The sequence below is a fragment of the Papaver somniferum genome, unplaced genomic scaffold (assembly GCF_003573695.1).
Source record: "Papaver somniferum cultivar HN1 unplaced genomic scaffold, ASM357369v1 unplaced-scaffold_128, whole genome shotgun sequence".
Classification (NCBI taxonomy): Eukaryota; Viridiplantae; Streptophyta; class Magnoliopsida; order Ranunculales; family Papaveraceae; genus Papaver; species Papaver somniferum.
In genome coordinates this window covers 2,264,964-2,337,052 of record NW_020621936.1, presented here as the reverse complement: position 1 = coordinate 2,337,052, position 72,089 = coordinate 2,264,964, and the positions used below count along the sequence as shown (strand labels likewise).

At 35.7% G+C, this 72,089-nt stretch overlaps 2 protein-coding genes and 1 non-coding gene across 3 annotated transcripts; 1 reads left to right on the top strand and 2 right to left on the bottom strand.

Annotated features, from left to right (window-relative positions):
- Window positions 1–28,459: 28,459 nt before the first annotated feature.
- On the bottom strand, window positions 28,460–29,994 carry LOC113332138 (protein SODIUM POTASSIUM ROOT DEFECTIVE 3-like). Its single transcript, XM_026578817.1, has 3 exons — window positions 29,373–29,994; window positions 28,943–29,018; window positions 28,460–28,833 (listed from the first exon to the last, which is right to left on the bottom strand). Exons 1-3 carry the CDS (start codon window positions 29,925–29,927, stop codon window positions 28,670–28,672), a joined length of 795 nt encoding a protein of 264 aa, XP_026434602.1. The 5' UTR covers window positions 29,928–29,994; the 3' UTR covers window positions 28,460–28,669.
- Window positions 29,995–30,995: 1,001 nt separating this feature from the next.
- TRNAS-AGA lies at window positions 30,996–31,077 on the top strand. The gene has a single exon. It is a non-coding gene; the product is annotated as a tRNA-Ser (tRNA).
- Window positions 31,078–31,404: 327 nt separating this feature from the next.
- On the bottom strand, window positions 31,405–33,774 carry LOC113332110. Its single transcript, XM_026578784.1, has 2 exons — window positions 32,117–33,774; window positions 31,405–32,008 (listed from the first exon to the last, which is right to left on the bottom strand). The coding sequence occupies exons 1-2, from the start codon at window positions 33,772–33,774 to the stop codon at window positions 31,405–31,407; spliced, it is 2,262 nt and encodes a 753-aa protein (XP_026434569.1).
- Window positions 33,775–72,089: the final 38,315 nt, after the last annotated feature.

Here is a 72,089-nt window from a genome sequence, read left to right as displayed (position 1 = left end):
ACGTCCAATGAAGATTGCAATGGCACATTGGTACAAGAATCTTCTTTTTAGAGCACTGCTCGGTCGAACTCGCATGCGTTGCTATCTCAAGCATGTTTGTAAATGTTAGTGATCAAAACTATAAGTCTTGATTTCTAGCCTATTTATAGATGTCTCGGACAAGGACATAGATAGTGTAGTTGAGCTTAGATTTCAAAAAGTTCATCATTTGAAGACGAAGAACTACTAAGGGGAGCATGTGAAACTTCTTCGACAAAAGGTATGTGGAGACTTGAACTCATCTATCACTTGGAAAGTCTATTTCTACTATCTCCTATATTGAGACATAAGTCGTGTTAAAATATAGTTTTCTCTATACACATTTGAAACTTCGAGCTGAGTATATCTCGCTTACATATTTCTCGAAATATGTGTTGGGAAGCTTTTGCTTCGACCAAGTTCATCTTATATCATGAGAAAATTACCGAATATCATCTTACATGGTTTGTGTGACAAATCATTTGATATAGGCTTGGAATATTTCGATAATGATTATTTCAATATCTTTAAAATTGCTTTGATGCTAATAGTGTGCAAAAACGGCTATTGTCATTATAGAAGAATGTTTCAATGATTGAAATAAAGAGTTGATAATGTAACCATGTTTGGATATAAGCATATATAGTGTGTTCGCACATTAGTGTATAAATCCATAAACCGGGAGACAAGTGTATGCATATGTGTGTATACGAAATTGGTGAAGGAGCTGAGTTTGGTATTGACAAACTCTTAACTAGTCATCTTAAGTATGCGTACCCGTATGCATGCTGGCGGAAGTTGTCGAACCGAAAATTTCTGCTAAGTTTGGAAACTAAACAAACTCAAATCCGGTTGCTTAAGTACGCATACCCGTACGCATACTTAAGAAGGTTACTTTGTCAAATCGGTCAGTTCATGGACTTAAACATTTAAACATAAGGAATGCAATCTTTGCAAACCGTAGCTATAATGTTCATGATTGATTCAATCCGATTTGGTTTCAATTGTGTTTTCTATATCAATTGAACAACTCTTTAACTAGTTTCATTTGAGTCATTTGAACTAGTTATGGTTGAGATTAATAAGGTTGATATGAAAGTAATCATATGGCTAACCTAGGTTAACTATTTGTGAACCAACATGGTGTACACGTTTAGGTACGGTTACATAAACCTATATGAGGGTACATTTCATTTGTGTGTAACAAGTTAAGTTCGATCTAACGGTTGAAAGACATTAGCTTGGTTGAATCAGGTTTTTCATCTAACGGTGAATATTGAATGCTTTGTTACCAAGGTAACTTGGATTGCAAACCCTGATTTGAAAACTATGTAAAGGACAACTCTAGAAACTGGGAAACCTAATCCCCACACTTCTTGTGTGTTACTAGTTGCATAAGTAGAGTCGATTCTCCTTTAACCTTAGGTTTCTTCTCGAGACCCTGTAGGTTAACGACTTGAAGACTTCATTGGGATTGTGAAGCCAGACCCAACTATTATCTTTGTAGTTGCGTGATATGATCTTGTTGTTTCTATTGTGTTGAGTACAATTGAAATAATTGGCTCGGGATTTTATATCTCCGATAGGCAAGATAGAAAAGTAATCACAAACACCTTCGTCTCATCGTTTGTGATTCCACAATAACTTGTTTCGCTAGTCGATTAAGTTTATTGTGAGGTGATTGATAATTCTAGTTTGTTCTTCGGGAATATAAATCTGGGTTATCAATTGGTGTCTGTTCACCTTGATTTATCAAAAGACGGAACAAAAACTCTTGGGTATTTCTGTGGGAGACATATATTAAATCCTATAGACTTTTCCGTGTGAGACAGATTTGTCCATCAAGTCTTCGACTTTGGGTCGTAACAACTCTTGGTTGTGGGTGAGATCAATTAAGGGAATCAAGTGCGTAGTATCATGCTGGGATCAGAGACGTAAGAAGCGCAACTGTACCTTGAATCAGCGTGAGGTTGATTAGGGTTCAACTACAGTCCAGTCCGAAGTTAATTGGTAGTATGGTAGTGTCTGTAGCGTCTTAATACAGTGGGGTGTTCAATATGGACTAGGTCCCAGGGTTTTTCTGCATTTATGGTTTCCTCGTTAACAAAATTCTGGTGTCTATTTATTTCTTTTCCGCATTATATTTTGTTATATAATTGAAATATCACAGGTTGTACGTTAAGATCAATCAATTAGAATATCCAACCTTGGGTTGTTTATTTACATTGATTGACACTTGAACATTGGTCTTTGGTACCGTTCAAGTTACTCCTCTTATTCAATCGGGTTCGCAGATTTCTATTTGCTGATTGCGGATTGAATTAAGAGTTAGAGATATTAAAATCTTTGATATACTTTACTCTAGATTGAGTCTGACTGTCTAGTTGATTCTCTAGAAAGTATATTGGAGTAAGTCCTCTCAGATTGCCAAACAAATTGTTGGGTGTGGTTGTTAGACCCCCGCATTTTCAATTGGTATCAGAGCAGGAAAACACGTTAAAGACCTCATAAGTCTGTGTTTGTAGCGATCTGATAAGGAAAATATTGTCTCTAAACACGTATCACCAGTTCAGGAAATCTTGGCTAAAAATCCTGATACGCCTGAGAAATCAGTCACATCTTCTTCATCGTCTAAACCCACTCTTAACTGGGAAGCTCATCTTGACGAACAATTAGATGATCTCTCTAATGAGAGCTATTTAGAAGAGGGACAAGATGTTGAAGAAGAAGTGTCACAGTACATCCTCCTCTTTGATCGCCTTCTAAAGAAAAAGAAGTCAACATCCTGCTTGGCTGAATTTCTAACCCCTCTCTGCGTTGAAAACAAAAAATTGACAGAACTATTTAAGGGTTATGATAGCCTATTACAAGCTACTCTTTAAGATTTTAACGAAGATATATGTTCAAAAATGTCTGAATGTGATGATCTTCGTCAGAATTTCCTTGTGTTGAAAGAAAGACTTGCAGAAATCAATGCAAAGTATGTCTCTCAACAAGAATGTTTCAACGTCGGAGAAAAGGCTTTTCTTACACGGGAAAAACAATTGGAGACTGATCTTAGTACGACTCTTAAAAGGATCAAGGCATTATAAGAGAATTTGAAAAAGTTCAATTCTAGCTCTACAAAACTATCTTCTATGCTTGGAGCTTGCAAAGAACATCGTGATACATGTGGACTGCCTATAAAGGTATAAAAGCTCCAAGTACAGGTAAGATAAGTTTTGTTAAGGCAAAAAATCCTCTACTCTACTGCCATAGATGTATCTGATTGTAAAGTTCGTGAGCCTACAAGAATGACTCAGTTGAGGACAAATAAAAACTCTCATGTCAACTGCTATTATTGCAGAAAGAAAGGTCATGTTAAAAGAAGATGTGAACTTCGTATACGGAATGAAAAACTTCACAACATTCTTATTTGGATGTCGAAAGAATCGTTAAACCTGTTCCTCAGTGTCCAGTTAAAAACTCATTCCACAATCATGAAAAAGGCTGCATATAGGCTTTTTCTGATTATGACCACAACATTTCTTCTACTTACAACTGTAAAAGGAACAATGTTGTGTGGATGACTGATAATTATGAAAGACCTGTAAGAAGAAAAAGGTGTTGAAGAAAGAAAAATTCTTCAAAATTCTCTCTTTCCCTCAATAATGATCTTGATATTCCTGATTACATTCACATCAATAATCGTGTCTCGAACTCAAGACCAGTATCAACGGCCTCAAACGCAAGATCAAGAAGGAAGGAAAGCAGCTGATCCAGGTAACCCTTGTCTTCTCCTAATAATTCTAGTATAAGGGAGGAGAGTAAAAAGGAGTGTGCCAACACCACTGATGAACTTCATGTTCATCAATATACAACTTGACTATTCTTTATGTGTATCCTCTCTATGGACCAATGAGAAGATACACATAACCCTAACGAAGATCTTCTTCTTGACAAATGGTCTGTGTTGTATTGTGATGTTTCTCTTCCTGTAGTTTGCTCCAAAAGTTTGATTTTAAAATTGTTTACCTTTTACCTTCTTAAGATACACTAGTTTATCTTCCTAGAATGACAGTCGAGTCACCTTGTATTAATGACTCATGTCATCTTCTCAACCTTTTTCTCCATCCGTTAATAGACCTCGACTTGGGTCTTAATTGTATCTGTGCACACTGTCCCGTTACCAAACGTTTACAAGAAACCCTGGTTTCTCTTGTGGGATTTTTCCTTTAAATATGTATCAAGTCCTTGATATACATATACTAGTTCGGTAACGCCAAGAGCTTTTCTGGGATTGATTGAGCAAGTGGACGGAAGGAAGCAAAAAGGAAGACAACTTTGATGAAGTAACCTTTGAACTTGATGATGATCCCATTCCCGTTATTTTCTATAAAGCAATTGATCATGAAAAAGATCTTCCAATCCAGATGTCTGTTCAATTGGTTGGAAATCTTCTTCAAGATTTTGAGGTCGTGCGTGAACATCTCGAGATTGCATCAAAGAATCTAGTGTTTTTGAAGGAGGAGCTAAAGAAAGCAACTGATGAACTTGCCCTTGTCCGTTCCATGGTTTCTAATCTCGTCTGAGTTTATTTGTTAGTAAATCTTCTTTTAGAAGAATAACTAGGGTTTGGAATAGCCATTATTGTGAGTACACATAGCTATCCAACGATTTTTATCTTCAATGTTTTTGGATTTATTTATTTAAATTCTAAGTTTTTGGAAGATGATTTTGCAATTTTAATTTATATTTTATATATTGCAAATTGTTATGGGATATGTTGTTTACGTCCGTGAACCTGTGACTGTCCCATACTTGTTCAAAAGTTATCTCTATTATGTCGTATGAATGTATTGATAGATGATAGAATTAACTTTTGACATTACAAAAGTTAAAGCCTTTTATGTCATTGTTTTGATGGAAGAAAGATAAAACTTTTGTTACAAGGATTAAGTCTATTATATGTCATTGTGCAAATAGTGATGAAAAAGAATGAATCCTTGTTTATTCCGCAGTATTGGTCGATCTCCGATCCACATCTTTGTGCATATACTGTGTTGCTCCGTAAGGTTCCTTATGTTTGAGCATGACCAACTGAATTGATCATTCTCTTGTTGTTAGTTTAGTTGTTGCTCCGTAAGTTCTCTTATTCGAGCATGACCAATTGAAATGATCACGTTGTGATTAATTTGGTTGTATTTTTTCGATTGCATTAATCACGGGTTCTCTTGTGATTAGTTCAATTGAATATTTTGGATACAAATTCATGTTTTCATGTGATTTGAGTTATCCAAAAGAAATACTTATTTTCTTGTTAAAAGCAAGGTCGCCTTTGTTGTTCTTCCTGGAATGACATTTTATGGGGGAGAGTTCATTTTGAACTTGTGCTTAATTGCCAAATCTTTGTGGGGAGTGCGGCTGTGAAATATTAGGTGTTATCTTGTATCTTTATAAACTCCTTGATGAATGCATTTAGCTTCGGCTTTATGATGGCATCTAAATAAGTTGATATGATATTCTCTTTTGGTCATGAAGTATCTCTGTGAAAATTTCATGAGGATCACACTAGTTTTCGTACCTTTGCCAATTTATATTGACAAAAAGGGGGAGAACTAATGTGTAGTGTGATACTACAAATACATATGGTTTACGGATCATTATGTAAGGGGGAGTGGTTTTCATGTTGAGATGAAGTATTGACTAAGGGGGAGTGATACATATAACCATAGTATTGTTGTCAAAGTTGTGATACAATTGAACTTTGATGTTGTGTAATAATACTATGACACTTTATAACAATGATTGAGAGTATTTTGTTTTCTCATTGTTATCGCTACGGATTTTCTGTGATGCTAAACTTACAACCTTTAGGATCATGGAGTACTTGGAAGTGGCGAAGATTTCGAGTCGCGTTGAAGATGCCAAGGAGATCAAGCATTTGGATACGAAGCTACAATTTCTATCTATTTTGTAATCCATATGTATTGATAGTTTTGTCACTAAAATTAACAAAGGGGGAGATTGTTAGAGCAGTGCTCGGTCGAACTCGCATGCGTTGCTATCCAAGCATGTTTGTCAATGTTAGTGATCAAAACTATAAGTCTTGATTTCTAGCCTATTTATAGATGTCTCGGACTAGGACATAGATAGTGTAGTTGAGCTTAGATTTCAAAAAGTTCATCATTTGAAGACGAAGAACTACTAAGGGGAGCATGTGAAACTTCTTCGACAAAAGGTATGTGGAGACTTGAACTCATCTATCACTTGGAAAGTCTATTTCTACTACTCTCCTATATTGAGACATAAGTCGTGTTAAAATATAGTTTTCTCTATACACATTTGAATTTCGAGCTGAGTATATCTCGCTTACATATTTCTCGAAATATGTGTTGGGAAGCTTTTGCTTCGACCAAGTTCATCTTATATCATGAGAAAATTACCGAATATCATCTTACATGGTTTGTGTGACAAATCATTTGATATAGGCTTGGAATATTTCGATAATGATTATTTCAATATCTTTAAAATTGCTTTGATGCTAATAGTGTGCAAAAACGGCTATTGTCATTATAGAAGAATGTTTCAATGATTGAAATAAAGAGTTGATAATGTAACCATGTTTGGATATAAGCATATATAGTGTGTTCGCACATTAGTGTATAAATCCATAAACCGGGAGACAAGTGTATGCATATGTGTGTATACGAAATTGGTGAAGGAGCTGAGTTTGGTATTGACAAACTCTTAACTAGTCATCTTAAGTATGCGTACCCGTATGCATGCTGGCGGAAGTTGTCGAACCGAAAATTTCTGCTAAGTTTGGAAACTAAACAAACTCAAATCCGGTTGCTTAAGTACGCATACCCGTACGCATACTTAAGAAGGTTACTTTGTCAAATCGGTCAGTTCATGGACTTAAACATTTAAACATAAGGAATGCAATCTTTGCAAACCGTAGCTATAATGTTCATGATTGATTCAATCCGATTTGGTTTCAATTGTGTTTTCTATATCAATTGAACAACTCTTTAACTAGTTTCATTTGAGTCATTTGAACTAGTTATGGTTGAGATTAATAAGGTTGATATGAAAGTAATCATATGGCTAACCTAGGTTAACTATTTGTGAACCAACATGGTGTACACGTTTAGGTACGGTTACATAAACCTATATGAGGGTACATTTCATTTGTGTGTAACAAGTTAAGTTCGATCTAACGGTTGAAAGACATTAGCTTGGTTGAATCAGGTTTTTCATCTAACGGTGAATATTGAATGCTTTGTTACCAAGGTAACTTGGATTGCAAACCCTGATTTGAAAACTATGTAAAGGACAACTCTAGAAACTGGGAAACCTAATCCCCACACTTCTTGTGTGTTACTAGTTGCATAAGTAGAGTCGATTCTCCTTTAACCTTAGGTTTCTTCTCGAGACCCTGTAGGTTAACGACTTGAAGACTTCATTGGGATTGTGAAGCCAGACCCAACTATTATCTTTGTAGTTGCGTGATATGATCTTGTTGTTTCTATTGTGTTGAGTACAATTGAAATAATTGGCTCGGGATTTTATATCTCCGATAGGCAAGATAGAAAAGTAATCACAAACACCTTCGTCTCATCGTTTGTGATTCCACAATAACTTGTTTCGCTAGTCGATTAAGTTTATTGTGAGGTGATTGATAATTCTAGTTTGTTCTTCGGGAATATAAATCTGGGTTATCAATTGGTGTCTGTTCACCTTGATTTATCAAAAGACGGAACAAAAACTCTTGGGTATTTCTGTGGGAGACATATATTAAATCCTATAGACTTTTCCGTGTGAGACAGATTTGTCCATCAAGTCTTCGACTTTGGGTCGTAACAACTCTTGGTTGTGGGTGAGATCAATTAAGGGAATCAAGTGCGTAGTATCATGCTGGGATCAGAGACGTAAGAAGCGCAACTGTACCTTGAATCAGCGTGAGGTTGATTAGGGTTCAACTACAGTCCAGTCCGAAGTTAATTGGTAGTATGGTAGTGTCTGTAGCGTCTTAATACAGTGGGGTGTTCAATATGGACTAGGTCCCAGGGTTTTTCTGCATTTATGGTTTCCTCGTTAACAAAATTCTGGTGTCTATTTATTTCTTTTCCGCATTATATTTTGTTATATAATTGAAATATCACAGGTTGTACGTTAAGATCAATCAATTAGAATATCCAACCTTGGGTTGTTTATTTACATTGATTGACACTTGAACATTGGTCTTTGGTACCGTTCAAGTTACTCCTCTTATTCAATCGGGTTCGCAGATTTCTATTTGCTGATTGCGGATTGAATTAAGAGTTAGAGATATTAAAATCTTTGATATACTTTACTCTAGATTGAGTCTGACTGTCTAGTTGATTCTCTAGAAAGTATATTGGAGTAAGTCCTCTCAGATTGCCAAACAAATTGTTGGGTGTGGTTGTTAGACCCCCGCATTTTCAATTGGTATCAGAGCAGGAAAACACGTTAAAGACCTCATAAGTCTGTGTTTGTAGCGATCTGATAAGGAAAATATTGTCTCTAAACACGTATCACCAGTTCAGGAAATCTTGGCTAAAAATCCTGATACGCCTGAGAAATCAGTCACATCTTCTTCATCGTCTAAACCCACTCTTAACTGGGAAGCTCATCTTGACGAACAATTAGATGATCTCTCTAATGAGAGCTATTTAGAAGAGGGACAAGATGTTGAAGAAGAAGTGTCACAGTACATCCTCCTCTTTGATCGCCTTCTAAAGAAAAAGAAGTCAACATCCTGCTTGGCTGAATTTCTAACCCCTCTCTGCGTTGAAAACAAAAAATTGACAGAACTATTTAAGGGTTATGATAGCCTATTACAAGCTACTCTTTAAGATTTTAACGAAGATATATGTTCAAAAATGTCTGAATGTGATGATCTTCGTCAGAATTTCCTTGTGTTGAAAGAAAGACTTGCAGAAATCAATGCAAAGTATGTCTCTCAACAAGAATGTTTCAACGTCGGAGAAAAGGCTTTTCTTACACGGGAAAAACAATTGGAGACTGATCTTAGTACGACTCTTAAAAGGATCAAGGCATTATAAGAGAATTTGAAAAAGTTCAATTCTAGCTCTACAAAACTATCTTCTATGCTTGGAGCTTGCAAAGAACATCGTGATACATGTGGACTGCCTATAAAGGTATAAAAGCTCCAAGTACAGGTAAGATAAGTTTTGTTAAGGCAAAAAATCCTTCTACTGCCATAGATGTATCTGATTGTAAAGTTCGTGAGCCTACAAGAATGACTCAGTTGAGGACAAATAAAAACTCTCATGTCAACTGCTATTATTGCAGAAAGAAAGGTCATGTTAAAAGAAGATGTGAACTTCGTATACGGAATGAAAAACTTCACAACATTCTTATTTGGATGTCGAAAGAACTCGTTAAACCTGTTCCTCAGTGTCCAGTTAAAAACTCATTCCACAATCATGAAAAAGGCTGCATATAGGCTTTTTCTGATTATGACCACAACATTTCTTCTACTTACAACTGTAAAAGGAACAATGTTGTGTGGATGAATGATAATTATGAAAGACCCGTAAGAAGAAAAAGGTGTTGAAGAAAGAAAAATTCTTCAAAATTCTCTCTTTCCCTCAATAATGATCTTGATGATATTCCTGATTACATTCACATCAATAATCGTGTCTCGAAACTCAAGACCAGTATCAACGGCCTCAAACGCAAGATCAAGAAGGTAAGGAAAGCAGCTGATCCAGGTAACCCTTGTCTTTCTCCTAATAATTCTAGTATAAGGGAGGAGAGTAAAAAGGAGTGTGCCAACACCAGTGATGAACTTCATGTTCATAAATATACAACTTGACTATTCTATTATGTGTATCCTCTCTATGGACCAATGAGAAGATACACATAACCCTAAACGAAGATCTTCTTCTTGACAAATGGTCTGTGTTGTATTGTGATGTTTCTTCCTGTAGTTTGCTCCAAAAAGTTTGATTTTAAAATTGTTTACCTTTTACCTTCTTAAGATACACTAGTTTATCTTCCTAGAATGACAGTTTAGTCACCTTGTATTAATGACTCATGTCATCTTCTCAACCTTTTTTCTCCATCCGTTAATAGACCTCGACTTGGGTCTTAATATTGTATCTGTGCACACTGTCCCGTTACCAAACTTTTACAAGAAACCCTGGTTTCTCTTGTGGGATTTTTTCCTTTAAATATGTATCAAGTCCTTGATATACATATACTAGTTCGGTAACGCCAAGAGCTTTTCTGGGATTGATTGAGCAAGTGGACGGAAGGAAGAAAAAAGGAATACAACTTTGATGAAGTAACCTTTGAACTTGATGATGATCCCATTCCCGTTATTTTCTATAAAGCAATTGATCATGAAAAAGATCTTCCAATCTAGATGTCTGTTCAATTGGTTGGAAATCTTCTTCAAGATTTTGAGGTCGTGCGTGAACATCTCGAGATTGCACCAAAGAATCTAGTGTTTTTGAAGGAGGAGCTAAAGAAATCAACTGATGAACTTGCCCTTGTCCGTTCCATGGTTTCTAATCTCGTCTGAGTTTATTTGTTTAGTAAATCTTCTTTTAGAAGAATAACTAGGGTTTGGAATAACCATTATTGTGAGTACACATAGCTATATCCAACGATTTTTATCTTCAATGTTTTTGGATTTATTTATTTAAATTCTAAGTTTTTGGAAGATGATTTTGCAATTTTAATATTTAATAATTTTTTATATATTGCAAATTGTTATGGGATATGTTGTTTACGTCCGTGAACCTGTGACTGTCCCATACTTGTTTAAAAGTTATCTCTATTATGTCAGTATGAATGTATTGATAGATGATAGAATTAACTTTTGACATTACAAAAGTTAAAGCCTTTTATGTCATTGTTTTGATGGAAGAAATGATAAAACTTTTGTATACAAGGATTAAGTCTATTATATGTCATTGTGCAAATAGTGATGAAAAATAGAATGAATCCTTGTTTATTCCGCAGTATTGGTCGATCTCCGATCCACATCTTTGTGCATATACTGTGTTGCTCCGTAAGGTTCCTTATGTTTGAGCATGACCAACTGAATTGATCATTCTCTTGTTGTTAGTTTAGTTGTTGCTCCGTAAGTTCTCTTATTTCGAGCATGACCAATTGAAATGATCACGTTGTGATTAATTTGGTTGTATTTTTTCGATTGCATTAATCACGGGTTCTCTTGTGATTAGTTCAATTGAATATTTTGGATACAAATTCATGTTTTCATGTGATTTGAGTTATCCAAAAGAAATACTTATTTTCTTGTTAAAAGCAAGGTCGCCTTTGTTGTTCTTCCTGGAATGACATTTTATGGGGGAGAGTTCATTTTGAACTTGTGCTTAATTGCCAAATCTTTGTGGGGAGTGCGGCTGTGAAATATTAGGTGTTATCTTGTATCTTTATAAACTCCTTGATGAATGCATTTAGCTTCGGCTTTATGATGGCATCTAAATAAGTTGATATGATATTCTCTTTTGGTCATGAAGTATCTCTGTGAAAATTTCATGAGGATCACACTAGTTTTCGTACCTTTGCCAATTTATATTGACAAAAAGGGGGAGAACTAATGTGTAGTGTGATACTACAAATACATATGGTTTACGGATCATTATGTAAGGGGGAGTGGTTTTCATGTTGAGATGAAGTATTGACTAAGGGGGAGTGATACATATAACCATAGTATTGTTGTCAAAGTTGTGATACAATTGAACTTTGATGTTGTGTAATAATACTATGACACTTTATAACAATGATTGAGAGTATTTTGTTTTCTCATTGTTATCGCTACGGATTTTCTGTGATGCTAAACTTACAACCTTTAGGATCATGGAGTACTTGGAAGTGGCGAAGATTTCGAGTCGCGTTGAAGATGCCAAGGAGATCAAGCATTTGGATACGAAGCTACAATTTCTATCTATTTTGTAATCCATATGTATTGATAGTTTTGTCACTAAAATTAACAAAGGGGGAGATTGTTAGAGCAGTGCTCGGTCGAACTCGCATGCGTTGCTATCCAAGCATGTTTGTCAATGTTAGTGATCAAAACTATAAGTCTTGATTTCTAGCCTATTTATAGATGTCTCGGACTAGGACATAGATAGTGTAGTTGAGATTAAATTTCACAAAGTTCATCATTTGAAGACGAAGAACTACTAAGGGGAGCTTGTGGAACTTCTTCGACAAAAGGTATGTGGAGACTTGAACTCATCTATCACTTGGAAAGTCTATTTCTACTATCTACTATATTGAGACATAAGTCGTGTTAAGATATAGTTTTCTCTATACACATTTGAGATTTCGAGCTGAGTATATCTCGCTTACATATTTCTCGAAAAATGTGTTCGTAAGCTTTCGCTTTGACCAAGTTCATCTTATATCATGAGAAAATTGTTGAGTAACATCTTACATGGTTTGTGTGATACAATCATTTGATGTAGGCTTGAATGTTTCGATAATGATTATTTCAATATCTTGAAAATTTCTTTGAGGCTAATAGTATGTGAAAACGGTTATTATCATTATAGAAGAATGTTTCAATGATTGAAATAAAGCGTTGAGAATGTAACCATGTTTGGATATAAGCATATATAGTGTGTTCGCACATTAGTGTATAAATCCATAAACCGGGAGACAAGTGTATGCATATGTGTGTACACGAAATTGGTGAAAGAGACAGGTTAAGTATGCGTACCCGTACGCATACTGTCGTAAGTTTTCGAACCGAAAATTTCTGCTGAGTTTGGTATTGGCAAACTATTAACTAGTCACCTTAAGTATGCGTACCTATACACATACTGGCGGAAGTTTTCGAACCGACAATTTCTGCTGAGTTTGGAAACTAAACAAACTCAAATCCGGTTGCTTAAGTACGCATACCCGTACGCATACTTAAGCTGGTTATTTTGTCAAATCGGTCAGTTCATGGACTTAAACATTTAAATCATAAGGAATGCAATCTTTGCAAACCGTGGATATAATGTTCATGATTGATTCAATCCGATTTGGTTTCAATTGTGTTTTCTATGGCAATTGAACAACTCTTTAACTAGTTTCATTTGAGTCATTTGAACTAGTTATGGTTGAGATGAATAAGGTTGATATGAGAGTAATCATATGGCTAACCTCGGTTAACTATTTGTGAACCAACATGGTGTACACGTTTAGGTACGGTTACATAAACCTAAATGAGGGTACATTTCATTTGTGTGTAACAAGCTAAGTTCGATCTAACGGTTGAAAGATATTAGTTTGGTTGAATCAGGTTTTTGATCTAACGGTGAATATTGAATGCTTTGTTACCAAGGTAACTTGGATTGAAAACCCTGATTTGAAAACTATATAAAGGAGAACTCTAACAACTGGGAAACCTGATCCCCACACCTCCTGTGTGTTACTAGTTGCATAACTAGAGTCTATTCTCCTTTAACCTTAGGTTTCTTCTCGAGACCGTGTAGGTTAACGACTTGAAGAATTCATTGGGATTGTGAAGCCATACCCAACTATTATCTTCGTAGTTGCGTGATCTGATCTTGCTGTTTCTATTGTGTTGAGTACAATTTAAAAAATTGGCTCGAGATTTTATATTTTCGACAGGTAAGATAGAAAAATAATCACAAACACCTTCGTCTCATCGTTTGTGATTCCAAAATAACTTGTTTCGCTAGTCGATTAAGTTTATTGTGAGGTTATTGATAATTCTAGGTTGTTCTTCGGGAATATAAGTCCGGGTTATCAATTGGTTCCTGTTCACCTTGATTTATCAAAAGACGGAACAAAAACTCTTGGGTATTTCTGTGGGAGACAGATTTATTCAATCCTATAGACTTTTCTATGTGAGACATATTTGTCTATCAAATCTTCGACTTTGGGTCGTAGAAACTCTTGGTTGTGGGTGAGATCAACTAAGGGAATCAAGTGCGTAGTAACCTGTTGGGATCAGAGACGTAAGGAGCGCAACTGTACCTTGAATCAGTGTGAGATTGATTAGGGTTCAACTACAGTCCAGTCCGAAGTTAATTGGTAGTAGGCTAGTGTCTGTAGCGGCTTAATACAGTGTGGTGTTCAATATAGACTAGGTTCCGGGGTTTTTTTGCATTTGCGGTTTCCTCGTTTATAAAATTCTGGTTTATGTGTTATTTCTTTTCCGCATTATATTTTGTTATGTAATTGAAATATCACAGGTTGTGCGTTAAGATCAATCAATTAAAATATACAACCTTGGGTTGTTGATTTACATTGATTGACACTTGAACATTGGTCTTTGGTTCCATTCAAGTTACTCCTCTTATTCAATCGGGCTCACAGATTTATATTTGTTGATTGCGGATTGAATTAAGAGTTAGAGATATTAAACTCTTGTACAGGAACCAAGGTGAACATGAACCAATTGATAACCCGGACTTATATTCCCGAAGAACAACCTAGTATTATCAATCACCTCACAATAATCTTAATCGACGCGGCGAAATAAGATATTATGGAATCACAAACGATGAGACGAAGATGTTTGTGACTACTTTTCTATATTGCCTATCAGGGATAAAGATCTCAAGCCAATCGTTACGATTGTACTCAAAATGATAGAATCATCAAGATCAGATCACACAACTATGAGAAATTAGTATCGGTCTGGCTTCACAATCCCAATGAAGTCTTTAAGTCGTTAACCTAGTTTTTAAGAAGAAACCAAAGGTTAAAGGAGAATCGACTCTAGCTAATACAACTAGTATCACGCAGGAGGTGTGGGGATTAGGTTTCCCAGTTGCTAGAGTTCTCCCTTATATAATCTTTCAAATCAGGGTTTGCAATTAATGTTAGCTTGGTAACAAAGCATTCAATATTCACCGTTAGATGAAAACCTGATTAGATTCAAGCTAATATCTTTCAACTGTTGGATCGAAAACTTAGATTGTTACACACAAATGAAATGTACTATTTTGGGTTTATGTAACCGTACCCAAACATGAACATTTGTTGGTTCAACAATAGTTAACCAATTGGTTAGCCATATTAGCACTTTCATATCAACCATGTTCTTCTTCACCATAACTAGTTCAAATGACTCAAATGAACTAGTTAGAGAGTTGTTCAATTGCAAGGAAATCTTATGTAACTACACAAGACACAATCGAAGCAAAAACGATTTGATTCACTCGAATCGGTTCATGAACTATATAGCCACAGTTTGCATTTAGCATGCCTTAGATAATATAAATAAGTTCACAAACAATCATTTTTAGATATAAGCAGCTTAAGTTCGCAGACTTAGTTCGCGACTTAAGTTCCCAGAAGGAGTTCTCAAACTCCAGCAGATTTTCTCGGGTCGAGAACTTCCGTCAGTTCGCGGATTGAGTTCACGGCTCTTGTTCCGGTTCTCTTGATCAACAAAGTTCACAAACTTTGGTTCAAAGAAAAAAGACTTATACATATATGTGTTGCCACACAATGCTTATATCCATCATTGGTTATTTAATTTAAACTCTCATTTCAATCAGTGAAACATTCTTAGAGGACGTTATATAGTTGTTATTCACAAACCATTTTTCGTCAAAACAATTTTCAAAGTGATTAAAGCCTATCATGACTTTCGTCACTAGGTAAAGATGAACTTGGCCAACGCGAAAGCTTACCAACACATATTTCGACTAATAGATAGGCGAGATAAACTCGGCTCGAAATAGCAAATGTGTATAATCAAAGTCTATATAGCAAAACGACTTTTGTCTCAAAATAGGAGATAGAGTAGATAGAATTTTGAGTGATAGATAAGTTCAAGTCTCCACATACCTTTTAGTCGATGAAGTTCCACCAGTTCCTTGAGTAGTCCTTCGTCTTATATGATGATTGTCATGGAGTTCTTGAGCTCAACTACACTTTTTATCCTAGTACAAGACTTAGCTATAGTATACTAGAAATCAATACTTAGTTTTGATCACTAACATTGACAAACATGCTTGAGATAGCAATGCATGCAAGTTCGACCGAGCAATGCTCTAACATGTACCCTAATAAAATGACACACGCGTTATTTATGAATCACCAAGAAGACATAAAATGTAAATCCAAAATTAAATAAACGTGAACCCTGACAAAATAGAATTGTAATAACCACTAAATCACTGTATAAGATGTTCTAAAAAGCAATTGAAACTGTCAACATAAACCTACTTACATATGTATTGCTACGTAACATGCAATGTAACAGTACATAACAATATTTAATGGTAGATAGTAGATACCACTACAAGAATGTAAGTGTCTACCACTACATATTGATATGTAGTGGAAACAACATAATATGATACAATAAAAAGTGAACATTAAGTCATACTTAGACTACATACTGATATGCTACTTACTTGTGTGTTTTCTTTGCTATTTTTCGCTTGTATCTCTTTGACCTTTTGCTCCAAATTAGATCTAGACCAGCTTCTAGCCTCAGAACGTTGAACTTCAACATCACGGAACTTCAATACTGCAGGTGTTGTTGACAAACCAACTTCAGAGGTGGCATTAACATTTGTTTGATCTTTCGGTGTTGACAAACCAACTTCAGAGGTGGCATTAACATTTGTTTGATCTTTCAGAGAAACTTGCATTTCGACTTCAACTGTTGGGTCCACATCCAAATCTTCATTGGGGTTGCTTTGAGTAGGTGTACATCCCAAGCTAACATAATCTTCATGGCTGGATTCTCTCTACAAAGGGAAAGCTTTCAAGTAAATTTCATGCATCATCAGCACAAGATTGGAAGTCAACCGTTGCGCCCTCTTGCTGCATTGTGTTCACTTAGCTCCATTTAGAAGATATTATACTCCTCAAATCATCGTATTTTATTTTCCAATCCTCTCCCCTAAATACTGAGTCATCTTCTTCTTTCTCTTCTTCCGTTGGACTTCCATTTTCTTCTTCTTTCTCTTCTTGCGATTCAGATTTGTCATCTTCTTCAATGAAAGTTTCAGTATTTTCTTCCTCTTGAATCCTTCTTGAGATACGATTAAGAATTTGTTTTTCATGGTTTGTGTACTCGTCTTTGAATTCATCATGGAACTGTACAAATCAAGAATGTAAAAAGCAACTACATATTAGATATTACCAACAGAAATATCTTTCTTCTCTATCACAACTACATATTAGATACCCGTCTTTTTTTTACGTATCTATCACTACATATTGATATGTATTACAACATATTCAATGATAATAACTATATATTGGCACAACAAAGTAACACGATGCAAATATCACTACATATGAATAAGTATAACTACAATGTTATTTTTATGTACTTATCAATATGTATTTTTTTCAACAAAATATGTACTCCAAGTTTACCTCATACTCAGAAAGATCAATATCTTTTAGGAACTCAGTACATATCTTTGTATGATTCCATCTAGCCACTCTTGGCACATATATTCCTTCAGGTTCTGTCACTATAGGCTCTGGCTCCACCAAATGGGTATGCTCTGCAAACCAAGGCTGTAAGTATTGATATGCAGTGTTAGATATAATATCAAAATGTAGAAAACACACAAAACAAAAGAGTTTAAAGTAAAGAAAATCTTACCAACAAATAAACATCACACCCATTAGTGTGTTCTATGATTTCCTCGTTTTCAATCAGCTCTCGCTCTAAGTAAGAATGAATAAGGTCAGGCCATGAAATATTTTTAGCCTTCTCAAGATCAAGAACGAAACCAATATATTTTTTAGTCAAAGCGTTTGCATCCTTTTTTGTGAAAAATAATGAAGTGCACATAAATAGGCAGATAAGCCTAACAAGATCTTCAGCATCTTCCTCGTCTTTATCAGATTCTTGAGAATCTTCATATGATTGATCACCCACGCTTTGCATAGAATCTTTATCATATTTTACATTAATTGCTGTTCTTTTAAGGATTTTCAAGATTGCCTTCTCAATCATTGGCCTAGTCACTTTATCACTATGTTTCATCCCAGCAGGAAAAGTTCTTTTGAAGAATGAAGTTTCACGCCATCCACTTTTAAATGTAAGCCTTAAATCTGAATATTCCCTATATGGCGTTCTTGGCATCCCATAAACGAGTGCTATTTCTTCTGGTGTGGATACCAGCTCATAAGGTGTGTCGTGCCTCACAAAGAAAAATGTAAGCTTGTTTGGATCTTGACCTCTCTTGTAACAACGTAACATTTTGGTGATTGCATCTTAAAGCTTCAACCAATGTTCTAAATCAAAATTTGTGTGCCAAAACATTAGGAACGGGATCCCATATGATGCTTTAGCGATCAGTGATGTGTTTTCAAAGTTGTTGTAGATAGTGTTAAAAGGGTTGTTTTAAGACTTGTGAAGGCAATGGATTTTAGACTTAATAAAAATTTAAAAACAAAGAAATCTTATTACAAAATTGACTTCAAGATATTAGAAAACAACCAAGACACTGATTTCACTATTACACATGAATAAATTATGGTAAACAATTCAAAACTCTAATCATCTTTTAAGACTCTTATTTATTAATTCACAAATAATCTGGAAAATTCTCAAAAATTAATTGTATCCCTAAGCATAGATTATCTAAACAAAGCATAACCTATCTAATTGAATCACAACTAATGAAGAATTTTTTTTTGCAAACAATTAAAAACTCTGCAAAAGCAGTGATTGAGTGAATTATAAATTATAAATTAGAGAGAATAAATAATTACCAATTATTCATGCGTAAATAGCTTCCTCATTGTCTTGGTTGTGAGAGAATTAGCCGCCCATCATGTTGGAAAACCTCTCAAAGAATTTCATTGATGCTCAAAAATGGTTTACAAATGATGAGAATATGAGAAATACAATAAAACCGGATTTGTAACAGTTATAAGTGTTACAAATCAAAGAACTAGGACCCACAATATGTGTCACTGATACTATTTTTCTAAGACCCACATTAAGCATCGTTGTCACTGTTGGAAAACGACTGTCTTTGGCAGTCCGTTCTTCGTGTTCTTCAGAAATGCAGTAGCAGAAAATGGCAGCTCTGCAACTTTGGTGTTTAAGCTCTGTCGTGCTCTAGAACTCTCCCCAAACTCTCTGTCCTCTTCTACAACATCCCAGCAGACTATTTATACATATTAACAACAAAATATCTCGTTTTGATTGCAAAATATTCTTCATTATTCTCCATGCAGGGTACGGATTTTCTTTCTCTGATTTTGATTTTCACACGCTCTGCAGCTGTAAAATCTCCATATTTATCTTATACATGATCCAAATGGTTGCTTAACTCTGTCGTACATGTTTAAAACTCACTACAGCTCATGATTGTCTCACATTGTACACGTACTCTCTGTTTTATTCTCTCCGATGATATAGCCCAAATTCACCGGTTCTGATGGACTTAGCAGATCTGTTAACCTGAAACAGGCCCAATCCAACCAATTATAGCGTTGTAATCTCCCTAAAAGTCGTCCAAAACCAAAACAACCATTAACAGGTTTATAAAATACGTAACTCCCTGAATTACGTAATCTGAGTTTCCAGTCAATTCTAACCCAAAACATTGATCCTACCATGTATGTTAAGATCAATCAAGTCGAACCATGAAGTTTCGGCCATTGAGTCTACTTCTAGCACGCCCAAATCAAGCCCTAATCTGTTCTTCAATTGCAACAGTTTCCCGCCAATTTCAATTTTCAAAAGATGAAGAAGAAGGGTTACCCCCTATCCGATCCTGGGGTGTGGTTAGCAGCTGCCTAGAAATGGGGTGCCCCTTAGTAATTAGGTTACCCCTTATCCAAAGTGAGGGTCCATATAGCAAATGTCCTCCGGGGGTGCTCCGAGCAACTTTTCGAGCCGAATTTTCCAACAATATTTATTTCCTAAAAATACATAAAAACACAATATTAGTACAAAAATCGAGTTCCAACAAAACAGACATTGAGGACAATTTAGACACAAAAATGTGTCTATCAATCAGCTGCAGCTGCAAGTTACTCAACTTAAGTTTTTATGTGATCTTAATCTTCTTCACAAGACCATACAATCCCCTGAAACCGACTCGGTATAAACTTCGTGTTTTTCCATCTGCTTTCTTACGCTTATTACCACCTACATAATAACAAGAATCTAAAACCATTACATAACATATCGATATATCATATTGATATGTAGTTATAACATCAATATGTAGTTATAATATCTACCATCTACTTAAAACAACTACATGTTGATGGTACATATCAAATACCACTACATACTGGTATTATAACTACATATCAATATTTGAACGTTAAGTGATACTTATAATATTTACTACATAATTTATGCGGTAATATGTAGTTGTACTACATACCTTCTTTTAAAGGTACATTTGCTTTCTTCCCCTTTGCTTTTGGTGAAGGAGTAGCATCTCTCATGACAAGTGATTTCTTCCCCTTTGCTTTTGGTGAAAGATTATCAGTCTTTATCGCCTTTTTTGCTTTTGCAGTAGTAGCCGCTGCTGCTTTTATTTTGGTTTTTTTTGCTGTTGTAAACCAAAAACAGTATCAAAACAAATATCCAAAAACAGTATCAAAACATCACTATATATTCATAAACAAACACAACAATGCCATATGTATCACCATTTACGGGGGTCGAGGGGGCAGCGCCCCATCGTTATTAAGAATTACTAACTGTTGGTGAAGCAGGAATAACTTTTCTTGTCCTTTTAACTGTTAGTGATTTAGCTGCTGCTGCTTTCCGTTTTGGTTTTAACACTACAAACACTACATATTATTATTGGTGCTTATTCAATCTCAAAGCAGGTTTCAAGCAGTGCATGGAAACATGTAGTTGATATGTAAGTATTTTTTAACACTAAAAATGCTACATATTGATAGTGTTGCTTATTCAATAGTGTCTTACAGATACTTATTCTAAACATGTAGTGTTAGATCATAAAAGTATAAGACAACATACTGATATGTAGGACACACTTGTTAGGTTATATGTAAGTATTTTTAACATTTCATATGTATTAGTTTTCTAACTTGGCATGTAGCGGTGCTTATTTTAGGTTTTGAAATATTGCATGTCAATATGAAGTACAGATGGACATGTACAGATGCTTTACCTTTTTTCATTTAGCATAAAAATCGAAAATCAATTACGATTAGGTTTTATTCTGATCTGCTTACCTTTTTCTGAGGAACATTTGCTTTCTTTGTTGGTGACAGAGTAACAACTTTACTCATACTTCTTTTTGTCGGTGATTTAGCAGCATGGGAGGTTTCTGTTGGTGAATCATCAGTAGTTTTTCTTCTTCTTTTTGCTGGTGAAGGGGTTTCTTCTCTAATTTCTTCTCTAATTGTCCGCTTAATTGTTCTATTCGTAACCATTTTTTCTCTTCAATTGAATGTAATGAAAATTAGGTCAGGAACTGATGTTTTTTTTATTTCGATTTCTGTAACTGATGATTTTCGATCATTTGATTTCAATTTTTCCGTAACTTCAGCGATTTCTGATAATTTTTTATTTTGATTGAGAAGAATAGGAAGCAGTTTAGGTTTATGGTTCTGCAATTTTAAGCTGCAGAAGAGAGAAGAAAAACTGAAAAAGAAAACTGTTAAACCTGCGTATTCATGTGTCTATGGGTAAAGAGGTAATTAAATGTTTCTTTAAACTTTTTTGGACCACTAGTTATAACATATATCCCGCTGGACTGCACATCAACCCGGGTCGGGTTTTGTGAACTAAACAACAAAATTCTCTTCCACCAACCGTTTTTTTTTTTTGTGGGTGGGTGTCCAAACGTTTTTTTGCGGGTGGGTGTCCGGAACGATCGCTAGTGGAATGAATGTGGATGAGATTTTTGAAATCCGACGGATTGCGAATTGGGCTACAGTATAACCATGAAAATTTATTGGACAACCAGACCCGTTAGACTTAAGGTACTTGTGTAATTTACAGTTATTGTCTGCGTATAAATTTTTTGTGGAACCAGATTGTGTTTAGGTGTATTAGGACATGAGATAATTATTTCAAAAACTTATGTTGGCTTTTACAGAATGTTGTTTCTATCATTTTAGTTTGGTACAAATGCATAGTTTAATCGTGTGCCACATTCACGTGTATTAGCAACTTAGTTTCATATATAACTTGGAATCAGAGTGTTGAACAAGTGGTACACATTGCCATCGACTACATGTTACCTTGCCACAAAGCCAAAAAATGGTGTGATGCCTAATTGTTGTCCTAACTGATTTATCTAGTTTTTTTCTCATTCATAATCGTCCATGATCGCGCAGTTGTAAATAAAGTGCGATGATTTTCCTATGTTACTTTTTCGGTTATCAAAGGCTACCACAAAATTATGAATATGAGCGAGATATTTTTTGTATCTATAGATGAACATAAACTTTAGTCCATGTTTCTGGAGATTTAATTAGTCAATAGACCAACCGGTCCCATGCACAGTTAATCGTACTTGCATAATCATTTTTGATATATTATGACACAATAACCAATCCCATGCGCAACATAAGAATAAAATGGTCACCAACTAGTTTATCGAAATAATATCCCGATTATATTTAAGAGAGCGCATAGAAATAATTTTGTGCCCAGTGAGAGAATTTATCAAATAGTTCACCCACCAAATCAAACTAAGTAGAATACTTCCAAAAAATATACTCCTCCGTCTCTAAAAGATAGACAGGTTTGTGTGTAAATTTACACACAAACCTGCCTATCTTTTAAAGACGGAGGGAGTAGATAGAGAAAGAGAAATTAAGCATTGCTTAATACCTTTTTATTGACATATATCTCTATGTTTTGATGGTAGATATGGATTGAAAAATATTAAAAAACCAAATATTTAGACAAATATATATCTCAAGATAAATATATAAAACTCTTATTAATTGATCGGTTTAAGATTGTTCTTGAGAGGTAGTTAATAATCCTGGCTTCTCAGCTAACTAAGTGTAAGTGTTCCAGATTTGTGAGGTTTGATAGCTTTTTATATCACAAACATATTTCCAATCCTTGATCTATTGATCTAAATGAGATTATTTGTTAGAGGCAGATTGGTATCAAAGGTCTTCACTTAGGTTATAAAGGACGTCAGCTGAGGGAACCAATTGCGTAGAGCCTTGACAAGTTCAAGAGATGTAAGGAGCACGAGTGCATCTAAATTGCTTGGAGGGTGAACAATTGGAATATTACCTTTTATATTATAAAATTACTAGCTATATAGAGAGTTAAAAATACTTCAGGATCACCAGTAAGAAGGCCACCGCTGCGGTCACATGCATTAGTATGTCAAGTATGTTTTCAAGTTTAGATGTCAAAACGTGCGCTTAAATCGCCTGTTAAAGTCCGTCTACGAAGTATGTTAGACTTAGGTTGTGGAGTTGTAGGATGTAATACTTCAATTTACCCCTTAAAAACCGAAGATGAACACTGAAGATTATATGAAGGCATCATCCGTCGTCAAAGGTTAGTATTTGAAGATTGCATTTACTTCTATGATTACTATTATATATATATTGGAAAGAAACAAAATATCAATGAAAGTGAAAAGGAGGGAGTATAACAACCACACCCAATAATTCGTTCGGAAATCTGTATGGACTAACTCCAATATAATTCCGAGAGCACCAACTTAAAAAGCGAGCCCAATCAAGAAATCTACCAAAGAGTTATATCTCAATTTCTCAATACAATCTGCAATCAAATATATAGATATCTGTGAGCTCGATTGATATGAGAAATTACTTGGACGGTACCAAAGACCAATGTCCAAGTGCCAATCAATGACTATCCAACAAACAAGGTCGGATTTTCCAATTGATTGAACTACGCACAACCTGTGATATTTCAATTATATAAATAAATATAATACAGAAAAGAAATAACACAAACACCAGAAGTTTTGTTAACGAGGAAACCACAAATGCAGAAAAACCTCGGGACCTAGTCCAAATTTGAACACCACACCATATTAAGCCGCTACAGACACTAGCCTACTACAAGTTAACTTCAGACTGGAACGTAGTTGAGCCCTTACCAAGTCTCACACCTATTAAGGTACAGTCGTGTTCTTTACGCCTCTTGAACCACGCCGGATTCTGCGTACTTGATTTCCTTAGCTGATCTCACCCACAACTGAGAGTTTCTATGACCCAAAGTCGAAGACTTATAAACAAATCTGTCTCCCACAGATAAGTCTACTCTGATAGATAAATTTGTCTCCCACAGATGTACCTATGAAGTTTTGTTCCGTCTTTTGATAAATCAAGGTGAACAAGAACCAATTGATAATCCGGTCTATATTCCAGAAGAATAGCCTAGAAATATCAATCACCTCACAATAGCTTAGCTATATGGTAGTATAAGAAGTTATTGTGGAATCACAAAGAATGAGACGAATAGATTTGTGATTGCTTTTTATATCTTACCTATCGGAGATAAATCTCGAGTAAATCTTAGAGAAGATAATACTCAATATGATAGAACAAGTAAGATCGGATCACGTAACTACAGAGAAAATCGTTGGGTCTGGCTTCATGAATCCCAAATGAAGTCTTCAAATCGTTAACCTATAATGTTTTTGGAAAAACCTAGGTTAAAGGAGAATCGACTCTAGTTTCAACTAGGACACAGGAAAGTGTCGGGATTAGGTTTTTCAGTTGCTAGAGTTCTTCTCCCTTATATAAATCAGGGTTTGCTTTCAATCAAAGCTAATATAGCTTAGTAACAAAGCATTCAATATTCACCATTAGATGAAAACCTTATTTAAGGTTCAAGCTAAGTCTGTTTAAAACCAAAGAAATATCTCTCCACATTAGATGGTCTTAGCTTGTTACACACAAATGAAATATACTTTCATTTAGATATGGGTAACCGTACCTAAATGTGTATATTGAGTTGGCTCAATAATAGTTAACCTAAGTTAGTCATGTGAACACTTGTGTCTTAACCACATTCATCTAACACCTCTATATCAACTATGATGATCAATCAACCATGAAAGATAATCAAATGAATCTAATTTTGTTTCGAATAGTGTTGTTCAATTGTTCACTATTTCACAGAAATATATATGAACCAATTGAATCAAAATCGGATTGATTCTCATGAATCAATCCATGAACATTAAGCCACGGTTTGCAAAGATTGCATTCCTTATTTTATAAATGTATTTGTTCATGAGTATGAAAACATAGTTACCCGATTTTAGAACTTTAACCACTAAGTTTGCAAACGGGTATGCAAACTATAGCTTCCGGACTTTGGTCTTGTCCAACAGTTTGCAAACAGGTATGCATACTGCTATCCCGGACCTTAACTCAGGTAGAACCGTTTGCATACTGGTATGCAAACTTGGTTCCCGGACTTTAACAGTTAAAATCGTTCACAAACTGGTATGCAAACAAGGTTTCCATACCTGAATCATACCACAACAGTCTGCATACTGGTATGCATAATGTGATGTATCCAGACAAAGGTTAATTATTTTAAACTCCCATTTCAATCATTGAAACATCCTTATAAGACGACAATAGATGTCTCACACAAACTATTAGCTTTTAAGTAATTTTCAAGTGATTGCATGATCAATGCGGAAATTTCCGAGTCGACATCAAATGATTATCTCACACAAATCATGTAAGATATTTCAAGGAAATTTTCACATGATCTTCTTTTGACTTATAATTTAGTTTCCAATAAATAAATTGTTTCCAACTAAACTCGTCAAGAATATGATGGACGTAGCAAAAGCAAAAGCTACCAACACATATTTCGAGAAATAGCTTACCGAGTTAAACTCCGCTCGAAATATCAAATGCGTATAATATAAAAGTCTATATATGTAGTTATACGAGTTAGTCTCATTAGGAGATAAAATAAAATAGACTTCTTACTGATAGATAAGTTTTAGTCTCCACATACCTTTTGTTGATGAAGTTCCTCCAAGCTCTCCTTAGTAGATCTTTGTCTTTAATCGATGAATGTCGTGAAGTTTAAATCTCAACTGCATATTCTATCCTAATTCTAGACATAGCTACAAGTAGACTAGAAATCAAGACTTATAGTTTTGATCAACTAAACTTGACAAACAAGCTTGAGATAACAACGCTTGCGAGTTCGACTGAGCAATGTTCTAACAGAAAGGTTTTGACTTTAGTACAAGAGACTTGATCATTGGATTGATCAAAGTGTCCAAGAAATGGCGGGATTAGTTTTCTACTACTCATTGTATATTTTCGAATACAACTAGGCTTGCCTAACTATTAGACAACCCATGGCCGAACAATATAGGATGTTTTTTAGTCCTTACTATTGATCGTTTTCTAATTCAAGAGATTTAACTTTCAAAAACTCCCAAAACTTCAAAAGTAGAGACTTTGATTTTCGAAGATGCATAAACTTATCAAAACATATACTCGCTTCTATACTTCCGGAATCTAAGTACTTAGATTTAATTAGACAAGTTTTACAACTAGTTGTAAGGTTTCGGATTTTGTATAATCTAAGTTGCTCTTTCAGGATAACTTTCGAAATCACAGGGTATTACTATGAAATCTTTGAACCAGATATAGTGACTTCTAACTATAAACTCATGGTATTATGAAAATCTTCGTCACTCAAGGCCAAACGTTCTAACAAGTCCTACTTAGTCATATTTAGGTATGTTAGCAACATTACAACACGATCTCACATCCCTGCATTTATGAGATAATCATATTCGTTATGTCAAGTATGTATATTCGGCAAGTTAGTGACAACTAATGAGAACTATATATTAGTAAAATAAAAATATCTACGGAAATATTCAGGTATAAAAATCATCTACAAAACTAATATTATTGTTCATGAAGATCGTTGTGATATCCCAATAACTCACTAATGATTTATTGTTGAGTTGTTTTCAGAGGAAGTAGCCAATCAAGTGCCAAATAAATTGGTTAAGGAGTATAGATCATCAAACTAAAAGCAATCCTGAGAAATCAGAATGCCTGAATTTCTATCTATTTTTTCAAAATGTTACCCCAAGGGAAAACTCGAATTTTGAATTTACCATATGCTTTAATTTTGTAGGGAATTAGAGTGTTGGAAAATAGCACTATCAGACAGGCATGCTTGGATAAATGCACCCACCAAGCTGTGGTTCTCTTTTTCTTTTTTTCTCATAATGTTATCTTTATGGTTTGGTACGTAGTCTTTCGTCTCAAATAGCTGATTCTTTATATAAACATACATTTACAGAAAGTTTAGCTAGGATTTTTTTGTCTCCAAACTAGCCAAACCATTCTTCATGTTCTTTATTTCCATCAAATTCACTTAGTTCGACTAGAGTTTTTCACAAATTCCTTGCTGAACTTCTCTCTGCAACCTCAATTTATATGATTATTACTCAATTTATCAATAAAAAATGTATAAAAAAGACATTGGTTAGTCCTATGTACGAATTTCTGAAATCCGAATTTAGAACAATTATATGAAAGTGGAAAAGACAAGAAGAGGAAAAGAGAAAAATTTAAAACGAAAACATGTTAGTAGAAAAAAATTGTATTTTAATTTATGAATAAGGTTTATCAAGTACATGTTATTGGTTTTGAATTAGGTTTAGATTAATTTAAATAAGAGGTAACTAGATCATTTACAATCATTAGGACATCTCTTGGCTCATCAAAATGGATGGCCCAAATAGATAAGGGTCCCCGCGAAAAAAGTCATGATACCCAGAAAATCGTTCTTTTAGAATCTTAGAAAATAACACTGTCATGATGCTCTCGGCAGAGCTCCTAGAGTTCCCAGAGTGTCCAATTCCCCTCGCTTTAATTCAACACTGCCACAAGGGGAAGAGCAGCAACTTGCATTTGATGTTTAAACTAGCTATGACCAACAGCTGCGCTGATGTTACCGTTTACCAACAAATCTATACGGCATTACCAATTCACACTATACTAGCTAGCGCAAGCACTTGTGCATTTGTATTTATTTACCCTAACTAGCTACTTCAATTATGAAATAGAATTCTTTGTATATAGTCTAGCATTGAATCCACATTGTCCTCTGTACAAATTCTATCAATACCTACCAAAGAAAATGCCATAATGCATTCATGAATGAAGGTGGTAGTACTTCACAAAGCAGCGTTGTTTCAAAACGAACCAAGCAAAATGTACATAACAATAAGGTTGTAAGAGTAATATCAATAGCATCAACAGTAATAAACACTAGAACAGATCAAGTAAATAAGAAAGGGAACAAAGGAAAAGTCACTTTCAAACCCCACATTTTTAATGAAAATACAAAACCCCAACATCAAATGCGAATGTTAGAAGAGAATTGCATATATGCATGATCAAATGGGTAATTCCCTTCAAATAACTAGTACTTGAACATGAAAACATATACACATCATCACCATACACATACTGATACCGAAAATGATTTATCATTAATATTATGAGATAGTACTTCCAATTCACATGCCGACCTAACAATGCCCCGAAAGTAGTGATATTCAAGAAGATAAATAATATTTTTTCTTGTTGCTACAGTTTAATATCATTCCATCCACCATCACACCCCCTCCTAACCATATTAAGTAACTTCGCAACAAAGCCTCTCCCTTCTTCTTTTTTCCATAACTCAAGAATTGTTGGTGCTTGTAGTAGTGGTAGTAGTAGTAGGAGTAATACTCCAAAATTCAGCTTTCTTCACCTTTGATATGCTTTCCAGTACCCCAACTGGTGACACATGACCCATAACTGTTACCCTCTTTGTTTCAAGGTCTATACTGAATGATGTTACTCCTGATTCATCAAGAAATTAAAAAATTAACCAATCAGAGTTAATCCGGGAACCATGAACAAAAATATATGATGTAACTAGATACACATTATAGTAGTAGTATAATGTTACCTTCCATCTTGGATAAATGTTTCTTCACTTTTCCTGCACAACCTTGGCAGTGAATAGAAACCCTCATAACTACGACCTGACTCCAATGAAACTAGCCAAGTCAAAGATCAAAAAGTACACACATCGCCCAATAAAAAAAACTATTGCATATTGTTAAAGAATAAAACAATGGACTCGCTAGCATGATGATCTCATTAGTCTAATGGACCAACATTGCCAAAATAGACCGATCATTATCGGTCTATGTTTGCTGATGATTAGTAGCTTACAGCTAGTTAGCCAGCATTAGATTTGAACATTAATTCTTCATCAGTTCACAGAATGAAGTGAAAAAAGAAGGAAATTTTTTAGTATGATTCTTGTTAGAAATCCTGCATTTCACGAATGTGGGTCCTTCATGCTTTGAGAGAGAGAGAGATAGAGAGAGAACCTGGAACGAGGAGGGATTAGTGGGGACGACTTGTTCTGGTTTTTGTTGAACTGTTCTGGCGGTGAAGTTAGATGAAGCTGATGATGTTGATAAAACAGTTCTCTTGACGTTTTGAGGGTTATCACAACCTAAAGTTGTAGTCATATTGATACCCTTACAACCTCTTGAATCAACAAGGAGAGAGTATTGTTTGCTCCTGTTGTTGCTGCTGCTGCTGCTAATACCGGAACTACCACCATTGCCACTGATCAACCTTGCATTTTGATCATCAATGGCTGAAGAAGAATACCTACTGTTACCTAGACCTACACTTCTCCTTGGAACGACAATTGACCTTGGATCAACAGTCATGCATACTATTGCTGTTGATCCAGGTGACTGGCACATAAAACCCCTGTTACTCTTCATCGTCTTCATTTTCCTACCATTACTAGTTCTCTTTCTGTCCATTGTTCCTTCTATAATGATATTGTTATGCTCTGGACTAGAAAGAAGAGGATCACAAGAGTAGAAAGGAATATAGCAGAATGGTGAGTATATATATCTAATGTACATGCTAAGTTTATGACATAACAAATTTGAAAAGAAACCCTTTTGGCATTGTGTGTTAATGACTTGAGTTTTCTTAATTTCTCTTTGTTTTGGCTCCTTTGGTTGAAAGGATTAAAATACCCTTGAGAGTTGAGAATGGTTATTTTGTTATAGGTATAGAAATGGATATAAGCTAGTTGGGTGATCCAATCAAAAGAATCAAGAATCAGTTACCCATTCCATTCTGATTGAGTTATTATGGGGATAGAAAGAGACATCTCACCTTTCCAACAGTTTAATTGTGACCTTCCAAACAACATTTATACCAATCTTTCAAACAAAATTACATACTTCTTAACGTGCCCTATTATCACTAGCTAACTTCTTTGAGGTTTGCATATAAATGATCAGGCCAACTGGGAACAACTTGATCGGATGGATGCCTAGGAGTTTAATTTTGATTAGTTATGTCCAAAGTTCTAGTCTCCTTTTCTTGGCATCTAAATAAGTAACCATTTTGCTGCTTTAGATTCAAAACTAAGTGGATTTTGGACACTGCCTTGCTGGTTTGAATGCTGGTATGCAGTGAGGGAATGGGATTTTTCATCAAAAGATCAATCGAAAGGGATGGTCAAATGAGTAAGTAAAACTGGAACCTTTTCAGTTAAAGAAGCAGTAGAGTAAATGCAAATTACAAAGGGTAAAAGGTTTTGGGGCCATTAATAAATAGCCTTAGAGATAGACAGAGCTGTAACTACTGACACACACTCCCTACAAACAAAAATCCTTCCTCTCTCTCTCCCTCTCTTTAATCCAGAGAAAAGCCTCCACCACCAACGTTTAGTACTTCGAATGTTTACTTACCAAGTTCTTTACCCAATTGGACAGCACAGAGTGAACAGACTATTTCTGCAACAAGACACAACAGAAGCTACTCTTGTAATAACAGTATTTTCAGTATGCAGTTCAGGCGTGGCATATACACCTAATTAGCATCGTACAAACGGTTCACGACAATCGAACCGTGAGTTGAAATAGTCATGATCACAAAATGAGTAATATGTCAGGCAAAGACTGACATGGTAACAACCTGTGGACGTGCCGGAGTGGTTATCGGGCATGACTAGAAATCATGTGGGCTCTGCCCGCGCAGGTTCGAATCCTGCCGTTCACGCAATGAGATATTTCTTTCTTTCTTTTTTCTTTGAGTTTTAGAAGTAAAACGCATAACACGTTCACGCGATGAGATATTTCTTTCTTTTTTCTTTGAGTTTTAGAAGTAAAACGCATAACAAATAAATAGAAAAGCGGGAAAAAAAGACTTCAATATTAGTATACTACCATAATTTTTTCTTTGAGTTTTAGAAGTAAAACGCATAACAAATAAATACAAAAGCAGGAAAAAACTCGCCGACATTAGTATACTGCCATAAAAATTTGATATCGGTGGTATATTTACTTTGGTGTTTGTCTTTTTTTTGCTAAGAAAAATCACCTGGGATTAACTTAAAAGTGAAGTACAGACATCAACGAGGGGCTCCTTCCTTACAAGACTATCCAAAAAAGGAGGAAAAGAAACCCAATTGTTCTTAATACAGTACTTTCTAGCTCGACGATCAAGCTTATCAGCTAGATTTTTTTTGACACGATTAATATACATAAGTTTAAAACTGCTATTACTAGAGAACAAACTCCTACAATCCTTTAGAACATCACTGCTCCACCAGCCCACTTTTGAACAGTCTTCATTCACAAAATCCACCATTTGAAGACAGTCGCTAAGAAAAATGACTCTAGACAGATTCATCTCTAAAGCCCAAGAGATACCCAAAAAAAGAGCATTTGATTCATCTCCAACCGCATCTGGAATCAGCCCAAAGTCAGCACGAGAACCCTTTATTGTTCCTGCCAAATCACACCAGAAAATACCAACACCCATATTAGAATCCTTGTAAGAACCATCAATAAACATAAAATGTTCCACCTCAGTTCTGCAAATCTTTTTATGTATGTTACTATCCCTCACAGGAATGGAAGGTTTAATATATGAGTTTATCATTCTTTTCGCATCTAGTATAACTTTATTTAGATCAATAGCAATCTTTCTGAAAACCACATCACACCGCAACTTTCAGATACACCACATTATAATACCAACAATACTTGACAAGTTAAAATTATAAGGAGAGTCACCCAAACCGTTTTCAAACCACATAAGAAAATAATCATCTATCCCTTGCAGATCAGGAGAAATTAAATGCTGAAAGGACATACCAAACCAAACATGTGAAACAATCGGACACTGGACTAGTAAATGTAACTCAGTTTTAACTTCATTCTTACAAAGAGGGCATATATCATCAATAGAAGGATTATAAACACTAAGTAGAGAATTAACAGGAAGCATATGAGAAAATGTTTTCCACATAAAGAACTTAATTTTGGGAAGACACCCCAAAGACCAAACCTTGCGCCAGAAAGAAGCTTCTTCCCTAGTACAACTTTCATTCATATAAGCCTTATACGCCGATTTGATAGTAAACATACCATTATGCGTATGAGCCCACATAACTTTATCACTCTGATGCAAATTAATCTTAATAGCTCTAATTCTAATAACATCCTCTGGAGAAAATAAACTATTTAACAAATTCAAATTCCAAATGTTGTTGTTCACATCAATAAGATTTTTCACATAACCATAACCATAATCTTTATAATTTATATTATTAGAAACAGGTGGAGAAGTAGCATATGGTATCCAATTATCAAGCCAGATATTAGTAGAAGCACCATCATTAATTTTCCTAACTATGTTTGCTTTAATAAAAACTAAGCTCTCTACTATACCTTTCCAAATCCAAGAAGAAGAGTCTGCAGCTTTATCAATTTCAAGAAGATTCTGATTAGGAAAATATTTATCTTTCAAGAATATCGAAACAAGATGTTCCAGATTTTGCAATAATCTCCAACCTAACTTACTTATGAGAACCCTGTTAGTGGCATAAGTATTCCTTATACCTAGACCACCACAGTTTTTAGACTTACCAATATCCCCCCAAGAACGAAAGTAAGCAGCATGTCTAGGGTCTTTTTTAGACCACCAAAATCTTCTTTGGATAGAATCAATCTTCGAAGTAATCTTCTTAGGTAAAGGAAAACAAGACATCTGATACACAACAAGACTCGATAGAACATGTTTTGTAACTACATTTGTACCAGCAATATTCAGATTGGTTCTTTTACAAGAGCTTAACCTAGAGTTGAAATTTTCAATAACAAATTGAAAAGATTTACTTTTATTTCTGTTAATAAATAGGGGTGTACCAAGATATTTCTCTGAATTACTCAGAAATTTGCTCTTTAAGGTTTTAGCCAGAAGTTTAATATGTTTATGATGAGTTTTGGAACTAGTAATGAAACTCGACTTATCATAGTTTATGGCTTTCCCAGAAGCTTTTGCAAAGACATCTATAATTTTCATAAGATTCCTAGCATAAGTTAAGGAAGCCTTAGAAAAAAGCATGCAATCATCGGCAAAGAAAAGATGCGAAATAGTAGGCCTATCATTCGAAAATTTAAAACCCTGAATAAGATTATCATGCTCAGCTTTTATGATAAGTTGTGATAAAACCTCCATACATATAATAAAGATGTACGGAGAAAGGCAATCACCCTGTCTAATATCACGAGAAAGGAAAAACCACTCACCTGGAGAGCCATTCACCAGTACTGAGTAAGAGACAATACTTATGCACTGATAAATCATTTGACACCAATCTTCAGAAAAACCCAGGCACTTAAAAACTGAAACAATAAAAGTCCATTCCAATCTATCGAAAGCCTTAGAAAGATCCAGTTTAATAGCCATATATCCATTCTTAATTATTTTTTTCTCTTTTTAAAAGAATGAAGAATCTCCTGACTGATTATAATGTTATCATGAATTTGTCGACCTGCTATGAAAGCCGACTGATAAGGAGAAATAATAGAGTCCAGGAGTGGTTTAAGCCTATTAGTTAAATTTTTTGAAATAACTCTATAAATGCAATTAGACAAACTGATAGGTCTGAAATCATTAGGAGTAGACAGGCTGTTTACCTTAGGAATGAGAGTAATAAAAGAATGATTCATTGTTTTAGAAGAAATTTAGTCTTGAAAAAAATTTGGACATGCAAGACAACCTCATATGAAACTTCTTCCCAATTATTCCTATAAAAACCAGCAGGAAAGCCGTTCGGGCCCGGAGATTTTCAAGGTTTCATGTTCTTTATCGTTTTAAAAATCTCCTCCTCAGAAGGTATAGCCACCAAAGACATATTTATCTCATCAGTAACTATAGGTTGAAGGTTACACAGAACTGCATCTAAATCAGAATTTCTTGGATTTGATGAAGTAAAGATTCTTTTGAAATGATTCGAAAAAAGAGAAACAACGTGTTCCCTACCTTCAATCCAGTTTCCTTGCTCATCTTTAACAGTGTGTATAGTATTATACATATTCCTAAGTCTCACAGTGTTATGGAAAAAAAATTGTGTTTCTATCATACTGCGTGAAATAATCAACCCTAGCATTTTGCTTGTAAAACTATTTTCTACTTCATACCAGTAATCCGATTGTTTTGAATAATTAAGAATAAAATCACCATTAGTAGGGGAATATGGCATACCTTGCAGTTTTTCAATTTCATCATTTAATCTTCCAATTGTGGTCTTAATATGACCAAAAGATAAAACATTCCAATGGTTAAGCTCATACTTAAGGTTCTTAAGTTTACCTGCAACTGCAAAACTTGGGGAACCTTTTACTTCTTTAGACCAAGCATTTGTGAGAACACCCTTAAACTCAGGATTTAATTGCCAGCATTTAAAGAATTTATAAGGGATATTAAGGTGTTGTTCAAAATGAAAACATTTAAGCAAAATAAGACAATGATCTGAATAAATCCTAGCCAGATTAGTAATACGAGTATGAGGCAACACTGAGAGCCAATCATCATTAACAAAACCTCTATCCAATTTTTCAAATGTCAAATCAGCAGGATTTCTAAATCTTCTATTGCACCAAGTATATGGATTTCCAAAAGCAAAAACTTCATTCATTTTCATATAAACCAGCTTAGATCTAATAAAATCTGGGGGAAAAGAATTGTCCATATTACCACCTTGTTTTTCAGAAGCATGTAGAATAAAATTAAAATCTCCTAATAATAACCATGGTTGAGTATTTGTTTCATTCATGTCACTGAGAATGTTCCATTGATTTTTCATTCCACTAATGTTAAGAGCTCCATACATAAAAGTAACAATACAATTTTTAATTACAGGAGTTATATCACACATGATATGAATCATATTATGAGAGCTACTAATAACTTCTATACTAGATTTTGCAAAATACCCAAGAGCCAAACCACCAGATTTTTCAACAACAGGGATAATAAACCAGGAATCATATGGAAGGTGATGAGTATATTTCCTAACTGTGTCTATATCTACCATTGTTTCTATAAGACATGTAGCATCAAGTTTTTTTTTCTAAAGATATTCGACAGATGCAACCATTTCTTATCCGAGCAACACCCATTTATGTTCCAACAAAGAAATTTCATAATTCAAAGTAGAAATAAAAAACTATAATGCTTGCCCAAAACAAAAGACTAGAGGTATTAAGTTCAATGTAAAACTTACAAGGTCATGCGCCGAAGGAGGTTCTGCATCCATAGAGTCCGTCGAGTCCACCATCATGAGAATTACTTCTTTTTCAAAATCTTCTTCTGAGATCAAAGGTTCAGGAGGTAGAATTACTGTAGGAGTAGGTTCAAGAACAATTTACTTATCAAGACAGCTTTCAATATCTGGATAACTGAAAACTGAATTCTCTGAAATTAGATTTAAGAACAAAACTGAATAGAAGCTCATTTCAGTTGAGGAATACACCATAACAGCAGAATTTGTAAACACAGATTGCGAAACAGAGGTACATGAAGCAGACCAGAAAACATTAGACTCCAAATTTTGCACGAAGACCAATCAGTAAAGATAGAATTTGTGCTCGCCGGCCTGAACCAGATCCTAAGTGCAAATGATAAAAGATGAAGAACAAGCAGTAAAGATAGAAATTGTTTTCTGAATAACAAAGAGGACCACCATTCCAGATTATAAAGAAGATAATCAGCAAAACAGAGAAAGTAACCAAACTACTACACAATTCTCTCTAGCTGATCTAGACTAGTCCATTACCCTAACTTAACTCAACATACCAAAAAAACCATCAGATATTACACTAACCCATCCCAAGATTACAAACCAAAAAGCGCGGTGTTGAATTACTTTTGATCTAAACAATTCTCAAGAATAAAATTCACAATAAATTCCGGGGATAAAATTAATCTGCATATAACCAGTTCCTCAGTTTAATTCACTTAAATAATTTGGATTAAAAAGAGATTATCTTGATATCTTCAACCATGAAGAGCATCAATGAGAATCTATAAAGTCCATTATGGAGGTAATTATGAGACTAGAAAAAACCCCAGAAACAAAATCATCTCAATAAAATCCAATGAATCAAGAGAAGAACAATAAATTAACGTATTTTTGTCTTCAATAACCAAATCCCTACAAAAGTAGGATCTCATAATGCTAGAGTAGCATACCCAAACCAATCAATAGAGAAATAGTGACTATAACCAGAGTAAGAAAGCTTTGGAATTTGCAAGAACCATACCCAGAAGAAATCTCCAAATCTATTCCAAACCCTTTTCTATTCTCATAATCTCATGATGGTGAAACTCGGTACCCTATGGTGCTACCACCTTCAGCCCATAACCTAATCAGAAAAAAACAATAAATGACAGTCAGTTAGAAATAAACTTGTATCCCGATTCACAAAACTGGAAAAAAAAAACTCAAATCAATCAAACAAATTTGAACATGATAATATCAAGAAAAAATTAATTGAAAATAGCAAATAACAAAATTAAATGAAAAGACTAGACATCAGAAATTAGGGTTTTGTGAGAATTTTAAAATTAGGTAACTTCTATAAAAATAAATTAACTCTAAAGGAAACCTAAATTAGGCCATCTGAAAAGGAAAAGAACATTGAAAAGATTTAGAAAATCATAAAGGATTGAGAAGAAACGAAGAGACAGGAGAGATTGATCGAAGAAGAAAATGAGAAAATTTGGGTATGACTAGATAAGTGTCACACGACTAATCGCCAGAGCTCGCCCTCCTATTACCTGGCAGCTAACTTTGGTGTTTGTCAACCTGAGCTTCACGATACCCGTAAAATTTTTCCGGCCGTATACAAAGACGAAAATTAGATTGGTCAGATAAATGATGGTCAAAATGTCGTTGTAGTTCAGAGGATGCAACAACTCTGCAGAGCAACTATAAACGTGAAAGAGACATCGTATATTAATCTTGAGGAGTACGATCCATAAACAACACAGAGAATACTACAGTTAATCCTTAAACAACTTATATTTTACGGTCCTGTTATTGGTCATGCTATTTGGTACTACGAAGAAAAACATATGTTTCAGCTGGAAGGCCGAAAGGTAAAAGCAATCAACCCCTTTCCAACCTCGATATAACTATTTCTTAGCGTTGTCCGCCAAAGAAAATGGAAAATCTTTCAACATTGCACCATCCACATTAGTTTCTGCTGGTAACATTTCCATGCCTATGATGTGGAAGTCCATAAGACGCTTGTTGGGTCTTCATTCACCATGCCATGAAACTTTGGTAACTCTCTAATCAACCCCGACTTGATTTCAAAGGTTGAGTTCATTTGAATACACTATTGTTGTGCATCGAGCTTGTGAGAAGCCAAGTCCTTGAGTGTACGATCACCCATTGCTTCTTCTTCTTAAACTATTGGTTCTTGTCCTACTCGAACCTCTTGTTCTTCTTCTTCTAGTTGTAACACTTCTTCTTCTAATTCCAACTCTTGTTCCTCCGTCGCGTCCAGTCTTTCTTGGAGTATCGTTCCTCTACGAGTAGCTACCGCACACCTTGGAAACTTTCAATTTTGGAAGCCAGGGATCAAGTACCTGAAAAACAATTCTCACAAACAAGTCGGAAACAAGATACAATAAACAAAAAGCAAATATGAAAGCAGAAATGATAACAAGAAACTAAAACTAACTAACAAGCCGTATGCCTCACCGGCAGCGGCGCAAAAATTTGATCACTGTCATATGCGTCAAAAATAATTTCACTTTATTAAGTATGTGATAAGAAAGAGTTCGTTCCACGAGAATCTTTTATTGCTATATAATTCCAGTTTCTTAGTAACCAATGGGGAATTGTTCCGATTTTATCTAGAAATAAACACTAAATAGAAAGCAAAAAATAATTTGAAGTAATCAATAAAAGAAAGATATTGGTCAAGGGATTCGTTTCTATTCACAAACATATTGTAGCAACAACTAGAATTGATATTTAATTTCAACTTTGTCAAAATCCCTAGGATATCTTGATCGCAAGAAGATTCCACTAACTTCCTGATTTCAACACACTTACATAAACGACGCAAGTGTGAATTCTATCTAGAAAACAACCTAACGTGGAAAATGCACTAATTACATTTAATTCCCTAGATGCATTCAGAAATCAGGATAATCAAAGCAATCAGAACGTGTAAAAGCGATAATACGATTTAACAACGGTTATGATTCACTTGTGACTAGTAGGACATATCACTACAAGGACTATTCACAATTATGCTACCTATAATCAGAATTATTCAACGTTTACATATCGAATACCCTAATATAGCAATAGAAATGAAAACAAACTCAATCGATTTCGTATTCGACTAAACAAGTATTTAAATCATATAACAATGCTAATAATGGATCATAAGCAACACAGTATAGAGACAAAACTAATTCATTGCACAATAATCATACTGTATTTGGAACTTCAACTTATTCCTTAACCAATAATAAGAGTTTATCTACCCATAGATATGGAGTTCATCATAAATAATAAATGAAATAAATAAGATGAAAATCAAGCAAACCCTAGAAGATCCGGTTCTATCCAAAAGCTCCAAGTAGTAGTAGAATAGTGTTATTCCCAAAAGTTGTAGAAGTCTACCCTTTTGTTGATTTTCTTGTTTCCAAAATTAAGGCTAGTTTTCAAAAGCCGATATCCAATGCGGTCTACCAAGCCCATATGTGAAAATACCCATGTAGAAAATATACTAAAAAAATGTTGCAGGAAGTTGGCCGGAATCCTTCCGGAAAGTAACTGGAAAATAACTCAGGTGACTGGAAAGTCAAACCGGTCACCTGAGTCAACCATTGAATCAAATAAGTCACGGTTTGAGTCTTTTAGGGAATTCAGACTGAATCAAAACCTAGTCAACTAGTCTGTCTGGTTAGGTGGGATAACTGGCCAAGGCCTAAACCATTGCCAGTCCATGCCTAAATACTGCGCAATTATGCTTTATTTTACAGCTTCACTTCTTCCAACTTCAAACACAACAGCACCAGTTTAGCTTTTATATCTAGCCTGCAATCTCAGTTCAACCATCACTATCACCATTTTCATGTTTCACGAATTCAGCTCAAGAACAACATCACCGTCTTGCATTCTGCCATCACATGCAACCGCTGAACTATAACCGGCAACTGTAACCCTTCTTGCGTTCATTTAACTTCTCAGCTGCTATAGCTTCAAAACCACCAACAACTCTATACCAGCAATCCCACCATTCAAACTGCAGTTGCACTATAACCTGCAATTCCTCGACACTTTCAGCTTCACCCCAAATTCAACAACATCACTGTCATCTTCTCATTTCAGCATTCCATCCAACATCAGACCTAGCCATTGCAATCAAACAACTAGTACCGTTTTTGTTGTCTTGCCCTTGCAATTTGTACATGTCCTAAAATTCATTCTGTAGCTTACTCACTCACAACCAGCAGACACAACTGACATCATTATACATCTTATCATTACAGTATGCAACTCCACTTCCTTCATAGCTTGACAACACCAACTTAGCCAACATCCTCAGTTCAGCCTCAACGTTAATATGCACGCAACCATTCCCTGTTGTCTTCATCAGTCACTGCACTGCAACATATTTTTTGTACTCAACACCTTCAAGACAATGCTAAGCATGCATCTAAGATTTCAACTCCTACAGTACTGACTCGGCGTTAATCCCTGCAGTTCCACAACACATCAAGATGCAACTACCATTTATCATACCTGAATCTTATCAACCTAAATATACATCTATACCAGGAAGTTCAATTTCATTGCAGCTTCACTCAAAACATCACATATTCCTGTAGCTTCATCTCAAGATTAATTCCATCTGCAGCTTCTTAATCAACTTCTGAGATTGCTTCTGCAAGATACAAGATCACTGAGCCACACACTCCATCTTAGCTGCAACTCACAACTCCATCCAATTTTTTAGATCATTGCTCGGTCGAACTCACATGCGTTGCTATCTCAAGCATGTTTGTCAATGTTAGTGATTAAAACTATAAGTCTTGATTTCTAGTCTGCTATAGATAAGGTCTCGGACTAGGATAGAAAATGTAGTTGAGCTCAAGAACTCCATGGCAATCATCATACAAGATGAAGGATTACTCAAGGAACCGGTGGATCTTCATCGACTAAAAGGTATGTGGAGACTTGAACTTATCTATCACTCAAAAGTTTATTTATCTCTTATCTTGAGACAAAATTTGTTTTGCTATATAGACTTAGATTATACACATTTGCTACTTCGATCCGAGTTTAACTCGCCTATCTATTTATCGATATATGTGTTGGTGAGCTTTATCTTTAGCCAAATTCATCTTTACCTAGTGAAGAATGTCATGTTATGTTTCAATCACTTTGAAAATTGCTCTGACGAAAAATGGTCTGTGAATAACGACTATATAATTCCAAGAATGTTTCAATGATTGAAATGAGAGTTTAGATTACATAACCATTGGTAGGATATAAGCATTGTTGTGGAAACACATATATGTATAAGTCCTTATTCATTGAACCAAAGTTTGCGAACTTTGTTAATCAAGAGAAACAGAATGTGGCGTGAGCCAAGTCCGCGAACTGGCGGAAGTTCTCGACCCGAGAATTTCTGCTGGAGTCTGCGAACTCCTTCCTTGAGATTAATTCCGCAAACCCAGTCCGCGAAATTAAGTAGGTTATATCTAAAATCGGTTGTTCTTGAACTCATGTTTATATAAACTAAGGAATGCTTTTGCAAACCGTGGCTATAAAGTTCATGAACCAATTCGAGTGAATCAAACCGTTTTTGCTTCGATTGTGTCTTGTGTAGTTACATAAGATCTAAGCAATTGAACAACTCTCTAACTAGTTCATTTGAGTCATTTGAACTAGTTATGGTGAAGAAGAATATGGTTGATATGAAAGTGATCATATGGCTAACCATTTGGTTACCTATTGTTAAACCAACAAATGTACAAGTTTGGGTACGGTTACACAAGCCTAGAAACGTGCATTTCATTTGTGTGTAACAATCTAGTTTTCAATCTAACGGTTGAAAGATATTAGCCTGAATCTAAATCAGGTTTTCATCTAACGGTGAATATAGAATGCGTTGTTACCAAGCTAACATTGATTGCAAACCCTGATTTGAAAGACTATATAAGGGAGAACTCTATCAACTGGGAAACCTAATCCCCACACCTTTTGTGTGATACTAGTTGTGCTAAGCTAGAGTCGATTCTATTTTAACCTTTGGTTTCTTTTTCTAAAGCAGGTTAACGACTTAAATACTTCATTGGGATTGTGAAGCCAGACCGATATTATTTTTCTTGTAGTTGTGTGATATGATCTTGCATCTTCTATCGTTACAAGTACAATTGTAATAATTGGCTCGAGATTTATATCTCCGATAGGCAAGATAGAAAAGTAATCACAAACACTTCATTCTCATCGTTTGTGATTCCACAATATCTTTTTTTGCTGCGTCGATTAAGATTATCGTGAGGTGATTGATAATACTAGGATGTTCTTCGGGAATATAAGTACGTTTTATCAATTGGTTCATGTTCACCTTGATTTATCAAAAGACGAAACAAAAATCATAGGTATATTCGTGTGAGACGGATTTAAATATTACCGTAAACATTGTCTTGTGATACAAATTTGTTTATTAAAGTCTTCGACTTTGGGTCGTAGCAACTCTTAGTTGTGGGTGAGATCAGCTAAGGGAATCAAATACGTAGTATCCTGCTGGGATCAGAGACGTAGGAGCATAATTGTACCTTGGATCAATGTGAGATTGATTGGAGTTCAACTACAGTCCAGACCGAAGTTAATTTGGAGTAGTCTAGTGTCTGTAGCGGCTTAATACAGTATGTGTTCAATATGGACTAGGTCCCGGGGTTTTTCTGCATTTTCGGTTTCCTCGTTAAAAAAATTCTGGTGTCTGTGTTATTTCTTTTCGGCATTATGTTTTGTTATATAATTGAAATATCACAGGTTGTGCGTTGTTCAATCAATTAGAATATACGACCTTTTGGTTGTTGATTTAAATTGATTGACACTTGGATATTGGTCTTTGGTACCATCCAAGTTATCTCTCTAGTATTTGATAAAGACTCGCAGATTTCTATTTGCTTGAGTATATATCAAATCGAGAGATTGAGATATAAACTCTTTGATATACTTTTTATCTAGATTGAGTCTGACTGTCTAGTTGATTTTATAGAAAGTATATTGGAGTTTGTCCATACAGATTGCTAAGCGAAATATTGGGTGTGGTTGTTGTACCCTCGCTTTTTCAATTGGTATCAGAGCAGGAAAACACGTTCAAGACCTTACAAGTCTGTGTTTGTAGCGATCTGAGGATGGGCGATAGTATCTATGATAAACACGTCACCAGAAATAAAGGCTTTGTCTTGTCTAATTCTATTAAATAGAAAGATTCTTCAATCTCGAATATAGACGAACCATGTGTTCCAACAAGGCAGATATGCTCAGACATGAGTATTTCCGATTACCCTTCAAAAGAGTCTATCTCTCTAAATGAACGGGAAACAACTGAAGAGAGTGTCTTGATTCTAAATCTTGCTAGAATCCAAGCTGATAGATTTAATCGGTTAAAACACCATGTCGATATTCTGCTTGGTATAATAAGAGACTGCAAATTCAAAGAAAATACTGAAGATCATTCTTCACGTATGATTCTTGAGCCTAGCCTCAAAAAGGATGCTTTGGAAATTGAACATCGCTTGAGTAAACTCTATATTCAAGGATGCTCTAAGCAGTCTAATATACCAAGCACTTCTGCTACGTCTGAAAACATTCCATCTCCAGAAGTAAAATTGGAATCCCTTCCTGTTAAAAAGAATGTGTATGAATTTCCCATTGATCAAGGATGTTCCACATCACATGGAAGGAAGAAATCTCCTAACGAGGTTGTTAAGACTACCTTGTCTAATCACTCTTGTGATCATAAAGTATACCTCTTTTGCGATGCAAAAGGCTCTGCTAAACAAAAGAGAAACTCTAGGTTGAATAAAACCTCCTTGGTTCAACTTCAACACACCTTAGACTTAATTCTCAAAGGTGTAACTGACATTCGTATGTCTAAACCAGTTGGTTTTCGTACTTACCCTGTGTATGTTACCAGGAAGGTCAGTTCAATGAGTTCCTCAAATGCTCTAATGCAGAATAGGAGTCTTAACAAGAATCGTCCAAGGAAAGATCAAGTCGTTTCCTTTGGCAATAACATTTCCCTTAATGTGAACGAAATTCTAGAAGAAAGAAGAAAAATTGATGATATGAGAAATAACCTGATAGAAATAATTTAAGGATATAAAGAAATAGTAGACAGGTTGTCATCCCCCGCAAGTCAAAATTCTTCTGGTAAGAACTCTAACTATGTCTCATATTTTGATGACAGTAAGTTTTATGATAATTTCTCACATAAAAAGGGATCTCCTTCTAGATTCAGAATGAAAAAGAGACTCGATCATAAACACAGTTCTTTTAATGAGCTCAGAGCTCATACTTGTGCTAATTAATCACACGGGTTAAGAACTTGCTCATAAAAATCTTGTTGAGCAAGATGTGTAAAAATCAGGTATACTATGGAAATTTTGTGTTCTGCTTAGTTGAGCTATCCTCTTATCGTTTATAGCTAAACTAGTGTTTGCAGACAATATTGCCTAAGAAGTATTTGTGTTGTCTAGTATCGTTTCTCTCTTTATGAAATTCTTTTGCAACTTTGTGAACTGCTACACTTGTGATCTAAATTACTCCTATGGTAAGGAATTTATTGAGCCATTTATGAATTCTCAGCAGCAAAAGTTCTTTTGTTGTTTTATTTCTTATGGGACATGTTGTATTCGTATGTATACACGGGTTACCATCACGAGTCAACGGTTTGCAAACCCTAAAGGTCTTCTTCCCTAAGAAACCATATAAATACCAAACCTCTGAGTCACGTTTGCGTACTATAGGTTATCTTGGTTTATCAAGAATGTCGTCCTCTTCACAATCGCGTGGTTTTTCTAAAGACTTTCTTGATAAAGGTATTGGTTTTGAATCCGAAGGGAGGAAGAAAAGAACCCTTGTACATGAAAATAATCCCAATGCCTCGTGTTACTATACGTATACTCGTGAGAATGTTGAGAAGGATGATATGATTTATGCTGAAGTGGTCCATGACTTTCTTAAGTACTTTGAGGAAGCAAAACTGCAGCTCGTTGATACTCTGAAAAGTCTTGATGTGTTGAAAACTGAGTTGAAAAAGGTTTCAACTGACCTTGGTCTCATAAAATCTCACATCAATGATCTTCATAAAGAGAATCTCTTCTCTGAATATGCAATGGATGCTGCTAATCACAAGCTCAAAGACGCCAAGAATCGTGAGGATCCTGAACCGTCTTTTTGACCTTAGTTCGTGTTCGGCCATGGCACTGGAGTCTTCTTTTGTTCCTTAGCTTGTTGATTTCTTCTTTATGTTTGCCTAGTAAATCTTCTTTTTTTCTTGTCTTTGTTAGAAGAATAACTAGAGTTTGGAATAACCATTATTGTGATTACACATAGCTATGTCCAACGTTTTCATCTTCTTGTTTTTAGATTTATTGGTTTAAATTCTAAACTTGTTTGGAAGATGATTTTTGCAGTATTAATCTATACGGTTTTATATATTGCAAATTTATTATGGGATATGTGCATTTACGTCCGTGAACTATGATTGTCCCATACCTTGTCAAAAGTAAAGTCTTTCGTATGTCGATATGCATGTATTGATAAAAGAATGAATAGACTTTTGACATATACAAAAGTTAAGCCTATTATGTCAATTATTGATGGAAGATAGATTAAAATATTTTGCTTGCAAGGATTATGTCTATTGAATGTCATTATGCGAATAGTGATGGAAAATAGAATGAATCCTTGTGTATTCCGCAGTATTGATCTTCCCTGATCCATATTTTATGTATTACTGTGAGGCTCCGTAAAGTGTCTTATGTTAAGCATAGAACGACTAAGTTGATTATTTTTATTATTAGCTATGTTGTTGTTCCATGAGGTACTTTATGTCGAGCATATTCAACTAAATTAATCATCTTGTTTGGTTATTTAGTTGTTGTTCCGTAAGTTTTCTTATGCCGAGCATGACCAATTAAATTGATTACTTTTGTGATTAGTTTGATTGTGTATTCCGATTAGATTAATTATGGGTTCTCTTGTGATTAATCTAATTGTTTGTTTTTAAATCTCCATAAGTTCCCTTATGCTGAGCATTTGTAGATTAAATTAATCATGGGTTCTCTTGTGGTTAGTTTAATTGAATATTTTTGGATTCAAATTCATACTTGTATGTGATTTGTTATGTCCAAATAAATCCTTCTGTTCTCGAAATTAAGGTCGCTCTTGTTGTTCTTTCGGGAATGACATTTTATGGGGGAGAGTTCTTAATTTAACTTGTGCTTAATTGCCAAATCTTTTCTAGGGAGTGCGGCTGTGGAATATTATAGGGGTTATCTTGTATATTTACAAACTCCTTGATGAATGCATTTAGCTTTGGCTTTATGATTGCATCTATATAAGATGATATATTTTTTCTTTCTTTTGGTCAAGAAATGTCTCTTTCGGAAATTCATTAGGATGTCGTTCTTGTACCTTTGCCAATTTTATTAACAAAAAAGGGGAGAATTAATATGTAGTTCACACTACAAATACATATGGTTTTCGGATCATTATGTGAGATGGAGTATTGACTAAGGGGGAGTGATACATATCACTATAGTATTGTTGTTGAAGTTGTGATACAATTGAACTTTGACGTTGTGTAATGATACTATGACATTGTATAATAATGATTGAGAACTCTTATTTTCTTGTTATTATAGCTATAGATTTTCAACAACGATGATGCTGAACTTACAACCTTTTGGGATCATTGGAGTACTTGGAAGTGACGAAGATTTCAAGTAATGTTGAAGATTAGGCTTATGGAATAGGAGCTACAAAAGTTAATTTATTTATTTTTTGTATTCCATATGTATTGATAGTTTTGTCACTAAAATTGACAAAGGGGAGATTGTTAGAGCATTGCTCGGTCGAACTCGCATGCGTTACTATATCAAGCATGTTTGTCAATGTTACTGATCAAAACTATAAGTCTTGATTTCTAGTCTACTATAGATAAGGTCTCTGACTAGGATAGAAAGTGTAGTTGAGCTCAAGAACTCCATGACAATCATCATATAAGACGAAGGACTACTCAAGAAACCGGTGGATCTTCATCGACTAAAAGGCATGTGGAGACTTGAACTTATCTATCACTCAAAAGTCTATTTATCTCCTATCTTGAGACAAAAGTCGTTTTGCTATATAGACTTAGATTGTACATATTTGCTATTTCGAGCCGAGTTTAACTCGCCTATCTATTTCTCGAAATATGTGTTGGTAAGCTTTCGCTTTAGCCAAATTCATCTTTACCTAGTGACGAATGTCATGTTATGTTTCAATCACTTTGAAAATTGCTCAGACGAAAAATGGTCTGTGAATAACGACTATATAACGTTCTCTGAGAATGTTTCAAAGATTGAAATGAGAGTTTAGATTACATAACCATTGGTAGGATATAAGCATTATTGTGGAAACACATATATGTATAAGTCCTTATTCCTTGAACCAAAGTTTGCGAACTTTGTTGATCAAGAGAAACAGAATGTAGCGTGAGCCAAGTCCGTGAACTCAGCCCACAAACTGGCGGAAGTTCTCGACCCGAGAATTTCTGCTGGAGTTTGTTTTGTGAACTCCTTCCGCGAGCTTAAGTCCGCGAACCCAGTCCGCGAACTTGAGTAGGTTATATCTAAAATCGGTTGTTCTTGAACTCATGTTTATATAAACTAAGGAATGCTTTTTCAAACCGTGGCTATAAAGTTCATGAACCAATTCGAGTGAATCAAACCGTTTTTGCTTCGATTGTGTCTTGTGTAGTTACATAAGATCTACGCAATTGACCAACTCTCTAACTAGTTCATTGGAGTCATTTGAACTAGTTATGGTGAAGAAGAATATGGTTGATATGAAAGTGATCATATGGCTAACCATTTGGTTGACTATTGTTGAACCAACAAATGTACAAGTTTGGGTACGGTTACACAAGCCTAGAAACGTGCATTTCATTTGTATGTAACAAGCTAGTTTCCGACCTAACAGTTGAAAGATATTAGCTTGAATCTAAATCAGGTTTTCATCTAACGGTGAATATTGAATGCTTTGTTATCAAGCTAACATTGATTGCAAACCCTGATTTGAAAGACTATATAAGGGAGAACTCTAGAAACTGGGAAACCTAATCCCCACACCTTCTTTGTGATACTAGTTGTGCTAAGCTAGAGTCAATTCTCCTTTAACCTTTGTTTTCTTCTTCTAAACCAGGTTAGCGACTTAAAGACTTCATTGGGGTTGTGAAGCCAGACCGATACTACTTTCTCGTGGTTTTGTGATCTGATCTTGCTGTTTCTATCGTACGAGTATAATTATAATAATTGGATTGAGATTGATATCTCCGATAGGCAAGATATAAAAGACATCACAAAAACTTCGTCTCATCGTTTGTGATTCCACAATATCTTTTTTCGCTGCGTCGATTAAGATTATTGTGAGGTAATTGATAATACTAGGCTGTTCTTCGGGAATATAAGTCTGGTTTATCAATTGGTTCTTGTTCACCTTGATTTATCAAAATACGGAACAAAACTCGTAGGTATATTCGTGGGAGACGAATTTATCTATTACCGTAGACTTTTCTGTGTGATACATATTTGTTTATTAAAGTCTTCGACTTTGGGTCGTAGCAACTTTTAGTTGTGGGTGAGATCAGCTAAGGGAATCAAGTACATAGTATCCTGCTGGGATAAGAGACGTATGAGCATAACTGTACCTTGGATCAGTGTGAGATTGATTAGGGTTCAACTACAGTCCAGACCGAAGTTAATTTGGAGTAGGCTAGTTTCTGTAGCGGCTTAATATAGTGTATGTTCAATCTGGACTGGGTCCCGGGGTTTTTCTGCATTTGTCGTTTCCTCCTTAACAAAATTTTGGTGTCTGTGTTATTTCTTTTCCGCATTATATTTTGTTATATAGTTGAAATATCACAGGTTGTGTGTTGTTCAATCAATTACAATATCCGACCTTTTGGTTGTTGATTTAAATTGATTGACACTTGGATATTGGTCTTTGGTACCATCCAAGTTATCTCTCTAGTATTTGATAAAGACTCGCAGATTTCTATTTGCTTGAGTATATATCAAATCGAGAGATTGAGATATAAACTCTTTGATATACTTTTTATCTAGATTGAGTCTGACTGACTGTCTAGTTTATTCTCTAGAAAGTATATTGGAGTTTGTCCATACAGATTGCTAAGCGAAATATTGGGTGTGGTTGTTGTACCCTCACTTTTTCACAACTCATCTCAACTAATACTCGGTCCCGAGCCATTACCTAATACAACTTCATCTTCTAAAAAACCATATCCATCTCAGAAACCTCAACCCAGCAGACATCTATCTAATCTGGAGACCAAAAACTCATAGTCATAACTAACCACCAGCCACAACTTCATTTTCATATTATTTAGCCAACAACTACAACACCAGATTCAAAACCGTAACACCCATGACCATCACCAATAAAACTTCATCTGAATCGTCACCAGAAGCAACAAATTCATCTCCAATTCCTTTTTCTCATATCTCGAGTTCACCACAATCAAATTTTCAACCAACATTCGATTCACAATAACATTAGAAATCTTCATTCTCTCTAGCAGTCTCTGTCAATCTCCTTTTCATCTACCTCAGCTTGAAATCACCAGCAGCAGTAGAAACCCAATCTCTTCAAACCCTAATTCCTCTTGTTCTTTGTTAATGGGTGAATATGAGATTGGTCCTACACGTCCTAGTCACAACAATGCCAACACCTTCCTAGAATAGTATGAGAGAGATCTTGATTTCTATTGTACTATGTCCTTCCTTTTATAGACTTTTCCCAAAATCCTTCTTCTCATGAAATCATGCCACATGTCATAGAAGTTCCCTTATTTACAACTATTGTCATCCCCCCAATGTGACCTTCTACTTATCTAATAATCCCTTCCTTATCCTTTTTTCTCTTACGGATATATCTTACTGGGATTGGGCTTTAGTCCCCAAGTCCCCTATGTTCCATAATGGGTTTATCCTCCCTTTAGAGGCTCTATGGCCCTGCGAAGGGGTAATCATTTTCATGTATCAAAATTCTTCATTTAACTCAATCTACAGATTCAGCTTTCATCTTCAACAACGAACAATAGTTTCTCGATCTCAGACAACGTCATCTCCTCGATCTTTAGAAAACATCGACTCAATTTCTCTTAACATTGATGGAGTCGCCATCGACTTTAAGCATAGAGAAGAACTGAATGATTGCTTCTCTGAAATTTAGGTGTAGGTAATGATAATGATTATTTAAAGCACCCACTGCTCAGATGCGGGCCACCTGAAATGGCAACCTCTAAGCAAAAATCAGTTGATTCTTCTTCTTTTGCTTTGAATGACTCCAAAGTACCTAAAATCTCAAAAACACACATAAGATACATAATATACAAGAAAACTAACAAAGAAAGCATAAACAAGATAAATATCAAGGTGTTTAAGGTACCTATCATTTGTGCACGAAGTTAGATCAGAAAGATATGAAACCAATATGAAATATTCTTGTCTTCAAATCTTCAATGTCTTCTTATGAACCTACACAACCAAACTTGACTCCAACTTATGATCGATTATGCACAGAACGGAGTCTGTTAACAATGGATGATTACAATTTACCGTCTGATCTAAAAACATATCTAAAATAACGTTAATCCCTTGATATATTTTGAGTGACCTTATGTTAGAAAAGAAGACTCTCAAGAATAATCAAACTAGGTGCAATCAATGTTTACCAACTGTTAGTCAATCAAATCAATAATCGAAAACTAAAATAACAATGCATATTCTAGTTTCCCACCAACGGTACTACCTAGATGCTTCATGATACTACAAAAGTCTTTGAACTAGTGGACGTAAAAGATTTCTACTAATTAAATAACTCTCCTCTCCAAGATAGTATTACAAGTAATACTAATAGTCGTCTACAACAGTGACTACAAATAAAGTTGTCAGTCTGCCTCAGGATAAATATGTAAGAACAAAAAACTTCACTATTTATAGACCAAGGTAGTTTGGACAACAAGGAATTACCATAACCTAAAATATTCTCAACATATCCAATAAAATGCATTTTTGGTTTTGTCTAATTCCAACCAATGTCCAACTGTCATACCAAAATACCTTTTGGGTTCCAACTCATTGTTATCTAGCATACAAGATACTTAACTAATATATCTTTCCAGAGATATGTTTTTCTTGCTGGATAAATAAAAACATATATGTTTAAAAATCTTAACAAAACGATTTTCAAATATTTCGGCTTTGTTAGAGCATTGCTCGGTTGAACCCACAAGTTTTTCTATCTCAAGCTTGTTATCAATGTTAGGTGATCAAAACTATATCTTGATTTCTAGTCTACTAAGTCAAGTATCAGACTATGTTAGAATTTATAGTTGAGTATTAGGCATCACCCTTGAAGACTGAAGATCAACGAAGAAATTTGATGAACTTCTGTATCAGGTATGTGAAGACTGAACCATTCTATTTTACTCCACTATATCACCATTATAACCTTTGAGATTATGTCGTATGATTGCTCGTAGATTTACAACGAAGAAGCTTCGAGTCAAGCTTGTCATGTGAAAAATCTCGAAATATGATTCTAACCAAAGATGTTCAAAGGTCCTTAATAATATTAGTTCTATGAATTAATTTGTGGATCAATTGAAAATTTCCCATGCAAATAATTTTATTATTTGGGAATGTTTCAAATATAATAAGAGAGAAATATTGAAATTACTGATATTTTTACTCAGAGTAGAATGACAAACCAATTTGCAAACCGTAGATATCTGAGTTTCAGAAATACAGGAAGGTTGGCGAACCAGTTGGCAAACCATAAGTTCACCCGGGAAAAGTTCACGAACCCGGTTGGCAAACAAGGTGAACTGAATTTTCAGAGTTGGAATAATATGTTAGCAGTTGGCGAACCCGGTTCACGAACTGTTTTCAACTGAGTTCGATAGTCTTGTAGTGTTGGCGAACCCGGTTCACGAACCGTAGCACCCTGACTCGTGAACAAGCCCTATGGTTGGCAAACCGTTATACCAACTGTCCCAATTATATTTTAGTAGATACTTAAAGACTTAATTTCATACCATGTTTAGCATTAATTACTAGAACTCTCTTAAAAATTTCTAAGATTTCATCAATCACTTAAAAACGCTCATGTGTATGCATCATGATTAAAATCTAAAATGTTTGAATGAATATCAAATTTCTTTTAGTCTTTGGCTAACTTTCCAAACCGAATGATCATTATACAAGGTTCCGTGACCGGAGCTAAGTGTATATTCTTCTATTGTATTTTTCAAGAATAGATTTTGCTTGATTCTCAAGTTATTTTAGCTTGAATTCTAAGCAACCCCTGTCTTTGGAAAAACTATAAATAGAGATGATGTTTCAACTGTAAAAATCAATCTCTGATACTTTGTATACTAGTTGATTCTAGAATCGTCCTCTATTGACCTAGGTATCCTCTGAGAAGTATAATTACATCTACGACTAAAAGACTTCGCTTTGGGAATTCGTGAAACCAGGTCCGACTATCTTTACCTTGATACTTCGTGAATCCTGATGTTGCTTTTCTATTATCGAGGTTCTCGTAATTTGTTTCAGGCAAGATAGATAGAAATCGCAAAGTTCTCTTCATTTCAGACTTTGTGATTCCTCAAGATAGAAATCTGAAAACTGATCTTAGTTGATCTTTTGAAGATTATTCTTGAGAGGTAGTTAAGAATCTAAGCTGCTTTTCGGGAGTCATAAGATCCGAATTTATGAGGTATGTTAGCTTTGTCTATTGCAAAAATATTTTCACACCTTGATATTTAATCTAAACCGAAATCAAATAGGCTTATCCTTTGGAGGAAGATTGGTATCAAAAGTCTCTACTTTGGCTAAAACAACTCTTATACTGTAAAGGACGTCAGCTAAGGGAATCAAGTACGCAAGCCTTGCGAGGTTCGAGAGACGTAACGAGCGCGACTGTAACTGAACCGTCGGGGGGTGGATTCAGTCTCAACTACATTCCAGTATGAAGTCTGATAGTATGCTAGTGTCTGTAGCGGTTTAATAAGGTGTGGTGTTAAAATCTGGACGAGGTCCCGTGGCGGTTTCTCGTTAACAAAATTTCTGGTGTCTTGTATTTTTCCTTTTCCGTATTATATTGTGTATCTTTATAATTGGATTTGAACAAGATTGTACGTATTCAATATAAGTAGACACGTCCCCTTAATTGTAACCGATTACGATACTTGTTTCTTGTAGAATTCGTATCTTGAAAGATAGATAACAAGTTTAACCACTTGGAAGAATTCCGATTGGATTATTTGGATACAACTAGATTGATTTGGATATTGATTTTAGAGATCGTCCAAGTACTCTGCTTAACAATAAGGTTCACAGACCTTGTGTCTATACATATATTAATTAAGTAGAGGTTGATACTTAAACTCTGTATACATATTGTCAATGATCATTCAGTTGGTCTACTTGCTATTGTATTAAGTATTGTCTATACAGGTTTCCGAACGAAAAAGTTGGGTGTATTTAGTATCCCATGCGTTTTCAATTGGTATCAAAGTAAGCAAACACTGTTGAACCTAATAAGTCTGCGTTTGTATCTGATCCATACACCTGTAAATACGTACTAATAAAAAAATGACACGAGCTGTTTTTGATTATGCCAAATGCTTGGGATTTACCTCAAAGGATAACTCCTTAGTTGATTCTTCTGAATCCATGGGTAAAAATATGTATTTAGATTCCAAAGATATATTACCTAGGAAAGTAGGTACAAAAATTGTTAGAGTACTGCTCGGTCGAACTCGCAAGTGTTGCTACATCAAGCTTGTTTGTCAAGTTTAGTTTCCAAAACTATAAGTCTTGATTTCTAGTCTACTTTTATCTAAGTCTCGAATTAGGATAAAAAGTGTAGTTGAGCATTAGACTTCATGGCGTTCATCGATTGAAGACGAAGAACTACTAAGGGAGCTTGTGGAACTTCATCAACAAAAGGTATGTGGAGACTTGAACTCATCTATCACTCAAAAGTCTATATAATCTGTCTCCTATTTGGGACAAAAGTCGTATAGCTATATATACTTCGATTATATACATTTGATATTTCGAGTTGAGTTTAACTCGCATACATATTTCTCGAAACATGTGTTGGTAAGCTTTCGCTTTAACCAAGTTCATCTTATATAGACTCGGAATATTTCGTATTGATCATTCGATCACTTGAAAATTTCTTTGAAGCTAATAGTTTGTGTGAGACAGCTATTGTCATCTTCCAAGAATGTTTCAATGATTGAAATGGGGTTTTAGAAAAATTAACCATGATTGGATATAACACAGTATGTGTACTTGTATGCTAAGTGTTGCAAGTTATTCCAAGTCCATGAACCATAGTATGCATACCCGTATGCGTACTGGTTGGTTAATGAAAGTCCGGGAACTTAGTATGCATACCGGTATGCGTACTGGCGTGAGTTTCAAGTTCCGGAAATTCAACTGAGTTTGGAACGTATGCGTACCCGTTCGCATACTGGCGAACCCAAACTTAGTCCAGCCACTTAGGTATGCTTACCCGTTTGCATACTTGAGTAGGTTATGTTCTAAAATCGGTTTGTTCATGAACTAATACATTTATATAATAAGGAATGCAATTGTTTGCAAACCGTGGATACAATGTTCATGAATTGAGTTGAGTGAATCAAAATCGATTTTGGTTCAATTGTGTCTTGTATACTTCTATGAGAATATAAACAATTAAACAACTCTAGAAGTAGTTTCATTTGAGTCATTTGAACTAGTTATGGTTAAGATGAATAAGGTTAATATGAAAGTGCTCATGTGATGGACCGGAAATTTACGCCTAGCGCGCCTGGGGGCGCAGGCCATAACTCCCCCGATGCGCCATGATGAAGCTACAGTCCGGGTCTTATATCTAGGCAAATGCACGTCCATTTTCCTTTTCAAGCATGCTCGTGGAGCATGATGTAGCTAACTTTGGTTCCACACCATTCCAAACTTATCCTTGTCCACTAAAGGGTGTAAGGCTATAAGGCCAAGGCTAATTCATATTGCATGCATCACTGGAGGCAAAGTAGGAATTTCATCACTGAATTTCCTATCTAGCTGAGCAACCGTCAAACTGCCGAGTTTTGTCCAGGCATAAGGCATATGCCTCAGACTTAGGCATAGGCCGCTCCAAGCCTGTTTCCATTTCCCTACTCTGCTCACCAATTTAGCTTACTCTTCGTAGCTTGATATGAAGTATGAACATCTACTTGCTGGCATGGAACTAAGCCTCATCAAGCTTGGCCACAATCATCTCTTGCATCGAGCTACCGAGCTTAGATGATATCAAGGGCCAACGTGCTGGACCGGCACTGCTGCAACTCACAGCGACTGCCTACGTACCCTTCCATACTCCAAAGGGATCAAGCACAGACCGTAGTTCATCATCGAAGGGACAACAACTTAAGCCAAACTCGTTTGCAAGGCCGTGGCCAAGCACATACCGTAGTCCGTATAGGCCATTTCGTTAAAATGCATAGAGGATATGCATCATCGAGCCCGTGGCATGGCATAGTAATTCCCATGCTTAACATGTTGCATTGGAAAGTCTACACAACTATAAATGAGGCCTAAGCATCATTTATACTCTTCCGGCTAAGCTATGAAGCTCATTGGTGCATAGTCTGCATATGCACCTTCAACCAAGTACCCCTCCCTATATATGTTAACTTGACATTTTTACAACTTCAATTAGGGGAGAAAAAATCATTCATCAAGTCCCAAGGCCGTGATGGCCGCACATGACTCCCCTGGCCAAATCCAATGTACGACCGTGATGGTTGTACATTCACTTCTGGCTCACGGGCCATTTCTAATGTCCGTCCATGATGGATGAACATTTCATGAGCCATGTCCAGTGAAGGGCCGTGATAGCTGTATTTCCGGCTTTGCCCCATAGGCCACTCCAATGTCCAGCTGTGATGGCTGTCCACTGCCAACCCGATATCCAGCCATGATGGTTGTCCACTGCCAACCCGATGTCCATCCATGATGGATGAACATTGCCAACGCATTGGCCAAGGGCCAATGTTCCTTTTCCTACGCAACATAAGATTTGGATGAAGCTTCATCTCGGGCCATGGCGCATCTTTTATCATGCTCTATGCTAAAAACACGGGGTGTTACAATATTCACCCCTCTAAAGAATTTAGTCCCCGAAATTCAAAACAAAACTATTGTGGAATAACTCTTCGGTTTGGATCTCCTGAGAAAAAATCTCATGACAGATGCTCAGAAATCACGGGTTTCTTCAGTTTGTCATGGAGCATCAATTAGGACATTATCAGCAAACGTCCCATACCGCATACTCAAGAATCCAAAAAGAGTCTACAACTTTACCAAGAATCTTAATTGGCCAGTTGCCAAAAGGATATTTCAACAAGGTATCCTAAATGTGCATCCCATACTACACACTCAGGAGTCCCTAAGGTTCACAAGTGGAAGATGTCACCGAAATGACAAGTAACATTTTAGCGCAGTACTGTGTGGAACAGGATCCAGTTGCTCACCGTCCCAGATGGTCATCCAGGTTGCCACTCGTAAGTGGGATGCTAGAAGGGCCTGACAATGCACACCATTGGCCAGTTGCCAACGTGTGAGGATGATCAGTCTCATTTTTTATCCACCATCCCAGACGGTCTTCCGGATATCCACTCGTAAGTGGGGTGCCACTTAGGCCAGAAAAACTCACAGTATTTAAACATGCTCAACTCGATTCGCAAAGTAACTGGCCTAGCAGTTACTAACTCTTTTCGCGCAAAAGTTGGCCTACTCTCCAACTTTAAGTTTCCATTTAGGAAAGTACTAGCTTGACGAGTCCATTACTCAGAGTCCCTAGAGTTTTTTCGAAACTTGCTCTGATACTAACTTTGACGGACCTAAAAATTATGCCTAGCGCGCCTGGGCGCACATGCCATAATTCCTACGATGCGTCATGATGAAGCTACAGTCCGGGAGTTAGAGCTAGGAAAATGCACGTCCATTTTCCCTTTCAACATGCTCGTGGAGCATGATGCAACTAACTTAGCTTCCACACAGTTCCAAACTTACCCTTGTCCGCTAAAGGGTGTAAGGCTATAAGGCCAAGGAAAATGCATATTGCATGCATCACTGGCTTTGCCTCAACGTACGAATTTCATCGATGAATTTCCTATCTAGATGAGCAACCGTCAAACTGCCGAGTCTTGTCCAGGCATAGGACATATGGCTTGGACTTAGGCATAGGCCGCTCCAAGCCTGTTGCCATTTCCCTACTTTGCTCACCAACTTAGCTTACTCTTTGTAGCTTGATAGGAAGTATGAACATTCACTTTCTGGCATGCAACTAAGCCTCATCAAGCTTGGCCACAATCATCTCTTGCATCGAGTTATCGAGGTTAGATGATATAAGGGGACAACGTGATTGACCGGCAATGCGGCTGCCTACGTAGCCTTCCCTACTCCAAAAGGATCAAGAACATTTCGTAGTTCTTCATCAAAAGGACAACAACTTAAGCCAAACTCGTTTGCAAGGCCCTGGCCAAGCATAAACCGTAGTCCGTATAGGCCGTTTCGTCAAAATACATAGAGGATATGCATCATCGAGCCCGTGGCATGGCATAGTAATTCACATGCTTAACATGTTGCATTGGCAAGTCTACACAGCTATAAATGAGGCCTAAGTATCATTTATACTCTTCCGTCTAAGCTATGAATTTCTTACTTGGTGCATGGTCCGCATATGCACCTTCAACCAAGTACCCCTCCCTATATATGTTAACTTGACATTTTTACAACTTAAATTAGGGGAGCAAAAATTATTCATCAAGTCCCAAGGACTTGATGGCCGCACATGACTCCCTGGCCAAATGCAATGTACGGCCGTGATGGTTGTACATTTAGTTCTGCCTCACTGGCCATTATCAATGTCCGGCCATGATGGCTGAACATTTCATGAGCCATGTCCAGTGAAGGGACGTGATGGATATATTTCCGGCTTTGGCCCATATGGCACTCCAATGTCTAGTCGTGATGGTTGTCCGCTGCCAACCCGATGTCCATCCATGATGGTCGTATGCTTCCAACCCGATGTCTAGCCATGATGGCTGAACATTGTCAACGCTTTGGCCAAGGGCCAATGTTCCTTTTCCTACGCAATAGAAGCTTTGGATAAAGATTCATCTCGGCCATGGCGCATCTGTTAGCATGCGCCATGATAAAAACACGGGGTGTTACAGTTCATATGGATAACTTCGGTTAACTATTGTTGAGCCAACAAAGGTGTACATGTTTAGGTACGGTTACTCATATCTAAATGAAGTCACTTTTCATTTGAGTGTAACAAGCTAAGTTCGATCTAATGGTTGAAAGATATTAGCTTGAGTCTAATCAGGTTTTCATCTAATGGTGAGTATTGAATGCTTTGTTACCAAGGTAACATTGATTGCAAACCCTGATTTGAAGACTATATAAGGGAGAACTCTACCAACTGGTAAACCTAATCCCCACACCTCTTGTGTGATACTAGTTGCGACTAGAGTCGATTCTCCTTTAACCTTAGGTTTTCCCAAAACCCTGTAGGTTAACAACTTAAAGACTTCATTGGGATTGTAAGCCAGACCCAATTATTTTCTCTGTAGTTGCTTGTTCTGATCTTGCTGTTTTTTATCGTGTTGAGTATTATGTTCTATAAGATTTGTTCGAGATTTAATCTCCGATAGGCACGATAAAAAGTAGTCACAAACATCTTCCTCATCGTTTGTGATTCCAAAATATCTTGTTTCGCTACCATACGATTAAGTTTATTGTGAGGTGATAGATATTAATAGGTTGTTCTTCGGGAATATAAGTCTGGTATATCAATTGGTTCATGTTCACCCTGATTTATCAAAATACGTAACAAAACTCATAGGTATATTTGTGGGAGACAGATTTATCTATTCAATAGACTTTTCTGTATGAGACAAATTGGTTTATCAAGTCTTCGACTTTGGGTCGTAGCAACTCTTAGTTGTGGGTGAGATCAGCTAAGGGAATCAAGTGCGCAGAGTCCTACTGGGATTCAGAGGCGTAAGGAACGCGATTGTGCCTTGATCAGTGTCAGATTGGTTACGGCTCAACTACATTCCAGTCCGAAGTTAACTTGGAGTAGGTTAGTGGTTCTAGCGGCTTAATACAATATGGTGTTCAAATCTGGACTAAGTCCCATGGTTTTTCTGCATTTGCGGTTTCCTCGTTAACAAAATTTCTGGTGTCTGTGTTATTTCTTTTCCGTATTATATTTGTTTATATAATTGAAACATCACAGGTTGTGTGTAAGTTCAATCAATTGTGAATCCAACCTTTGGTTGTTGATTATATTGATTGACACTTGGATATTGGTTTTTGATATCGTCCAAGTTATTTCTTGTATTTAATCAGGATCGCAAATTCCTATTTGGTTGATTGCAGATTGAATTGAGAAATAGAGATATAACTCTTGGATGTACTTTTCTTAAGATTGAGTTTGACTGTCTAGTTGATTCTATTGAAAGTATATTGGAGTTACTCCATACATATTGTTAAGCGAAATATTGGGTTTGGTTGTTAGACCCCCGCCTTTTCAATTGGTATCAGAGCAGGAAAACACGTTTAAGACCTTATAAGTCTGTGTTTGCAGCGATCTGACTCTATGGACAGTAGTGCTACTCAGATAAACGCATCATCATAAATAAAAGTCATGTTTCCATGAAATCTATTAAAGAGAAAGATTTTTCTATCTCGAATTTAGATGAACATTGTGTTCCAACGAAACAGGATTGCACTGATAAGTGTTACCCCGATTACCTTTCTAACAAGTCTGACTCTGTTGAAGAAAGGGAAGCAGCCAAAGAAATTGAAATGATTCTAAATCTTGTTAGAATCCAGGCTGATAGAATCAATCAGTTGAAACACAACGTCAATGCACTTACCGGCATAGTAAAAGATCATGACTCTAAATTAAAGGCCCTTAGCGAGGAAAACGCCGAAGTCTGCTCTTCACGAACCTTACTCGAGGTGAAACTCAAAAAGTATGCCTTGGAAATTGAATATCTTTTGAGTACACTCTCTATTCGAGGATGTTCTAAAGAGTCCACTATACCAATCGCTTATTTTTATGTTTTTAGAAGAATAAATAGGGTTTGGAATAGCCATTATTGTGAGTACACATAGCTATGTCCAACGATTTTCATATTCATTTTTTTTTAGATTTATTTGTTTAAATTCTAAAGTATTTTGGAAGATGATTTTTGCAATTTTAATCTTTATGATTTTATATGTTGCAAATTGTTATGGGATATGTTGTTTACGTCCGTGAACTGTGACTGTCCCATACTTGTTCAAAAGTTATCTCTATTATGTCAATATGAATGTATTGATGGAAGATAGAATGAACTTTTGACATTACAAAAGTTAAATCCTTTTATGTCATATTTTGATGAAAGAAAGGATAAAACTTTTTGAGTGTCATTGTGAAAATAGTGATGGAAAATAGAATGAATCCTTGTCTATTCCGCAGTATTGGTCGATCTCCGATCCACATTTTTGTGCAAATGATGTGTTGCTCCGTAAGGTTTCTTGTGTTTGAGCATAAACGATTGAGTTGATCATTCTCTTATGATTAACTTAGTTGTTGCTCCGTAAGGTTCCTTATGTTTGAGCATGACTAACTAAATTAATCATTCTCTTTTGGTTATTTTAGTTGTTGCTATGTAAGTTCTCTTATGTCAAGCATGACCAATTGAATTGATCACTTTCTTGTGGTTAGTTTAGTTGTGTATTCCGATTGAATTAATCATGGGTTTTCTTGTGATTAATTTGGTTGTATTTTTTCGATTGAACTAACTGTGGGTTCTCTTGTGGTTATTTCAATTGAAATTTTTTGGATTCAAATTCATGTTTTCATGTGATTTGGTTGTCCAAAGAAATCCCTATTTTCTTGTGAAAGTAAGGTCGCCTTTGTTGTTCCTTTGGGGATGACATTTTATGGGGGAGAGTTATTTTTGAACTTGTGCTTATTTTCCAAATCTTTGTGGGGAGTGCGGTTGTGGAATATTTAGGGGTTATCTTGTATCTTTATTAACTCCTTGATGAATGCATTTAGCTTCGGCTTTATGATGGCATCTAAATTTGTTGGTATGTTAATACACCTTTTGGTCATGATGTATATCCGTGGAAATTTCATTAGGATCCCACTAATTTTCGTACCTTTGCCAATTTTTTTGACAAAAAGGGGGAGAATTAATGTGTAGTTCACACTACAAATACATATGGTTTACGGATCATTATGTAAGGGGGAGTGGTTTTCATGTTGAGATATGTATTGACTAAGGGGGAGTGATATATATCACCATAGTATTGTTGTCAAAGTTGTGATACAATTGAACTTTGATGTTGTGTAATAATACTATGACAATGTATAACAATGATTGAGAGCATTTGTTTTCTCATTGTTATAGCTACGGATCTTCAACAATTGTGATGCTGAACTTACAACCTTTAGGATCATGGAGTACTTGGAAGTGACGAAGATTTCGAATCGCGTTGAAGATTCCAAGGAGATCAAGCATGTGGATGAGAAGCAACATTTCTTTTATATTTTTTGTAATCCATATGTATTGATAGTTTTGTCAGTAAAATTGACAAAGGGGGAGATTGTTAGAGCATTGCTCGGTCGAACTCGCATGCGTTGTTATCTCAAGCATGTTTGTCAATGTTAGTGATCAAAACTCTAATTCTTGATTTCTAGCCTATTTGTAGATGTCTCGGACTAGGACATAGATAGTGTAGTTGAGCTTAGATCTCTCGACGTTCATCTCTTGAAGACGAAGAACTACTAAGGGGATCTTGTGGAACTTCTTCGTCAAAAGGTATGTGGATACTTGAACTTATCTCTCACTTGGAAAGTCTATTTCTACTATCTCCTATATTGAGACATAAGTCGTGTTACGATATAGTTTTCTCTATACACATTTGAGATTTCGAGTAAGCTTTCGCTTCGACCAAGTTCATCTTATATCATGAGAAAATTGCCGAGTAACATCTTACATGGTTTGTGTGACACAATCATTTTATGTAGGCTTGGAATGTTTCGATAATGATTATTTCAATATCTTGAAAATTGCTTTGATGCTAATAGTGTGTGAAAACGGCTATTGTCATTATAGAAGAATGTTTCAATGATTGAAATAAAGAGTTGATGATGTAACCATCTTCGGATATAAGCATATATAGTGTGTTCGCACATTAGTGTATAAATCCATAAACCGGAATCCAAGAGTATGCATATGTGTGTATACGAAATTGGTGAAGGAGACAGGTTAAGTATGCATACCCGTACGCATACTCGTGGAAGTTCTCGAACCGAGAATTTCTGCTGAGTTTGGAATCTTTACAAACTCAAAAACCGGTTGCTTAAGTACGCATACCCGTACACATACTTAAGCTAGTTATTTTGTCAAATTGGTCAGTTGATGGACTTAAACATTTAAATCATAAGGAATGCAATCTTTGCAAACCGTGGCTATAATGTCCATGATTGATTCAAGTTGAATCAAACCGATTTGGTTTCAATTGTGTTTTCTAAACATTTGAACAACTCTTTAACTAGTTTCATTTGAGTCATTTGAACGAGTTATGGTTAAGATGAATAAGGTTGATATGAGAGTAATCATATGGCTAACCTCGGTTAACTATTTGTGAACCAACCTGGTGTACACGTTTAGGTACGGTTACATAAACCTAAATTAGGGTACATTTGATTTGTGTGTAACAAGCTAAGTTCAATCTAACGGTTGAAAGATATTAGCTTGGTTGAATCAGGTTCTTCATCTAACAGTGAATATTGAATGCTTTGTTACCAAGGTAACTTGGATTGCAAACCCTGATTTGAAAACTATATAAAGGAGAACTCTAACAACTGGGAAACCTAATCTCCACACATCATGTGTGTTACTAGTTGCATAACTAGAGTCGATTCTCCTTTAACCTTAGGTTTCTTCTAGAGACCCTATAGGTTAACGACTTAAAGACTTCATTGGGATTGTGAAGCCAGACCCAACTATTATCTTTGTAGTTGTGTGATCTGATCTTGTTGTTTCTATCGTGTTGAGTGCAATTGAAATAATTGGCTCGAGATTTATATCTCCGATAAGCAAGATAGAAAAGTAATCACAAACAAACTTCATCTCATCGTTTGTGATTCCACAATAACTTGTTTCGCTAGTCGATTAAGTTTATTGTGAGGTGATTAATAATACTAGGCTGTTCTTCGGGAATATAAGTCTGGTTTATCAATTGGTTCCTGTTCACCTTGATCTATCAAAATACGGAACAAAAAATCTTGGGTATTTCTGTGGGAGACAGATTTATTCAATCTTATAGACTTTTCTGTGTGAGACAGATTTTTCTATCAAGTCTTCGACTTTAGGTCTTAACAACTCTTAGTTGTGGGTGAGATCAGCTAAGGGAATCAAGTGCGTAGTATCCTGCTAGGATCAGAGACGTAAGGAGCGCAACTGTACCTTGAATCAATGTGATATTGATTAGGGTTCAACTACAGTCCAGTCCGAAGTTAATTGGTAGTAGGCTAGTGTCTGTAGCGGCTTAACACAGTATGGTGTTCAATCTGGACTAGGTCCCGAGGTTTTTCTGCATTCACGGTTTTCTCGTTAACAAAATTCTGGTGTCTTTGTTATTTCTTTTCCGAATTATATTTTGTTATATAATTGAAATATCACAGTTTGTGCGTTAAGATCAATCAATTAGAATATTCAACCTTTGGTTGTTGATTTACATTGATTGACACTTGAACATTCGTCTTTGGTACCGTTCAAGTAACTCCTCTTATATTCAATCACGCTCGCAGATTGATTGCGGATTGAATTAAGAGTTAGAGATATTATACTCTTTGATATACTTTATTCTAGATTGAGTCTGACTGTCTAGTTGATTCTCTAGAAAGTGTATTGGAGTAAGTCCTCTCAGATTTCCAAACGTATTGTTGGGTGTGGTTGTTAGACCCCCGCATTTTCATTGTGAACTAAGAATAAAGGGACAGATGTGGGACTGCAGTTATGATTATCAAGTACTCAGAAATTTTGATCTACAAAGAAGACCAGTAAGAAGACAAAGAATTATGGAACTGAAGTTTTTACTCCCATTTATAAATCAAATATTAGTGTGTTATGATGGAGCTTCAAGGGGCAATCCAAGGTCTGCTGGTTTTGGTTCTGTTTGTAGAAATTATGAAGGAGCTTTCCTGTATGCAGAAGCAGGAGGTTTGGGGATAACAACAAACTTCATTGCAGAGTTGTTGGAAATAATAAGTGATGCAGAATGGGCTATTCAAGAGGAAGTACAAGATTTAATCATCAACTCTGACTCCACAACAACTGTTAAAGCTTTCTTATCAGGTAATGTATCTTGGTGCATGAAATCTAGATGGAGCAAAATAAAGAATAACTCAATGAATATAACATTTATACATTGTTAGAGAAATAAATTTTACAGTTGATTCATTGGCAAAGAGAGGAGCTGGGATGATAAGGGGAGAGGTACAACAGTTTTGGGCCAACTTTTCTTAAAGCTTTGGAATTCCCAGGAATAACATACTATAGATTTCACTAAATTTTGGGCCTAATGTAGATGGGGTTTTTCTGTTTTCTTTTTTTTTTGTAAGTTTATGAGCTCTTAAACTTGGGCTTTTGTATTATTTCTTTGGTTATTAATAAATCTATTATTGATCGAGCAAAAAAAAACTAGTTATGGTTAAGATGAATAGGGTTAATATGAAAGTGTTCATATGGCTAACTTCGGTTAACTATTGTCGAGCCAAAAAAGGTGTACACGTTTAGGTACGGTTACTCATATCTAAATGAAGTTATTTTTCATTTGTGTATAACAAGCTAAGTTCGATCTAACGGCTAAAACATATTAGCTTGATTCTAATCAGGTTTTCATCTAACAGTGAATATTGAATGCTTTGTTACCAAGGTAACATTGATTGCAAACCCTGATTTGAAGACTATATAAAGGAGAACTCTAGCAACTGGGAAACCTAATCCTCACACCTCCTGTGTGATATTAGTTGCGACTAAAGTCGATTCTCCTTTAACCTTAGGTTTTTACAAAACCATGTAGGTTAACGACTTAAAGACTTCATTGGGATTGTGAAGCCAGACCCAACTATTTTCTCTGTAGTTGTATGTTCCGATCTTGTTGTTTTCTATCATGTTGAGTACTATCTTCTCTAAGATTTGCTCGAGATTTAATCTCCGATAGGCAAGAGAAAAAGTAGTCACAAACATCTTCGTATCATCGTTTGTGATTCCACAATATCTTTGAAAAGTCGAGGGTACCCAAATATACCTCAAGCTAAAACTTTTCCTACCTATAAGTTCTTTCTCCGAAAGTGATTGTCTATGGACTGAGTCGAAACAATGCAACTAATCGGTTCACACTTCGTGTGATCGTCTATGGATACGAGATCGAGACAATACAACAACGAAGTATGTTACTCGATAAACAGGTTCGGACTTAACCAAACACAATAGGATTCACTTCTCAAGTAAATAGGAATTAACGTTTGTCTAATTTACTCTAATTATAATAAAACAATTATAATGCGGAAATATAAAGTAAATGACACAGCAAGATTTTGTTAACGAGGAAACCGCAAATGCAGAAAAACCCCGGGACCTTTTCCAGAATTGAATACTCTCAGGATTAAGCCGCTACACAAAATTACACCTAACTTCGTATAGTTGATACCAAGCAACTAAACCTATAGTTCACCTAGTTCCGTCTGTATTCCCAGCCTCCGACCTATGAATAAGTCACGTACTTGGAACAATTCCTTTGGTTCGTATTCCAAAAAATAAAGGAACAACAAATATGTTTGGTATCTGAAAAAGCGAGGGTACAACAACCTCACCCAATATTTCGATTAGCAATATGTATGGACAAACTTCAATATACTTTCAAGAGAATCAACTAGACTCAATCTTAATAAAGTATATCAAAGAGTTCTAATATCTCTATTTCACAATGTAATCAACAAATCGAACAGATAGAAATCCGTGAGCCTGATTATTATATGAAATAACTTGAACGGTACCAAAGACCAATGTTCAAGTGTAAATCAATGTAAATCAACAACCAAAGGTTGGATATTCTAATTGATTGATCTTAACGCACAACCTGTGATATTTCAATTATATAACAAAATATAATGCGGAAAAGAAATAACACAGACACCAGAATTTTGTTAACGAGGAAACCGCAAATGCAGAAAAACACCGGGACCTAGTCCAGATTGAACACACACTGTATTATCCCGCTACAGACACTATCCTACTACAAACTAACTTCGTTCTGGACTGTAGTTGAACCCCAATCAATCTCACACTGATCCAAGGTACAATTGCGCTCCTTACGTCTCTGATCCCAGCAGAATACTACGCACTTGATTCCCTTAGCTGATCTCACCCACAACTAAAAGTTGCTACGACCCAGAGTCGAAGACTTTAATAAACAAATCTGTATCATACAGAAAAGTCTACGATAATAGATGAATCTGTCTCCCGCAGAAATACCTACGAGTTTTGTTCCGTCTTTTGATAAGTCAAGGTGAACAGGAACCAATTGATAACCCGGACTTATATTCCCGAAGAACAACCTAGTATTATTAATCACCTCACAATAATCTTAATCGACGCGGCGAAAGAAGACATTGTGGAATCACAAACGATGATACGAAGATGTTTGTGACTACTTTTATATCTTGCCTATCAGAGATATTAATCTCAAGACAATCGTTACGATTGTACTCAACACGATAGAATCAGCAAGATCAGATCACACAACTACAAAAAAGTAATTTCGGTCTGGCTTCACAATCCCAATGAAATCTTCAAGTCGTTAACCTACAGGGTCTCGATAATAAACCTAAGGTTAAAGGAGAATCGACTCTATCTTATACAACTAGTATCACACATGAGGTGTGGGGATTAGGTTTCCTAGTTGCTAGAGTTCTCCCTTATATAGTCTTTCAAATCAGGATTTGCAATCAATGTTAGCTTAGTAACAAAGCATTCAATATTCACCGCTAGATGAAAACCTGATTAGATTCAAGTTAATATATTTCAACCGTTGGATCGAAAACTTAGCTTGTTACACACAAATGAAATGCACGATTTTAGGTTTGTGTAACCGTACCCAAACATGTACATTTGTTGGTTCAACAATAGTTAACCAAATGGTTAGCCATATGAGCACTTTCATATCAACCATATTCTTCTTCACCATAACTAGTTCAAATGACTCAAATGGACTAGTTAGAGAGTTGTTCAATTGTATAAATCTTTTAGAAGTATACAAGACACAATTGAAGCAAAAACGATTTGATTCACTCGAATCGATTCATGAACTTTATAGCCACGGTTTGCAAAATGCATTCCTTAGTTAATATAAATATAAGTTCACAAATAATCGTCTTTAGATATAACCAACTCAAGTACGCGGACTTAGTTCACGGACTTAAGTTCCCGGAAGGAGTTCACAAACTCCAGCAGATTTTCTCCGGATGAGAACCTCCGCCAGTTCGCGGACTGGGTTCGCGGACTGAGTTCACAGCTCTTGTTCTGGTTTTCCTGGTTCAAGGAATAAGGACTTATACATATATGTGTTTCCACACAATGCTTATATACAACATTGCTTATATAATCTAAACTCTCATTTCAATTATTGAAACATTCTTAGAGGACGTTATATAGTTGTTATTCACAAACTATTTTTCGTCAAAGCAATTTTCAAAGTGATTGAAACATAACATGACTTTCGTCACTAGGTAAAGATGAACTTGGCCAAAGAGAAAGCTTACCAACACATATTTCGAGAAATAGATAAGCGAGATAAACTCGGCTCGAAATAAAAAATGTGTATAATCAAAGTCTATATAGCAAAACGGATTTTGTCTCAAGATAGGAGATAGAGTAGATAGACTTTTGAGTGATAGATAAGGTCAAGTCTCCACATACCTTTTAGTCGGTGAAGTTCCACCAGTTCCTTGAGTAGTTCTTCGTCTTGTATGATGATTGCCATGGAGTTCTTGAGCTCAACTACACTTACTATCCTAGTCCGAGACTTAGCTATAAGAGACAGAAATCAAGACTTATAGTTTTGATCGCTAACATTGACAAACATGTTTGAGATAGCAACGCACGCGAGTTCGACCGAGCAGTGATCTAACAGTATCAACTCAATTCAACCAAGTGATATGAGTTGGACAAAGGCTCTTCTGTTTATCTTAACATAAACTCCTTCGTCGGGTCCTTAGATCTATCTTATGTTCAATTACCGAAGTAATCGTTTAAGATTAAGCCAACAACAATATTAATCCAAAGAATTGTGTTGATGTCGATCTACTCAATTAATCACTCCAATCTATCACAAGGATAAACTGATTATTAATTGGATCCTCTTTTACCGAAACAAGTATTGTGCACACCAAAAATTATGAACCCACAAATCAGAAATATTCAATATCTTCTTCGTCTTCAAATATTCTTAGATCCTCAATAAACACCTGCACACAATCACTTGAATCTATTGTGATCAATCACTCACAGAACAGAGTCTGTTAACAATGGATTATCACAAGATCGTCTTTAGAACTAACAACAGTCTAAAGATCCATGTCGAAACTCTGAACTAGTTTGAGTGAATCTTATATCATAAGAGAAGATTCTCAAGCATAAACAAACTAGGTGCAATCAAAGTTCAACCACCGTAGTCAATCAAATCTTATATCATAAAAGTTCCCCTTTGTGATGTACTGCACCTCTTACTAGGATCGGTTCGTCTTTCCCATATTTGGCCAGACAAAAAATCACAAACCCGATCATACCATCTCAGGTGATTACTTAAGATCGGTTTCACTAATAAAAGTCATACCAATACATAAGTCAGGCCTTTGTGAATAGTTCTACCAAGAACACAAACAAGTCGTGAACGGTTATACTCAATCACACATATTGGTCGTTCATAATATATGCAATGAATAACAAAACCAATAACGCCTGGAGATTTCCTTTTCGATTCACAAACAAGTTTATGAACTTACTTATTTAGAACACATGTAAAACATTGTTCCCTAGGATGAAATCCTCACCTCATACCCATACATAATCACAATATCATTCAAATTGATTATGGCGATGTCTTATCTACAAAGTTTAATGGTTAAGCAATAAACCTCGTATTGTATTCCTTAATACTATGTCTATCTAGAGTTCAAATATGCTTCGTAGTTTTGTTTTCAATATGCACGACTTGAAAGATTAGGGAATGAAACAGTTCAAGTCAAATATCACTAACCTCAAGTGGAAGGATAATTGTTGTCGTTGTAGCTCCTTGCTTCTTCACATCTTCTAGTCTTCGCAATACTTGTAAAGTCTCAAATCCTAATACTTTCAAGCTAACCTATACGAGGTTGACTCTAGTACATAATCAAGCGACTCTTAACATGAGTTTTGGTTCACTAAAATATGACAACCAATCTTGACATACCAACACTTGGTGGGTTCAACCGAGCTATGCTCTAACAATCTCCCCCTTTGTCAATTTTAGTGACAAAACTCTTACAACATATGGATAAACAAATTACAAGAATTCATTACACATACGCTTGATTCCCGATTCAATAGCACAGTAAGCTGCTTACATTCAATCCTTGAAAATTTCGTTGTTGACATTATAATAACAAAGTTATTACTCCCCTAAGGAAGATAGGTAGATATTCAATCCGCACGTCTTTGTTATACCACTTCATATGATATGTTACTCCCCCTTAGTCTGTGCTTTCACTCTTTCGTTAAGATAAAACATTTAAGCACCAATGTTCTTTTCCTTAGCGATACCAATCAATATAAAATCAATGCCAGTATCACTTATTTTGTAGGATCAGAATCTCGCAACGACAATATTTCAGCGAAATTATCAACAACACAATACAACAGCGTCGCAGAACAATTTCAGGAAGAATATAATAAATGACGTCAGCTAAGATCACGAGAAAGATGTGATAGTCCTGCGAATATTAGAGATCTTGCGAAATTAATATTTTTAAGGTTGCGAGAATGTCGTAGATCATACCCGAAAATAAAGGACAGATTAGCTGTCATCCACTATGTATTTCCCTATAAATAGTCGTTCAAGTTGTAAAGAAAGGAGGGAGATCTTTTTTGGGTAAGAAACAAGTAAATAGGAGAGAGAAAGTCTAGAGCAGAGATCATTCTTGATTTCTTTATCTTTTCTTGTAAGAATATTCAAAGGTTGATCAATAAAATTAAGAGTGTAAACCTAAAAATGAGTTGATTAATAATGAAATCATATGAGGGGTGTAGTGTAGGATTTCCTGCAACTACATAATGGCGCTAGAAACAGAGACCTTGAAGATCGAAAGTGGAAGATTGTTGTTGAGAATATTCAAATCAAGAAAGTGATTAAATAAATCAGTGAACCAGTTAAAAGAAAGATGGATAGAATTAATGAAGATGACAAAAGATTGGAGTGTAATATGATAACAAAAACGATGGTTAATGAATTCCATGAAAACATCAAAGGAAGAATACATAAACGAAATTTTGAAGGAAGGAAAGTTATGGCGGTAGAAAATACATCACCCTTGAAAGATTGGGAAAAGCAAAAGATTACATTCATGGCGGCAGAAATACCAAAAGAAAATTTGAACAACACATCTCCATTGGTTATCACAGTGCCTATTACGCGAAAAGAAAAGGAGACAACGACAAAATCCACAGGAGAATGGATATTGAACAGAACTTTAATCGATACAGGAAGTTCAGTGGATATAATATTTTACCACGCATTCCGGGGAATGTGATTTAAAGATGAAGAAATGTCCAGTTCAACATATTTTGTTCACGGCTTTGGAAAATCCACAACAAAACCTAAAGGAGAGATAGTGGTACGAATTCCACTTGGAGAAATCGAAACACATGTAACGTTGTGCATGGTGGATATGGAATCGCCATATAATATGTTATTAGGAAGACCATGGATACATGCAATAAAAGTTGTGGTATCAACGTTGAATCAATGTATTAAATTCCCCACACCAAATGGAATAGGTGAAATCAGAGGAGATGTTGACAATGCAAAATTATGTCATCAAATTGAAGTAAAACATTATGGAGAACAAGCAAAAAAGAAACAATTTCGCATAAAGTTGACAAAGGAAGCAAAGAAATAGGAAGAATTTAGAGTATATATGATAAGGGAAAAAGAAGGCAAAGGAATACCCAGCGAAATTTCGGAAGAAGGAGAAGGGCCTATGAAAACAATAAAAGAACCAACACCAATGAGAGAACCTAAACCCAGTTACACTGCGCAGAACCAACAAAAGAAATAAACGTTAGGACTATAGAGGAACCTCTAATATTGAGAATTGGAACCAAAATGGATATGGAAGAAGAAGAAAGAACTTTTAACTTGTTGCGAGAATATAAAGATGTTTTCGCAGGAAGCATGGATCTTAGATCATAATTTCATTAGCTGATAATTGGATCTTCGCAAGAAGATGTTTGAAACCAGTGTGTGGCCTTTTGGAAAGTGGGGCTTAGATATTGTGGGGTCATTTTTACCAGGATCTGGACAAAGAAGATACTTAATAGTCGCAACAGATTATTTCACAAAACGGACAGAAGTGAAGGCAGTACAACATATTCGCGACAAAGATATCTTTACATTCATATTCGAAAATATCATTTGCAGATTCGGAATTCCTGCACAATTGGTATCTGATAATGGGAAACAATTTGAAGGACAGAATATAGAAATGCTACTTAATGCATTCAAGATAAAATGTGGAAAGTCTACTCCTTTGTATCCACAAGCTAATGGGCAAGTAGAAGCAACAAAAAAAAACAATTGCAGATATATTAAAGAAGAAATTGGAAGGACATCACAGAGCATGGTGCGAACAAGTACATAATGCAGTATGGGCTTATAATACAACTAGAAGAGAATCTACTGGAATGTCACCTTTTTGTTTAACATACGGAGTTGAAGCAGTGTTACCAACATAAGTTGTTATTTCGACAACAAAAAGAGAATCTTGGGAGAAAAATCTTAGTGCGGGCTTGATTTTAAATAAACTTGATGAATTAGAAGAAAGAAGAGAAAGCTTTACAACATATGGAAAATTATCAGCGAAGATTAGCCCGAGAATATAATAAACGTGTCAAAATACGCGAATTTCGACCAGGAGATTTAGTTCTGCGAGAAACACCAATATATCAGCGAGAAAATGGTGGAAAATTAGCGAAAAAATGGGATGGACC

Coding starts and splice junctions, on each gene's coding strand:
- LOC113332110 (XM_026578784.1), bottom strand. CDS start 33,774: ATGGCTATTAAACTGGATCTTTCTAAGGCTTTCGATAGATTGGAATGG. Junction 32,009..32,116: donor ATAGATGATTATTTTCTTAT/GTGGTTTGAAAA, acceptor TGTGGTTTTCAG/AAAGATTGCTATTGATCTAA.
- LOC113332138 (XM_026578817.1), bottom strand. CDS start 29,927: ATGTACATTAGATATATATACTCACCATTCTGCTATATTCCTTTCTAC. Junction 29,019..29,372: donor CTAATCCCTCCTCGTTCCAG/GTTCTCTCTCTA, acceptor CATTGGAGTCAG/GTCGTAGTTATGAGGGTTTC. Junction 28,834..28,942: donor ACATTTATCCAAGATGGAAG/GTAACATTATAC, acceptor TTGATGAATCAG/GAGTAACATCATTCAGTATA.